The sequence below is a fragment of the Hippopotamus amphibius genome, unplaced genomic scaffold, assembly GCF_030028045.1.
Source record: "Hippopotamus amphibius kiboko isolate mHipAmp2 unplaced genomic scaffold, mHipAmp2.hap2 H_1, whole genome shotgun sequence".
Classification (NCBI taxonomy): Eukaryota; Metazoa; Chordata; class Mammalia; order Artiodactyla; family Hippopotamidae; genus Hippopotamus; species Hippopotamus amphibius.
The window spans coordinates 1,537,404-1,595,976 of NW_026648280.1; the positions used below are offsets into that span (position 1 = coordinate 1,537,404).

Below are 58,573 nucleotides of genomic sequence, written 5' to 3' on the forward strand. Positions count from 1 at the left end.
GGAGAGGGGTGGCTCATGCCGTAAAAATCCTGAACTCCCCGAAAGCTTTCACCAAAGTCCTTTTATAAGAGACGTGGGGGAGGCAAGTGGTTAGTTGCTACAAAGTTCTTGGTGTCAAAGTCTTTGTTCTTTAGGTCAGCTAAGGATGTTCCCCATAAATCTCCACCAAACAAATGTTATTTATTCTCTGTTCTGACAAGAAAGGGCAGGGTCCGGAGGCACAGCTCTCACCCTCTGAGGTCCACGTCCTGGCTAAGAGAAGGAGCTCACTGTTTAGGCCAGTTGCCCTATCAGGGAGCATTGTTCCAGCACCCAGTCTGGGTCCTCCCACCAGTGCCCAGGCCCAGGTGGAGGCAGATCTTAGCTGGCGGTGCCCTAAGGGCGAGTTCTCTAGACCCTGCCCAGCCCTCAGCACTGAGGGAGAAGGCGCCCAGGAAGCAACTGGCCCTCAGGCTCCTCAGGCTGCCCAAACAGGGGTGGGGGTGGGGTGCCAGGTCCTGCGGACTGCAACCCACGCAGAAGGCTACCCCCACGAGGTCACAGACGCGGGGATTGGCAGGCCTGGACCGGACCAGGACGCGACTGTGGCAAGGGTTCTGGAGGACACAGCCCCCAGCCTTCCCTTCAGGGACCCCCAGGTCACCCTAACCCTAACCCTAACCCAAGGCCGGAGGGCCTGAAAGGCCCCGCGGAGAAGTCCGCCAGCCTCCTCGGACCACACTCTCCGCCACAGGACCACGACCAGCCGAAACCTTAGCCCAGCGGAGCCTCTAACCGGCCGCTCAAGTCTGGCGCCAACAGTCACACGCAGCGTTCTCACGACAACGGTTGCCCGGTAACGCTCGCGTGGTAACGGCGCGTGAAAATGGCTGCGCGACCTGCCCGCTCCGCCCCGCCCCGCCCCGCCCCGCCCCGCCCCTATTACAAGTCCACATCCTTCAGGTTTGGCGGTGTGAGGACTACATTACCCATCAGGCGCTGCTCTCCCCGCTGTCGGTGCTCGGCCAAGGAAACAGACGTTTCCGCGTGTGCGGAACCCGTTGGGCGGGACTTCCAGCGTCTCCTTAGGGCGGTCGTTTTGGGGTCTGTTGGTCCGGTAGCCTGTTCAGTGGCTCCGGAAAGCTGGTGTTGAACTGGGGTAACGAGAGCGGGAAGGCGCGAAAGGAGTCAGGCATTCTCTTCACTGCACCGAGGCGGGTCTGACGTTGGGGCAGCGGCGCCGGGGGGGACCTGATTCTGGGTCGGAGACAGGGATGCCTGGGGCCCGACATGGTCCGCAGCTGCTGGCCGCGCTCCGCCCACAGACTCCGATGGCGGCGGCCGTGCTGAGAGTCCCGGCTCAGGTAAACGCACCTCCTCCGGTTTCTCATCGCCCTCCCCCACCGGAAACTAAAGCCCCCACTGATCGTCCCCTGCTCAAGCCCCTGGGTCCAGGTCTGTAGGGAGCTTATGGGTGGGGGAGGGGGGTCCCCATTTCTTTCAGCCAGTATGATGGGGTGTCGGACAGGGTTACATGCAGAAGAACCGGCATAAAGACTTGGAACAGTAGCAGAGCTGAGAGTCTTAAACTTGAGGTTTGTCTCGCGTCTGCACGGAACAGCTTAAGGGGATGAGTCACACATGAAAAAGCAGCCGGAGCAGCTGGACCTTCATTCTGCCGCCGCTGGTGGCCACAGAGGGTTGTGAAGAGGAGGGACTATGTGTCAAAGTTTTCCAAAGGCTTTTCAGGGGAAAACAGCCGGGATGGGGGTGACGAGGGTGGAGACTAGGAAACCTGAGAGGAAGTAAATACAATAGACTAATAGAGAATCCTGGTGCGGAGTGGACCATTGCTGGTGGCAAAAGGGGGATGAATGATTAGATCTCTGATGGGCTTCACAAACTTAACAGGCAGGATTTTCTGCTGCACCAGATGTGGCTGTGAAAAAGTAGGGAGGGAAGGACGATCCTGTATTTTGGTTTGCAGGGAGCAGGTTTCAGGGACAAGATTGGGAGCTGCATTTTAGACATGGTAACCCTGAGATGTCCCACAGTGGAGGTGTCCCATGGGTAGCTTGCTCACTCACTCATGGGGTTCTGGGGAGGGGTGGAGGATATGGGCTGGAGATAACCAAGGGATGGGTGGTGGTCTGGACCAGGGCGAGGACGGAGGGTCATATTTAGGAGGGAGAATCAAAGTTTTTATTTCACCTGAGCCTGGAGGGTGGGGCTGCCTCCAGAGTGGTGGAATCCTGTACTCCAAAGTGGTTCTGACTGGCGTGTGTAGGAATGGAAGATTATAGGGTATAAGGACCCAGGTCTGGGATGGAGACGGAGATGTTCAATGGTGTAGATTCACCACTCCAGGCTCAGGAGGCCCTCATTTCCACTCCTTGTGGATAAAAAGAATACTCAGCTAGGTAATAGAGCATCGCCTTTGGTGCCTAAGTTCCCCCAGCTTTTAGGGCAGGAGGGGTGAGCAACTGCTCCAATGGAAAGGCCCCTAGCAGGAGTCCCTTCTGGAGAGTGTATAGCAGGCAGCCAGTAGGACTAGTATCTACTGTTTTCTCAGGTCCGAGCCCCAAGTTTATTAAATTGTAAATTTATGAAATAAGTATTCCTTTAACACTAACTGGTAAAAGTACATCTATACGTGTGTACACAAATATGCATGTATATACATACACATGTACATAGGCAATTAAAATAACATGGCTTTAACAAGTTAATGGATATAAACAATAATTGGTTGAACTTTCAATATACTGCTAAGCATTCAATTAAAACAAACATCTTCAATATCTTATTTTCGTAATTAAAAAGCATGTTTAAAAAACTACATTTTTTACAATTAATTTATTTATTTTATTGGCTGTGTTGGGTCTTCTTTGCTGTGTGTGGGCTTTCTTTTTAGTTGCAGTGAGTGGGGGCTACTCTTCATTGTGGTGCGCAGGCTCCTCATTGCCATGGCTTCTCTTGTTGCAGAGCACGAGCTCTAGGCACATGGGCTTCAGTAGTTGCAGCACATGGGCTCAATAGTTGTGGCACACGGGCCCAGTTGCTCCGTGGCATGTGGGATCTTCCTGGAGCAGGGATTGCACCCGTGTCCCCTGCATTGGCAGGCAGACTCTCAACCACTGCGCCTGCCACCTAGGAAGCCCCAAAACTACATTTTTAATACCTCCCAGTTCATGTTAAAAAACTACATTTTTAATACCAAGCAGGAATTGTTGGCAGAAGCATCACTTATGAGGACAGTAAGAGTTGATATTTAGAACTTGATACATAGGAATGAGTTTGATGCAAATAATAGCCCCATTGAGTGGACACCATTATTATCCCCATTTGAAAGATCACAACACTGAGGCACAGGGAAGTGAATATTTGTCCAAGGTCACACAGCTGATAAGAGGCATCACTGAGGACTGAGGTCCAGGTGGTATAAGACACCTTGGTTGAGCCTTTGGGGCCCCATTACTGCCTGCTTCTCACAGCCTTGCTTTTCCATAGGTTGCTGTGGCTGCAGAATCACTTGCAGACCATGAAGAGGTAAGTGAAGGGTGTCCTAGATCCTCACCCTTTTCACCTCCCACCTGCATGGGCTCCAGGACTATAGTGTCTTGGGACTCTTTACCTGCTACTCTCCCTACCCTGCCATCTGAGATCCCTGGAAGGTGGTCATCCAAGATCAGGTCCCTGAGTCCAGACCAGGAATTATATGGCTTGATTTCCATTTCTGGCAACCTTAGAAGGAATTCCATTCATGGTGATCAACATTAGAAGATGCTGGAGGTGAGGTTGAGCTGGGAATGCCCAGGCAACCTTAGGTCTCCATTATGGCTGGTGGAAACAGCAGGAAGCAGGAGTTAGATCTGGAATGGTGGGCTGAAGAGGTGAGCCTCTATTTGGAGGGTGATGGGAGCCATAGAAGGTTTGGAGCAGAGGCGGGAACTGATCTGATCCTGGCTTAAGCTTTTCTGCTGCAGAGTAGAGAGCAAATTGTTGGGCTGCAGGGAGAGCAGGGAGGAGGCTGCTCCAATAGTCCAGGTGAGTGTTGTTGTAGCTGGACCAGAATAGTGGCAGTAGAGGTGGGAGATGTGTTAGAGTATGTCTGTCTTTTTAGGTAGGTCTGAGCAGACTTTCTGATATGGAGGGTGAGAGAGAGAAGATGAAGAGTCGGGTGACTGTGAGATGTTTGGCCTCAGTAGCTAGAAGCACAGTTAGTACTACCATGTCAAAGTTGGTGGCAACAGTAATTTTCAGTGGGAATATTAGGAGTTAAGTTCTGGCTGTTCAACTGAGATGCTCCAGAAACCCTTGTGTGGATTCATCCAGTGGCCACCTGGACATATAGGTTTTGAGTTCAGGTGAAGGGTTCAGATGGGATTCACCCACAGTACGGATGGTGTGTGGATCAGGATGGAGCTGTGAAAAGATTTGGCAGGGGGCACCTTCAGGTCCCATGGCAGTGTGTTAGGTAACAAGAGAGAGGAGTGTGAGGCCGAGGACTGGGTCTTTTGCTAGATGCGGTGGTGGGCTTCATAGAAACACATGAGGGAACGTAGTGGCCATGGGGAGGTGTTGTAGGAGTGAGGAGGATCTGGCTGGTGGCCAGGGTTTCCATGGGGAGTGGACATGAAATGGATGTGGAGTGACAAGGTAGTGAGATGACAGCAGAGCTGGTGCTACTGCTTATTCATCCAACTATGGGCTCCCCGGGCTCTTGTTCTCCCTGGTGGGACCTGGAGGTTAGCACAAGATCACACAGGGTTCTCTGGGACAGTTGGTGGGCCTAATGTGAGACAAGTGGACTTGGGCTTTGAATAAGTGTCTGAGGAAGCTGAGACTGCTGAGGGGACAGCTTTGCATCACAGAAGTGGAAGTGGGCCATGTATATCTGAGATCCGTGTGTGGTTTCAGGTGGCTGAGGATGAAGCAAGGAAAAGGGCTGAGTAGGGAGGCCTTCAAAGCAGGCTGGGGGTTGACCCTGGCAGTTAGGGCCTCTGGAACACTGGGACAGGGTGGTATTCTGATTGCACTTGCCAAGCTCCCTCAGGATACCATGTGCACACTGGCACGTGGTGAGGCCAGGGAGATGCAGGATGTGGCGTATGGGGTGGTGGTAGCAGTGAGGGGTCGGGGCCCTGAAGGGAGGTGTGGTGTAAAGAACGATGTAGAGGGACTTCCCTGGCGATCCAGTAGCTGAGACTCCACAACTCCACTGCAGGGGGCTCGGGTTCGATCCCTGGTTGGTGAACTAAGACCCCACATGCCACGTGGCATGGCCAAAAATTGAAAAAAAAAAAAAAAAAAAGAATGATGTACACATTGGGAGGGAGTGTCAACTGATGGTCCCAGGCCCTTGTACTGGGGCTGAAGGGAGAATGATGACTCAGCTTCGGCTGTGTTTGGGAAGCACAATCTGGAGGATTGCTGGCGAGTTGTCTGGCAGGAGAAGGGTGAGGCTCTGCAGGCCAGCACCAGGGCTCATATAACACCTGGGCCCCTGCCTGCTGTTGCTGAGGGCTGAACAGTGATCAGTGGGATGGCCAGGAGAGGGTTGGCATCAGTGGCACCAGGGCCTGGGATCTCCTCTGAGGTGGGGAGCTCAGGAGGAGGGTGAATGTTGGGGAGATGCTTAGAATCCTGGGAAGGGAGGCTGCACATAAACTGAACCATCCGCATCTTGGCAGGGCCGAGTGACCTTTGAGGACGTGGCTGTCTGCTTCTCCCGAGAGGAGTGGGGGCTCCTTGATGAGGCCCAGAGGCTCCTTTACCGCAGTGTGATGCTGGAGAACTTCTCACTGATGGCCTCTCTGGGTGAGGTCCTTATACCCCACAGCTTAGACAGGGCTCTGCTCTTCCCCTTCTTCAAGGGCAGGTCTGTTCTTCTTCCGTCCCAAAGCTGGTCCATGGGTACTGCATCCTTCCCTGTGTCCTGTAGTAGGTACTGTGAGTGACAGCCTGGGCTGGGTGCACCACCCCTTCTGTCCCCAAGCTGCCCCAGAGTTGTGCAGGAAAGGGTTTGGGGATCAGGAGTGTTGCAGTCAGACTGATGGATCACACGCTACTGGCCTCTCCCTGTCCTCGTGACACTGGAAATCCACGGCAGTCCTGTGCCCTCAGGGCTCCTCTTCCTCTGGCTGATGTGGGATCTGCCTGTGCCAGGAACTGAGGCACCAACACAGTCACTGCTTGACTGGGTTGTTCCTGCAAGATCCTTCTCCAAGCCTCTTGTTTGTGATATTCAGTCTTCATTCCTGTGGGCTGCCATGTAGTGTGTTGCTGTGACCTGCCCGCCTTGTTCCTCCCTTAGGACTCACATCCTCCAGGATCCATGAAATCACTCAGCTGGAGTGGTGGGGAGAGCCCTTTGTGCCTGCCTGTGGAGTCACGACCGCAGCCACGCCAAGAGGTATTTGGAGGGAGGAAGTGGGGAGGGGGGATCTCAGGGATGGGTTCATATCATACCAGGAGTCTCTCCAGGGGGCCCTGATATTTTGGTGTCAAACAAGGGGTCAAGGCTGATTTCCATCTTTTCTTCCTCAGCTGCCCACTTCTCAGGTCTACTATGATTTCTGACCCAGGGCTGTCCCCACCCGTCCTCCACTGCTCCCTTTGCAGTGCTCGCCAACAGGAGCCCCGTTTTGTACTCTTTTATGACATGGCCAGGCAGGCGTGGCCATGAGAGGAAACACAGGAGAGCCTAAGGAAAAAAACAAAGTTTATTGTGCTCACAGGTCCTGAGAGACAGTCACTGCACACGGAGAGGAGCGCAAGGGGGTGGGCTCAACCGAGCAGGGGGTAAGCAGAGGGTGAGGACCTGTTGGCAAGTGTCCCTATTGGTGGCAGGGGGGAGTACGCAAGAAAAGGCACGAGAGGAATTTACTGGTGCATTTGAAAGTAACTAGGTCACACTCAAGGGAGAATAAGAAGGGCAACTTGTGGCAGAACCAGCCTCCTCACACTGGTGCCCCTGGGCGGGGTGCTCACAGCCTGTTTGTGGGGATGCTGAGGTAGCAGGAAAATTGGGAGCTTCAAAGGTTGCAATACAGTCGACCTTGTGGTGTCTCAACATTACTATCGACTCTCATTGGGATGGGCAACGCTTGCCACCTGGGTTGTGGCAATGTTAAAGGTGAGTGGAATAGTTTTGTCTTGCCACTGAAGGCAAGCTTTGACAAAGGTGACAACTAAGAAGGGTACATAATGAGGGTTTGAAACCCAGGGTGCAGCCAGCATGGCACATGGTAGGGGAAAGCCAGGAGAACAGTTAGGTATCCCTGGGTTTAAGGGAGTCTTTTGGAAGCTTTTGGTTATGTTACAAGAGTTTTACTACTTGTCCTAATTCTTGTGGCTTGGCCTGTACTGTCCTGAGTTACTAATACAGCACCAGTACCGCCTTTCCCAGCTGGGAAACAGTCACAAGCCAGTCTTATCTATGACCATTTGCATTGAGAGACTGGTAGGTTTATTGAATAAGGGCCAAGGTTTCCTGCAGCTTTTGTACGTGATCTGAGAGGACCACTGAAAGGCACTGGTTGGCAGTCATAATCTGATCTTGTTTGACGAAGGCTGCTGTTACTGGTGCCAAAGCTGGTGTTTCCTGCTGCTATGACAAGTCCGATTAAGATAGGAAGAAATATTGCCTGTTTTGCCCAGTGTCCTTGGGTTGATGGAAAAAGGGAGGTAGCTGGTGGATAAAGAACTGGTGGGGAGGGGATCTTCTCTGGGTCCTGGCAGTAATTGTGGGCTGGGCTGTTTAAATAACTCATGGACAACTTGGTAAATTTATGTTGGGTTCCTCCAAAGGTAAAGGCAAACTTAGGCTGTGACTAATGAATGGGTCATAGGTCCTGAATGAAATGTACTGGCCAGATCCACCACAGCCAGGTTGTCACTAGCGCCCTCTGGATGTCTTCTGTTAACTCGATTATGTTAGGTTTTGGAGCCTTGATGGGGAGGACTTGAGCTTTAAGCTTTCAATAATCAACAGTTAAGTGCCACTCCTGGTAAGCAGAAATAGCGGGAATAATCTCCCCTTCTTTTAGTAGGTCTTGAACAACTGGCCAAAGGTCAGTACCTTGTTTCAGGTGATAACTGTGGCATGTTTACTACCTTCACCAGCAGGGACAGCTCCAGTGTCTCACTTTGTGAGAGGGACTTTAGCTTATTCAAGTGTCATACACATCTATCTATCATAGGAAAACTCAAAAAACATCAGGGGTTACCATCATGGGCAGCTGTTTGATAAAGATTGTCAACACCTGGTGCAATTTGTTCACCATGACTAGTTCTACCAGTATTACCCTGGAGGCAGTAGGTGGCATCAGCAAGTCTGAGCAAGAATGGTAGGGGTGGTCACCTGTGTGCCAGGAGGCAGGTGTGATATGTCAGAATTTGTGAGTCAGGGTGGGCGGAGCTCTCATGGCACATCTGGAGATCAGATCCATCCATGGCCCCCCATTTGGTGTGAGACATACCAATAAGATTAAGCAACAAAGCTCTGTATTGGGAGCAGCGCCTGCTAGAACAATTCCTGGACTCTGACAAAGAGGGCCTTGTGGATTAGAAACGTGCTCAGGGTTCTCCTTGTCTGAATTGATAGCTCCATTGAACCATTCTACTTTTTGCAGAGGAGCAAATGGGCTTCCTTGACAGTTTCCCATTGGGCATCTCCAGGCCATGAAAATCCGATTCAGTTAACGGCAGGGCTTCTGAGTCCAAAGTGGTGGGAGAGGTTTCAGGTTCCTCATCTGAGGTCTTTATAATCCCATAAAAATTTTTGGTCTCCTGTTGTGCCAACCCTGGCCTTTGGGACACCCTCTATCCTCCCTGAGGGCATTCAGCTTCAAAATATCAGGTGAGAATTGAACTTGGAGGGCCAGAGTATCTTTAATTATGCATCTTAGCCTCCCTCCTAATGCTGGCAGCTGCCCCATCTTGGGCTGAATGTGCACCTGTATCAAAGGCTCTCAGTAACCAGTCAGCTCCCTTTTCCCCACCTCTTTGAATGAAATCTTTTAAGTATTTCTAGTCTTGTGAAATTACGAGTTTCACCTTCTAATTCCTTGTGATCTCCTGTGTTCTTGAGCCACTGCGTCTGAAAAAGCCTGGGATGCTTCCTTCCTGTGTCCCCCCCTCGCAGGCAGCAGACTCCCTCTCTAGGATGACCTCAGCTGGGTTGGGATCCATTCAGGAGAGCTGTGGTGGTCAGACCTCCTTTTCCGATCATCCCTAGACCTCAGGAGCTGAGCAGTAGTTGGCATGTTGATAGGCAGTGGCACTAAGCAGAGCCCAGCAATATTGCAAATCCTGAATAATTGGCTTACTTCCTCTGGTTATTGGGAGGTGTTGGAATTAAATGTTCCTGCTAATATCCTGGCCCATAAGATTTTCAGCCACTGATCTCCAGGGATGGGACCTCCAATACCCACGGGATCAGGAGACAAAGAGTGACAGCAGCAAGACCTGCAGTGAAGAAAGGGTTGCCAGCACCATCGACCTTCACAGAGTGCCCTGGTGGACTTCTTTTAAGGGGATGCAGCATCACTGGTTAGAACTGAGGAGGAATATTAGGAAGATGTGAGGGAATTTCATTGGTGCATTTGAATGGCACTGGGTCTCAGTCAGGAGAGTAGGAAAGAGAACTTGTGGCAGGGGCCCACCTTCTCACACTGGTGCACGTGGTGGCATAGTTCACAGCTTGTTTGTGGGGATGTTGAGGCAGCAGGAGAATGGGAAGTTTTCCAGGTTACAGTACAAGCTTTCACTCCATGTGTCATGAGGTATACACGTATCCTTAATAGTCCTTGAATACCAGCTACTCAGTTGCCTTCAATTTTTCTGGGCCTGGACGCACCCTCCTGCACTGTGTTCCTGTGTCACCAGCAGCTAAAGCCCTGCTGAAAGCATTTGTAGAGGAGTGTGTTGGAGACCCTCCCTCTCCTCCCTAGGGTGCACCCCATCCTGTATCTGCTACTCATGAGTCCCCTGATCTGTGAGGTTGTCAGGTCCAGCACTGCACAGAGGGCTCACCCTCACCCTGCCAGTAATCCTAGGGACTGTTTGTGAGGGTGCGGCCCCATCCTACTGAAGTCTACATACTCTACATATACTTCATCAGCATTTCTCTGCTTTCAGGTTGGTGGTGTGGAGCAGAGGCTGGGGAGGGAGCACCTGAGCAGAGTCTTCATGTAGAGGGAGTGCTCAGAGCAAACCTTCACCAACACCAGAAGCTGAACTCTGGAGAGAAACCCTCAAGAAGAGAAGAGGGTGAGGAGGGTGGGAAGGTCTCCCCAAATAGCTCTGGTCTTCCCAAGCATCAGATGGCTCACAGTGGTGGGGAGCCACACATGAGTGCCAAAAGTGAGGAGGGCTTTCACTCTGGAAAAAGGCATTACAGATGCAGCGAGTGTGGGAAAGCCTTTGGTCAGAAATACTTACTTGTTCAGCACCAGAGACTACACACTGGAGAAAAGCCTTATGAATGCAGCGAATGTGGCAAATTATTTAGCCATAAGTCCAACCTTTTTATACACCAGATAGTTCACACTGGTGAAAGGCCTTACGGGTGTAGTGAATGCGGAAAATCCTTTAGCCGCAATGCTGACCTCATTCAACACCAGAGAGTTCACACTGGAGAAAAGCCTTTTAAATGCAGTGAATGTGGAAAAGCCTTCAGGCATAATTCCACACTCGTTCAACATCACAGAATCCACACTGGAGTAAGGCCTTACGAGTGCAGCGAATGTGGGAAATTCTTTAGCTTTAACTCAAGCCTCATGAAACATCAAAGAGTTCACACTGGAGAGAGACCTTATAAGTGCAGTGAATGTGGAAAATTCTATAGCCACAAGTCAAGCCTTATTAACCACTGGCGAGTTCACACTGGAGAAAGGCCTTATGAGTGCAGCGAATGTGGGAAATTTTTTAGCCAAAGCTCTAGCCTCATGCAACACCGAAAAGTTCACACTGGAGAAAAGCCTTTTAAGTGCAATGAATGTGGAAGATTCTTCAGTGAGAATTCTAGCCTCATTAAACACCAGAGAGTTCACACTGGAGCAAGACCTTATGAGTGCAAGGAATGTGGGAAATTTTTCCGCCACAGCTCCAGCCTTGTTAAACATCGGAGGATTCACACTGGAGAAATGCCTTATGAATGCAGCAGCTGTGGGAAATCATTTAGCCAGCGTTTCAACCTCATACAACACCAGAAAGTTCACAGTGAAGAAAAGTCTTGAATGCAGCTAATGTTGAAAAGTCTTTAACCAAAGGTCCACTTTGATTCAGGAACAGAAACTTCACAATTCAGACAGGCCTTATGAATACAGGGGACATGAAGAAAGATTTCAGCCAAAGTCTTAACCCTGTTTGGCACCAGAAAGTTCAGACTGGAAAAAGGCCTTAAGAGTGCAGGGTATGTGCTGTCTCCTAGTCAAACTAACCTAAACATACAGAGTCTGAGAGTAGCCTTTGTGAGTCAGCCAGTAATTGAATATCATTCTCTGAGAGTAGCCTTTGTGAGTCAGCCAGTAATTGAATATCATTCATCCAAACAGGCACACTGGGGCAGGATGAGAACTGCTGACCTCCTGCTCCTCCTCAGAGGCTAGTCATCTGCCTGGCAGTTCTAGTGAGAGGGAGGCTTGTGTCCTTGGCTGCCTCAGTCTGGAGTGGAATTTTCATCTCTGAGTTCGCAGCAAGGAGAGAGGGTGTGGTCTTGGTTCAAATGTGACTGGCTCTTGCTGTTCTGGGTATTAGATTTTCTTAAATAAATGTTTCTTCATTTGCTGTATATCTAAGGCTCATTTCCAGAGGCTTTAAATGGTGTTTTTATAATTTTCACCAGTTTCACTGGGAAGCAGGCCTGCAAAGCTCCTCACACTGTCATGCTGGAAGTTGATCCAAATATTTAACTTTTTAAGAACTTGCCACCTTGCGTTCTAAATGGCTATGCCTTCTTCCTGGAGTGTATTTGATTTCCAGTTTCTTCACATCCTTGCTGACCTTCATATATGACATTGGCCATTCATTTTAGCCATTCTAATAGGTATATAGTAATATTTCATTGTGGTTTTAATTTGCATTTCCCTAATGACTCCCTATGTATTTTCCATCCAGATATCTTCTTTAGTGAATTACCTGTTCAAAGTTTTTTGCCTACTATTAAAGAATTGTCTTGCAATTTCTTAATATATTCTGGATGCAAGTTACTCATTTGATATATGCTTTACCAATATTTCCTCACAGTCTGTGGCTTTGGTTTTCATTTCTTAAGAGTATGTGTCCTAGAGTAGAATTTCTTACTTTTCATGAAATCCAATTTATCCATTTGTTCTTTTATTGATTGTACTTTTGGTATTGTACTCTTTTTCTCTTAGGTATCTTTGCCTATAAAAAAAAGCCTTATCTGTGTATGCTATTGGAGTCTTAAGAGTCCTATTAAATATCCAGTCTTGTGTAAATTTAAATACAGATAAAAAACTCAATGTATGTAGAAATGTTTACAATGTGAACATATCCCCTATCTCTTCTGAGACAACCTAGAAAGAAGTGGCATTCTAGCAGCCATGAGCATATTTAATGTCCAGTTATTGGCTTATGAATACATCCCTGGAACATGTAAGAACTCTTACAGAATATTTAAAGATGAAACAGTACCAATTATATAGAAATTCTTCTAAAACAAGATTCAAATACTTCCCAACTAGTTAAGTAAACGATGGTATGAAAACACTATGGAACAATACCCACATGAATACAGATACAACAAAACCTTAAAATTTTAGCAAACTGAATCCAACCATATACATATGTAAACACATAAATCATAACCTAGTGCTGTTTATCAGGAATGCAAAGATGATTTAACCATTGAATCTATAATGTAATCTATATTAATAGACAGATAAAAACCATTATCTCAAAATGTAGTGGAAGAACTTCACAATTCAAAATGAATGAATGATAAAAATTCTCAGTAAATTAGGATTAGATGGAAATTCCCACAACCTGATATAGGGCATCTATGAAAAAAACAACAACTAACATATTTCATGGTGAAAGCCTAATGCTTTTGCCCTGATACTGGGAATAATACAAATATGCCCATGCTCATCACCTCTACTTAACATTATATAAGAGGTCCGTGTTAGTAATGTAAGGAAAAAAAAGTTCTAAAGATTGTAAAGCTAGAACCAAAACTGTCTATTCATGTAAGACATGATTATGTTAAAAATGACAACTCATTCACCAAAAAGCTAGGTCTAGTGACTGGGTCCCAGGATAAAAAGGCCAATATACAATAATTACTTGTGTTTCTAAAGTAGTAATTACAGAACTATAGTCCTAATCAATACAGGTGAAAAAATATATAGCAAATTCAGAAAAAAGTAAAAATAATAAAATATGCATAATTGGATTTTTGCCAGAGGAAAATATGGCTGAATGAACACCAGGGAAACAATCAGCCCTCATCCCCACAGTGTATTATGCAGCCAGGGAGAATCCCTTAAGACCTAAGTCAGGGCACCTCCCTCAGCTCTAAACCTTCCATGGCTTCCACCACCCTCAGAAGGCTCAGCTCCTCATTTGCCATTTAACGGCTGATTGCTGCCCACCTGCTCTCTGGTCCCAACTTTAACAAAGCATAGACTTGCGGTTTCAAGAACATTCCCGGGTCAATGCCACAACCAAGCACATCCACATGCTAATTCTTGTCCCTGGAAACCCTTTCCTCATCCTACAGGTTCCCAAAATTGGAAGTGCTCCACACAATCCCCGTTCTTGATTAAGGACCATGGGTCAAGAATGACTCACCCTCTGGGTACCCCAAACTCCAGGGCAGAGAGAGCGGTGGGCGAAAAGTCCTAAGACAAAAGCATCCCCTCCATCGGGGCCCTGAGGCTAATAGGACGAGGGTCCCAGTGGCTGGCGTCCTAAAGCCCACCCACTCACCTGCGTCTGGCCCAGCTAGCCGTCGCCAGTCCACCCTGTGAACTGGGCGGGGACCCGGGCGAGCCCATCAAGCGTAGTGTACTCCCCAGTCGCCCTGTCCTGGTCGGACCGTGACCTCAGCTTACTCGCACTCCAAGCCTCGGCTGCCCACGTGTAAAAGACACACAAGGGCAAGGACTCCAGGCACCTGGAGGATAGAGGGTTGGTGCGGGGCCGGAAGAGCACGCAGCCAGGCGGGGGTCACGGATCGCACAAAGGCATAGAGGTAGGTCCTACTCTTTTCCTCGCTCCTTCCTTCCTTGGTCCCTAAGTACCGCCCGGGAAGCACCCCAGCCCAAGGATCGGTCTCCACTGAGGCGGTGAACTGACCCCACGGGAGCCTTTATGACGGCATCAGAAGTGCCGCCTCCACCTTCGCGGGAGGCAAAGCTTCTTTCCTGGGTAGTCATTGGATGAGCGCCCGCCTCCCACGCACAAGCACAGACTTCTGGGTAACGTAGTTTCTGTCCTGCCTCCCGTCAGGTAAGCACGGGTCCTTCCCATTCTCTACGGCAAAGGCCAAACAGCCCTGCGAGGGACCCTGGGAAATACTGCTCTGCCGTTCCAAAGACAGGGACTACGCCAGATTTTTGTGGCCGCGTTGGGCGAAGCCCTATCCTGAAAGATATCTAATTGGAGACCTCTGCCTGTGCGGCCTAGGCAAGCGTCCTCAACCTGTCAGACCCTCGGGAAAAACATATAATTAAAGAAACAAAATGAAAGGATTAAAAGCTAGGTAATAGGTAATAACTTGTTTGCATTGTCTTTGTGTGCTAACATTAAATGATGCTCCGATTCAGCTTCTCCCAAACCAGTAGCATCAGCATCACCAGAGAATTTGCTGCAATTGCCTGTACAAGGGCCCCACGCCACAATCAGTCCACAGATAGCCTGAATCTGCAGCTCCCAAGAGAGCACTAAATCCTGGGGGGAGTGAGAAAACTGAAATCACTAATACCCAAGGGATATCCCAATGGAGGAGCAAAAATTGGAAGACATAATTTCATGATCACTTCTGCCGATATTCCATTGCCCCAAACTCATTTACTTGGCCCATGTGAGGGAAGCCGGCATCCATAAAGAGAAAATTCTATAGGAGAGCATCTACCCAGTTTCTGGTATAATCAATCAGTTTAGTCATCAGATAATCTATTTTATTACTTCTCCTACACATTCAGCACTATTTATTGATTTGGGGGTGATAACCCAAAACCCCATTCCTCCATCTTAATGTTAGTATTTCTCTTCCTAATCTAAACTAAGACCAGAAGGCTATAAACCAAGTAATTTGTCACTCACTCCCAATGTAATTATGGTTCTGGAATAGAGTGGAAGGAACTATTCAAGGACCTGATGAAGAAAAAGACCCACCAATCTAGATTTCTATACAGAGCAAAGCTGTCTTTCAGGAAAGAATATGACTATCTTGAGATCAAAATGGGAAATTTAGTGGAAGATTAACACACATAAAATGAAATCCTAAAGTTTATGTTTAAGGGTTTGGAAACTGATCCTAGATGAAAGATCTGCAATATTAAAAGAATGTGGATCCAAGGTGGGTGGATACAACTGCTCATGATTTTTATTAAACAGTAATAACATTTCCTTTTGGAGTCACAATGATGGAATCAACACACAAAGTCTCAAAACATACACTGAGATAGGACATATTGGTTAATGTTCCAAGTCCTTTATATAGCCTGGGAAGAGGAAAAAGTATGTATAACTCTGTGCTCTTTAAATAAGTGCTTATAAATCTCAGTTTAAACAATAACATACAGAATGAGAGTATATGCTTTCCAAACTAGAATAAAGAAAATCTGTAAGTAATTAATAGAAAGTTTTTTTTTTGGGGGGGGGCATAAAAAGGACAAGTGACACAAAGAAATCCAAAAAATTAGAGGACATATTTAAACCCAAATTACATATATCAACTATTACATTAAATAAATATGGAATAAACTAAATTAGCAGTAAGTACTTTTTGATGGCTCAAGTCCCTTCACAAGAGATTTTCAAGGGGAGGTTTTGAATGTCCATTCAAAGCACAACTAATATTCCGTGGCATCCTCAGCCACCCCATCTCCACCAGTGAAAAAAACAAGGGGCAGAGAAGAATGTTGGCTTTGGCTGATGGCAAGACCTTATGCTGAATATCATTAGAGCTCACGATCAAACTTCTTAACAACTAAAATCTGCTAAGATGCGATCAGGACCTGCAGTATATTTGTATCAGAAATCCCATCGGCACATCTCCTGGTGAGGAAGGAATAGGATAGCACAAAAGAGTAACACATGAATTACAATAGCTGACTTTTAAGCATATCCACAGATCCAACACTGTGACAGGCACTTTACAACACTATCCTTTAACCTGCACAACTTGGTAAAGTGGGAGAGTCAACACACTTGTTCCATAAATAGTGAAGATGAGGGTTCTAATGGTTATTCAATCTTCTGGTTTACAGGGGAGGAAACCGAAACCCCAAAAGGTCCGAGTTGCCCTGAGTTATGGCCACTGGTAAATACCAGACCTGAGAATTGTGCTTGAAGTGATGCAAGTCTCATCACTGCTCTACACACACTCCTGCCTAAAGTCATCTAATCTGGGCAGGACCAGGGCCCCTCCTGGGTCAGAGAAATAAGCTCATGGAAAATTCAACTGCCTATACTACCATCATGGGGACAAGAAGTCATTGTGCCCTGTGTCCCAGAAAGGGACCTTCAGCTCCACTCGCTCACTCAACACACTTGCTAGGTGCTGCTCGAGACTCTGGAACACACGGCCAAGCCATGCATCATGTTTCCCATGGATGCAGAGGGCTCTCTCTTGAGGATGGAGGGGGAAAAGTCATTCCCTGGGGCTCATCCCAACATCCAAACTGTGCACATGTACCATCAGCTCTGCCTCCTAACATGTCCCAGGTCATCCTCATTCCACCATCTCCAATGCCACCATCCTGGGCCAGTCCACTGTCGACATACTCCTGGAATACAGTGGCCTCTTTCCTCTCTCCCACATCAGTTCTTGATCCTCCTCAGTCCATTCCCCACAGAGCACCCAAAGGGAGATTTAGATACAAATAACATCGTTCCACTCTCCTGCTGAATTCCTTACTCAGCCTCCCAGAGCAGTTGCAATAAAATCCATGTTTCTCGTGATGTGTCGGGCCCTGCCCCCTCCACCTCACTGCCTACCACTTGTCTCCTCTGGACTCGTGGGTCTTTAGCTGTTTCCTCTAACAGTCCTAGCTCTCGCCTGCCTCAGGATCTTGGCACATGTTGTTCTCTTCACAGGAGTGCTCTTCTCCACCTTCAACATAGCTTGGACTCTTCCATCCCTTGTGACAGCTCTTCTGTAACTCGACACATGAGGGTCTGCTTGGTATCATCCTTGTGTATCATCTGTTCCTCTTCCCATGCTATATAGTTTAACATACACATTTCTACTTTTACAGAAATGAAGAGAGACTGGTGGGGAAGTGACATGACTAAGGTCAGCCAGCTGGTGACAGGCACAGCTCTGGAGTGTTGGAATTGCAACTGTCCCCAAAGTCCAAGCTCGTAGCCATTGGACCACTCTTCCTGATCACATCTTGTCCTCCATACCGAAGTTTTGACCTTTTCTTCAGCATGCTGAATGGGGATCACAGGCATGTTACTGTCACAGCACCAGAGTTGATATACCTCACCTGTGTGTTATCATGTGCGTTTCCCATTCTAGACAGCAAGACACATGTCTCAGTCACTCATGTATCTCCATGACCCTGGATACTGTGTGAGGTGATGGGGATGAAGGATGGGGTTCTCAGGACTCCTGCCCATCATACCAGCAAGAACACAGCAGACCCCTTTGTAAACATAAAATTAGATGGGGAGACACAGGCCATCAGTGAAGGGGTTCCTTCATCCACTGGAATGCATATCATTCCTGCTTTGGGACAAACTGAGTTCCAGGTCTCTGTGTGGGCCACGTAACAGCCAAGAGCTTTCAGAAAGAAGGTCCGTCTGCTGAGAACCAAATCATGTTTTGGGAGAGACTGGCCTCTATCTCTGCAGTGCAAGGGCTCAGCTACAGCTAACAGTAACACCATAGTCACAGCAAGAATTGAGGACGTGAAGGGAGACAGGGTTTCTCTTGGGTTTGAACTCTCAGATGCCAAGGAACATTTTTCCTGTGGCCAAACTATTTGCCCCAATAGTTACTTTAAAAAAGTCTGTCCCTGATATGAGTTCTCTGATGTTGCCTAAGCCCTGCCTTCTGGTAGAAGGCCTTCCCACATCTCTTACACTTCTAGGATTTCACTCCACAGTGAATCTTTTGATGGGTGGTAAGGGTTGAACTGTAGCTGTAGGTCTTTCCACACTCACTACACTCATAGGGCTTCTCCCTAGAGTGACATCTCATGTGTCGAGTTACAGAAGAGCTGTCAGTAAACGCTTTCCCACATTCTTTGCACTGAAAGGGCTTCTCTCCAGTGTGGGTTCTATTATGCCGAATGAAATCAGATTGGTGGCCGAAGGCCCTTCCACATCCATTGCACACATAGGGCTTCTCTCCACTGTGACTGCGCTGGTGCTCTGTGAGGTGTGACTTGCGGGTGAAGGCTCTTCCACACTCAGTGCATACATAGGGCTTCTCTCCACTGTGAATCCGCTGGTGCTCTGTGAGGTGTGACTTGCGGCTAAAGGCTCTCCCACACTCGATGCAGTCATAGAGTTTCTCACCAATGTGAATGCTGTAGTGTCCAGTGAGGTCTGCTTTCTTGAGAAATACCTTCCTACATTTTTTGCATGTATAGAGTTTTACTCGAGTGTGAATTCGCTGATGTCGAAGAAGGAAGTGATTCTTGACAAACTCTTTTCCACATTCCTTGCATTTGTAGGAATTCTTCCCTCCATGAAATAATGGGTCTTCCTTTGATCCACGTGATTCACACCCATGAGGAGCATCTCCTGTAGAGACCTGATCTTGTATATCTTCTGAGCACAGAATGTCATGTATCCCCAAATCACCACTTTTGGGGTTCATCTTTCCAGGGCGGGTTTCCTTGTGAAGGACTGTTCCTGTCTTCAAGTGTCCTCCCTGCTTTTCTGATACTCCTTCTGGTTTCCTGACTCGCCCCAAGGTAGAAACACTGACGCCTTCCTGAGTCGGTGACTTTTGGAGTAAGCATCCCTCAAACAAGGCTGGCTGAGAAGCAGTAGTCTCTGTGGTCTTGGTTTTTGCTTTTTCACCTGAAGGGAATCCAGTACACAAAAGAGGCCTATTAGCAATACCAACACAGAAGAAACAAAATCACCAAGCCAGCAGGAAAACGAACATAGAAATGTTGCCCCTGATACCTGCTGGATTTTTGTTTTGTTTTTTTCCTAGTCCTTGGATACCTGACACCTGTAAAGGGACAACGTGAAGAAGAATTTGGGGCGAGAGCTAGAAGAGGTAGAGTGGAGTCTCTCCCTCACTGTCCGAGGAGAGGGTAACGATGACACTGTATATGCTGTATTTGTTCTAAGATAGGACGTCACGTGGTGCTACAAGAACACCAGGAAGGGGGCATCTAACCCAGCCCAGATGAGAAAAATATGTCAGGGGAGGCTTCCCAGAAGAGGTGTCTTGAGGTCTGAGTTCCAAAGAACTAGGAGTAGTTACCAGATACAGAAAGTGAGAGGGCACCACAGCCAAAGGAGACAGAGTGTACAAAGGTGCAGAGTCTAGAGAGAATCCTGGAGTCCATGGAACTGAAGGGCATATGAGGATGGCGGAGGTGTAGACAGAGATACAGCAGAGGTGGCAGAGCAGATTAGTGGGAAAAGGAGGCACTATACAACAAATGGAGCTAAAAAATCTGGTTACCCAGATGAGGAAAAAAGTTATTGCATTTCTACCTCAGAGCACACAGAAAATTAATTCCAGGTTTATTACAATTTAAATGGCAGAAACCAAATTTCAAAATATTTTGGTAAGCAATAGAAAAAAAAGAATATCTTTTTTTACTTTGGTGTAGGGAAAGATTTCCTAGCAAGATATGAAAAGCAGAAATCATAAAACAAAAGATAAATTGACCTAACAAAATATGAATTTCTTTTCATTAAAAGATACTTTAAAGAAAATAAAAATGCAGGCTTAACCCTACTAGAAAACAACTGAAGCACATGATGGGTAAAAGATTAGTGTCAGGAATATGCAAAAAATCTGACAAATCAAAGAGGGGAGCAACCATCTTAAAGTTGGGGCAAAAAAAATCATATACTGACATTAATAAAAGATGACACACATGTGGCCACTAAACAAATAAAGATCTGCTCAACTTTCTTAGTAATGAAGGGCTACAAAACAAAATTATGGTGAGATACTCTTACATCCATTTGACTGACAACAGTTAAGGAGCCTGGCAACATCAGATGTTGGAAAGGATATGGGCCAGTGGAATCACCTAGACACTGGAAGTGAAAATTATTAAATCCACTTCAGAAAACAACTGGGTGGGACTTCCCTGGCAGCCCAGTGGTTTTCTCTGTGCTTCCAATGCAAGGGGCGTGGGTTCAGTCTCTGGCTTGGTAAATAAGATCCCACATGCTGTGCAGTGCAGCAAAAAAAAAAAAAGAAAAGAAAAGAAAGAAAGAAAGAGAAAACAACTGGGTATCATCTTAATGTTCCAAGCATCTAGTTATCCAAAATTCTACTCCTAGGAACAATATCAAGAGAAACTCCCGCACATATGCACAAGGACACATGTATAAGAATTTTCACAGCAGGACCATTTGTAAGAGTGAAAAGCTGGGGAAAAGTAAATGTCTAAGAGAATGAATATTCTGTGGTATATTCATGCAAGAGCATATTTTACAGCTGAAGAACATGAGTGAACTACAGCTATATGTATTATAAATATTAGTAACATAACATTGGATTAAAAAGCTAGCTCGCCCTTTCAGCCTTGGCGTGTGGCTCGCAGGCTCAGTCCAGTTCAAGATGCTGACAAACTTCAGGGCTGATACTTGAAAGAAGCTGTTGGAGGAGGAGGAGATAGCGTATATTTGAACACGTGACAATTGATATATACAGAATAGAGGCTTTCACTTACTGTCCCTTTCATGGTGGTGAAAAGGTGCCAAATATCTATAAGAACATATATCTGCCCTAAAGAGAATTTCTGTAGAATTCAATTCCATTTAAACTATTAAGTAGTTTTTCTGCCAACCAGCCCCAGCCTGAAGCTCAACATAGTAACTACACTAGCTATTGTATCAGTACAACTATCTTAAGACAACTTTGTCAGCTGCTTTAATTTACAGAGGTTATTTTTAAATCCCATTGTTTTGACTATTCTAAACGTTGTATGCTTCAAAACATCCTTTTAAAAACTTGGTTTTTGTGCTTAGAATTTTTTCTATAATAGATTATTTCGATGATTAAATGTGACCGCTTTGACAGTGGATTTCTAAAGATCAGGGAGGAGTTTGTTGCATAGGGTTTTAGCGTGGGGAGAGTGGGTTGAAGAGCTGTTCTACACTTTGATTATGGTGGTGATTGCATTTGTCAAATTTTGGAGTAAGTTTTACTGAATGTAAATTCAACTTCAATAAACATGACTTTAAAAACTTTAAAAAAATAAATAAAAATAAAAAGCTAGCTCAGGTGACTATAGGATACCCCATTATAAAATGCGAGAAAAAAAACTACACAATATATTGTCTAGGTATAAACAAATATATACATACAGGTATGAGAAAACAGTTTTAAAAAGCAATGGATTGGGAATTCCCTAGTGGTCCAGTGGTTAACACTCCACGCTTCCAATGCAGGGGGTGGGTGTTTGATCCCTGGTTGGGGAATTAAGATCCCACAATGCCACATGGCACAGCAAAAAAAAAAAAAAGGAACAGACTGGACATTTAGATGAAGCAGACTGAATGAAAGACACAAAATACCAAAACTGACACAAGAAAAAACAGAAATCTGAATAACCCCACAACTATAAGAGAATAGATTTTGTAATGACATAAGTCACCACAAAACTAGGAATGAAATAAATCCAAATTATGCAAAATGGTTATCTCTGTGCTGCAGGTATGGGGTGAAGAGAGAAACACTCCAGCTTCAGTGCTGTGGTCCTCAGAATTGCCTCTAAAGCACCATAAAGAGTAAGGAGATGACACCAGTCACTGACGAGAATGTGGAGCAATGGGAACTCTCACACGTGGCTGGTGGGAGTGCGGGATGGTCAACCACACCGGAAATTGTTTGGCGGTTTCTCTTAAAGTTGAATATACACCTATCCCATGTCTGAGCCAGTCCAATCCTGGGTATATGCCCAACAGAACTGCTCGTAGTGGTTATGTTCATACCATCCAAGAAAAGGGTAACAACTCTGATGTCCATCAATAGAAGAATGGATAAACTGCAATATATTACTACAATGAGATACCACACAGCATGAAAATATCACACTCCAGCCATGTGCAACCACCTGAATGAATCTCATGGACATCCTGATGATCAATAGAAGATGATCGTACTGTGAAAACATACTGTGTAATTATGTTTTATCCACTAGAGAACAGTGAAAACTCACTAATGGTGTCTGACTATTGGTGGTTATCTTCGTAGGCGGTGGTATGGACTAGGAAGGCTCAAGGAGCCTCCTATGGTCTGTATCTTGACCAGAATGTTGGTTACTTGGATTTATTCACGTGTAAAAATTCACCTACCCCTTAATATTCACGAACACTACGCATAAATTACACTTCGCTTCAAAAAAAAAAAAAAACCAGAAAAAAATAGTGACAGGGGATGAACAGAAGTCCAGTATAGACCTTTCTTCTAAGAATGAAACATCTCTAAAAAGCTGGTTGTACAGATAGTCACACCAAACAGAGGCCATTCTAGAGCTCAGGAAGGAACTAAGAGATGAAAAGTTCCCAAGAAGGCGGGAGATGTTTCTGGTGCAGAAACTGGTCACAGCTTCAGTGGGAGATAAGAAGAGAAGCTGCAGGCAGCAATCAGATGCAGATGAGTCTGAAAGGATTCAGGAAAGAGAAAGAGAAGTAAGCAGTCTTTATTTCCAACATGAATTTTCTCATAGGCTGAGGCCCCAGCAGCTGGGGAGTGGTGAAGGTTTGGAATAAGGTGAGCGGCTGAGAGAGCTACTGCAGGAGACAGAGCTGGGTGGATGCACAGAGCAGATGTACAGAGACAACAGGGTGTGTAGCACCATGCATACAAGAGATGACGAGAGAGTTGATAATGGTGGTAATGGTGAAGCTCAGGAAGGGGATGGACTCAGGAAATGGACGTGGGGTATAAAATGGACAGGAACTGGGGCTGGCTGGATGAGGGATCTAATGATTGTTCAGGGTTGGCTTTGGCCTTCTCAACTTCCTGGATGTGACTGGTGTTCCCAGGGAGGTCCCGACAAGAAGCTTCCACAGAATTTCAGAGGTAGCAGTCCCTCCCAGTCTGCATGCTGTCGTGACCCCTCCTCCTGCCTGGCTCTTGGCAACCCACCTGGGGAAGTGCTTTGGGAAAGGCCTTTCTTCACCATCCATAGCTTCTGTCCAGGATCCAACAGGTAGGTCAGTTCTCGTTTGGGAACAGGATACCCTGTTTGTGGAAATACAGGACAAAGGTGTTTTGTGAAGACCACGAAGACCCTCTCTGTAGACTGTGGTATTCAGGACAGGGACGGTTCCAGAATAATGGTGTTCCCACACAAGAAAATAAAAACGCTGACCTGGATCCTGAAACCAAGGCACAAACACCAGCCCTGGGCAATGTCTACATGATAGCCCCCATCCTACAAAGCCCAACACTGAGCAGGTGTATCCCCTGCTCACAGGCAGCCACGGGACTCTGGAAAGATCACCGCCTCCTTCTGCAGCTGTTTTCTAATTAATCTAAATCAGTGTGTCTCACCAGGTGAGGCCGGATTCTCACCACAGACTAGTTCAAACCAGATCTCTGGGGTTAGGCCTGGGCATTAGTCGTTTCCAAGGCTCCCTGGGTAATTCTGGCACCAGAGAGGGATGAAAGCCCTGGTCTCCATTAACTTGCAGAGGGTACCCCCAACCATCCGCCGTCTTGAGCAGACCAGTGACTTAAGCCTGTCGCTCACTCAGAAGGGACAGCCTTGACTGCAGGGGGAAGGCAAAGGCGAACGGGGGTTACGCTGCCCCAGTCACTGCTCCAGCACCTTGTAGCCGGTGAGGGATCTGGATGAGGCTCAGGCAGAGAACGGCACTGGGAGAGGGAGAAGGAAAACAGAGAACAGGGCTGGCCTCCGTCCCTGCCACAGTCCAAAGGCAGCCGGGCTGAGACGTGACACCAGGGCCTCTGGTCCTGAAGCCTGGCCTGCTGAGCGCTGCACCAGGGGGAAGACGGCTCGCAGGCCCAGGGTGGGGTCAGCAGCTGGGAGAACGCGGGCCGCTGACGGGGGAGAACCGGAGCGTGAAGCTTTAACTGTCGGGGACCAGGCGATGCTGTGAGGGGTCTTCCTGGTGCTTCTCCAACTTGTGCATGGTAGGAACCACAGAAGAGGCAGACACAGGGGAACCCGCATGGTGACGTGGGTAACGGTGGACATTCCCACAGAACCACCTTTCATCTCCTCGCAGCATCATTTCACAAAGGAAACGGCTTTGACTACCAAGGAAGGCAGAGGATGACATCTCACTGTGAAGGGCCATCTTCGACGTTTGAGCTCAAAGGTCAGCCTTTTAGCTTTCTGAGAAAGTCACTGCCACGGCTATGTTTTCCTTATATGGTGGGGCAGGGAAGGCTGCCGGGGGCTGTGGATGCTCCAAAGATGGATCCGGTGGAAGCCGCAACAGTAGGTGCATGAGTAAAACATGCACTGGGCTGGATACTTAAGACTGTGCGTTTTACTTAAGTAATAACATTAGGAATGTAATAACATCACTGAATAATATATAAGAGAATTTAAATTATCACAATAAAATATTTTGCTCCAAAATCTGATTGATTCCTTTGGGCAGGAGGTCCCCAGAGGGGAGAGAACTGGGTTCAGAGTCAGGCAGCTTTGGGAAAACATTGCACCTCACAGGATTCAGTGAGCAGGGCAGGGCAAGTGCCTGGAACAGGCCTGATGCAGCATCAGTGCTCAGGGGACATGAGCTGTGACTAATTGTTAACTAAAGGCTTTTCTTCCAACCAAACCACTTAAATCAATTTCTTCAAAAGGGAATCTCTTATCACTCGAGAAAAATGGGAAAACATTTCCCTTGCCACAAATGAAAGGTTACCATCAAAACACAACAATGATATCAAAATAAGGTGATTAGGTCCCAGCGGGCTCATAAGCCTGCTCAGGGGTGTGAAAGTTGGTGGCCACTCGCTCTGCTGAAAAAGGAAATCAGCAATGGTCATGGGTGGAAGGCATGAATGACTCATCATGAACTGAGACAATTTCTTGCCAAGAGTCAGGAGGGAAAAGGCTTTCTCAGAGTGTCCATCAAAGCCATCTGGTGATACATCTGTGTGTCCTCTAAAAGTCATCTGCAGTCCCAGCAGAGAGAGTGGGGAGGCCTCAGGAATGGGATGGTCATACAGACACCGAGGGCCAAGGAAGACTTCCAAATGAGACTGTGTTTTTTACAAAGAGGATGGGCAGCATGGATGGCAAACGCCTCCTGGGGGCCTGCCTGACTCTCCCTCTTCTTGGAGAATCAGCCCATCACCCACAACCCAGCTAACTGGGTGGTGGGGGTCACCTGACTCAATCAGGTTGGGCCAGTCAGATCCCCCTCAGGGGAATCTTTCATAAAAGCCCCAGGCTGAGTCTGTGCTGAGTGCTGGGGTGAGAGGTTGAGGGATGTGTGGGCTCAAGGGGTCACTTCCTGTCACAAAAACACCTACACAGAGGAATTCCCTGGCAGTCCAGTGGTTAGGACACAGCACTTTCAATCCCAAGGGCCCAGGTTCAATCCCTGGTGGGGGAACTAAGATTCAGCAAGCCACGTGGTGCAAAAACAAGCAAACAAAAAAACACCTACACAGAAAACGTATGACATAGACATGCAGAGAAAAGTAGAGATAAGAAATCCGAGGGTCTTGCAAGGACTGGACTGAAGTGCCCACTCCTACCCAAAGTTGTTGTGAAAAGACAATGACATGAGCAGAGCCACAGAGAGAAGCCAGGAGGAGACCCAGAGCCAGGGCATGAGCACATGTCCTCCCAGTTCCTGAGGACAGCTCCTCAGGACAGCCTGCTACTGGGATCCCCACTTCCTTCCGTGAGAGGGACCACGCTTCTTGTTCAATGACCCATGGTAGAGACAAAGGGAGATCAGGCAAGAGGAGGGGAGCCCGGAACATGGAGGGGATGACCGGGAGGAGGACAGGCAGCTCCAGAGACCTTCTCCACCATCCGGGCCTTCAGTGAGAGGATGGAACTGAGAAGGAGGCTGCAGGTCCCCCCCAAGGAGGTGAAGAGAAGCCTTACCCAGTGAGACCAGGAGCCTGTAGGTCTCCAGCAACACCTTCCAGTACAGGGTCCTCTGAGCTGGGTCCAGTAATGCCCACTCCTTCTGGGTGAAAGTCACAACCACATCCTTGAAGGTCACTGGTGCCTGGAAAGTCAAGCAGAGTAGCATCATGCACTCTGGGGCTGTTGGATGGGATCAGAGCCTGTTTAATTTAGGTGTTGTCTTTCCCAGCCTACTATAGCTGGGAACAGAGGCTCTGGTGGCCAATGGACAAGGTGTGCGTTTCAACTACTTGAGAGCTGTGTGACCCTGGGCAGGCAACAATGTCTCTGAGCCTCAAGTTCCTCTTCTGTAAAGCATTCTGTATAATAACAGAAAGTAACTCTGAGGAGGTGGGGAATGAATGAGATGAAACGTAAAAATGATCCCTAAGAGCAAATCAAGGGCCCAATGGAAGCTCGCTGTTACCACTGTTTTGTTATGATTATTTTTTCCTATTTGCTCCTCAAAAGCCCTGGAAAATCTCAACCCAGCATTCAGCTCTGCACAAAAGTGCCAGACCCCAAGCATGTGAGTGCAGGGAGTACTTTAGCTAGAACTAGAAAGACCAGGAAGTACCTCAACAAAGAGGTGGCATTTAAGCAGAGGCCTGAATAATGCACAAGGATGGCCTGCTGAGTTCTGAGTTCCAAAGACAGTGTCCCGGGTGGAAGGGACTGCAAGGGCAAAGGCTGGGAAGTGGGTAGGAGCTTGGCAAGTGGAAGATGGTGTAGCTGGAGGGCAGTGAGCCGGGGAACGAGGGGAGGGGAGGACGACACACAGGCAGCACAGAGGGACAGCTGCAGCAGGCCACGGTGGGGGTTTGAACTGATGCTAGTGTGATGCGCGCCCACCAGCTCTCCAACCAGCTACTAAGTCCCTGCTACATACAGGGCTGGCCCTGTTCTAGCTCTAGGGATAGAGCCACAAACAGGGATTCACAGATCCTCAACAAGCAACTGAATAACTGAGCAAGACAATGTCAGATGGCCCTGAGGGTTCTGGTGACAAGAAAACAGAGTGGGGAGATTAAAGAGGCTGGGGCAAATCCTGGAAGGCCTCTCTGAGGCAGGGCACACGACTGGAATGAAGAAACAAAAAGCAAATACACAAGACAACTCCTGACAGTGACTGGGGCTATGACAAAAGTAAAAACAGTCACACACTGCAGAGAAGCCCGAGGCCTGCTGTGTATTGACGTTAAACGCACACCACGCTCCCACACAGCACCACCACCCAATTTTGAACAGACTCACTTTTCACCAAAAAGGAAATGTCTTAGAAATATGAATTTATTGCTGTACATGGCAAGCCTGCCTTGCATGTTGTAAAGAGATGGCAACTGCCAAGATGAATCCAGTGAACTTCCTGGCTCCCAGCCTGCCCAAGGTTCCCCCTAGCAGAGGAACAGTGATTCCAAAAACATGGCACCCACTGTGCATCTGTCCCCAGGCTCTCCCTCTTTCCCCAGGCCTCAACTGGACACAGTCCTGAGACCAGGGGAACCCCAGGACTGGATTCCCCTGGGTGAGTCCCTAAGATCATCACAGGACAAGGGCTCTGCTCCCTGACGTGTCTGGAGCAATGCTACCTGGCTGGGTATGGGGGAACACATATCACACATATGTCCTCTCTGATCACCTCAAACCAGGGGAGGAAATGTAATAGTCTCATTAATCTCAAGAGATGGGAGACAAGAGCAGCGATGAGACCTGCTCAATGCCTCAGCCCTGCGAAGGTAATGGAAAGAATGCACACTGAAGTCTCCATACTGTTGTTTGAACTCTTTCCTAAGGCTCAGGCCATTCAGATGGTGCAGGGACAGAGGGAATTCTGAGACGTCCCATTTCTCTCTTGCTTATATTGCCAACAGGACAAACCCAAGGAAATGGCCTCCTTGGACCCTAGAAATTAAAGTAATGAAGAGCCCAACTAGCATTTCCTGAGCACTGCCTGGGTGCACTGTCCTGCATTCAGTGGTTTTCACTCCCTGCCCCACTCATCTCTCACCAGGACCCCAAAGAGAAGACGCTGGGATTTACCCCATTTCGCAGCAGAGGAAACTGAGGGGTTAGGACTTAGCAGACTTTTCTGCTACCAGGCAGTGGCAGAGCCTGGAGCTGAACCCAGGCCGTGGGCTCTGAAACTCGTTTTGCACACCGGCAACACACACTTGGGCTGGAAAGGTGGCTGAAGACACTATGAGGAACAGAGAGCGCCACGTCTGTGTGGGGGAGCCCCCTCCCTGGCTGCTGGCTCCGCTCACAGTCAAGTCTGCTCCCCACTCGACAGCCAGAGGAAACCTATAAAACCTGGATCAGATCCCTTCCCTCCTTGCCTACAAATCGTCCTTGGTTTCACCAACCCCAAACGAGACCCCTTTCCTCAGCCTGCCATTCCAGACCTGACTTTTGTTTCGCTACTCTGTTCCCAAAGGGAAAATGGAGATTCGCAATTCCACCCAGCTCAGCCTCACCTCCCAGCATTTTCACCTGGTGGTGCGCATGCCTGGGACACCTCTGCACCGAACATCGATTAACTGAGCTGGGAACTCTTCCACGTCAACCCTGGCCTGGATTCAGGACACTAGGCTGGGACTGACTGACCGGCCTCCACGGCCCCCAGGCTCAAAGGCAGAGTTAGGAGACGTGAAGAGACCCAGAACAACTTTCCTCTGAATGGGGGCGGCAGGAAGACGCGGCTGGAGGTCCAAAGGGTCTGAGAGGCCTTCTACTCACCAGGGCCGGGTCCGTCTGTGCCTCAGCCGCCGCCATGGGACCCTGCGCAGGAACCCGGGCCTTGAAGCGAAGGAGACCAGGGAGGGTCCCAAGGGCTCAGCTGACGCCCCTCCCCTGCCTCTCGTCCACCCTCAGCCTTGCCTGGGCGCAGGGCGGGGAGGAAGCCTCTTCCCGAGACGCTCTGCTCCCGGGCTCGAGTCGGCCTGCTGCTCGGAAGCTGCGGACAACCGGAGAACTGACGCAGGCGCAGCCGACACAACCGCCACGAGGACGCCGGCGAAAGTCTCGCCCAACGCGGGATCTCAGGCCGGCACAGTCATTGGCCCGGAGCCTCAGGCCGCAGAGCCTCCTGGGTAATATGGCTCCTGCGGCACCACCTGGTCCTCAATGGGCGCCTTTCAGGGAATTGTCCAAGGTTCAGAGGTGCCCCCGTGAGGGCCTCTGGGAAACAAAGTTCGCGGGCTCTGGGGGCGGGGCAAGGCCCATCCGCTTCTTAAATGGCCACCACCTCATTTTTGGGTTGTGTATTATGCAGCTAAGAAAAATGGTTATCTGTGTTATTTCATGTGCCCAAAGGATAAAATCCCCAAGGGACACACTAGACCATGATATCATGAAGATATAAAGTGAGTCCACTCAAAGATTCGACCTGATAGATATTATCTTGCTGCTCTTCAGTTAGAGGGAGACTGAAGCTTGGGAGTCATGCTGTGAGTCCAACACTGCTGAGGGACGACAGGTAAGACTTCATAGAGGGGAAAAGGCAGACATTATTAGGCAGCCTTGAATCACGTGGCCATGATGCTGTCTGCTTTTCCCTCAGAAGATGGCTCTGCCTCTCACTGATTGTATTTGTATCCAACCCAGCTGTTACATCAAGATAGTATTTCTTACTCCATATTCCAAGGCATGTTCACTTCTTTTTGTAGTGTGACACCTGAGATCTATTTGAAAAAGAGAGATACTACCAAATTTCATTTCCTGCTACGATATTCCCTGCAGTGGTAGAAGTGTGTAGAAACTGGCCACTTAAACTCTAAACGTTCTGGTTTTCTTTATTTCAACCTGTTTAGTCAAATAGAATAACATTTTCCAAAGGATCTGAAATTATCTCTGAAAAACATTTGTGAAAGGCAAGTGACTCCCCACCAGCTTCAGGGAGTTTACTAGCAAGATTATGCACAATTACTTCATTCGATGCATTAACCTTTATTCAATAAAAGTTCACTTAGAAGATGCCACGTTTTCATTACATAATATCTTTATTACTGGGGATCTGCATATGACTGTGGTTACATAGCTCCATGTCCTCAGATCATAATGTGGCTTCAACTCCTAATCAGCCTCACACTACAATAATCAAGATGATTCAAGGTTTTTGTCCAAGCTGGAAGATGGATTTGTCATTAACTGAGATGAGAAGAGTGGTGGAGGTGGGGTAGATGGAAGAGGTTATGAGGAAATAGTAGTCTTTTAATTTTTTTACTTTTTAAAATAAATTTATTTATTGGCTGTGTTGGGTCTTCACTGCTGTGGGAGGGCTGTCTCTAGTTGTGGCAAGCAGGGGTTACTCTTTGTTTTGGTGCATGGGCTTCTCATTGCGGTGGCTTCTCTTGTGGAGCACGGGCTCTAGGCATGCAGGCTTCAGTAGTTGTGGCTCGAGGGCTCACTTGCAGCTCGAGGACTCTAGAGCACAGGCTCAGTAGTTGTGGCGCATGGGCTTAGTTGCTCCATGGCATGTGGGATCTTGCTAGCCCAGGAATCGAACCCATGTCCCTTTCATTGGCAGGCAGATTCTTAACCACTGTGACATCAGGAAAGTCCCTCTCTTGTTTTAGAATCAATCAAACATCGAAGTGAAGCAGACTGTAGGCATTTCAATGTAGGGCTCTGTTTGTTGGTTTGTTTATTTGTTTATTGTAAAAAAAGTGAGAAGTTTTATTCTTCAATGGACTTTTTTAGAATGATCATAACTATGCAATCCAGACTCCCCAACAGAAGAAAATGTTCAGAAATAACAAAGTAAAATGTCTCATATATGGATTCCTGCAGTTACAGGTAAGTCCAATGTTTTAGAAAAAGTAAACACAGAAAGCAGTGTATCTGGGAAATATTTAAGGACTCTCTGACCTGGAGATACAAAAGGATGCTCCTTTGTCTCAAGGTGGGACAAATGTGCGGTACCATTTACATTCCAGATCTCTCAAAAGGATCAGGCTGAGGCAAATTCCAGTTGAGCCCACACCCTTCCTTAGGTTCTTTTCCTTGCCTTGTACTCTGTTATTAAACTTCTCCTGATAATTTTCCCTAAATAAACCATATGTTGGCGAACCCTATGTCAGGTTCTGCTTCTGCAAAACCCAAGCTTAGGCAGAACACATTTGGTCAAAACCTAAAATATTAATCATGTGAAGTATGTCAGTCATATCAAGTTTCTTTTCCATAAGAATATGAGTGAAGGCCAGGAAACCTGCCTTAAATGTGTAACTGCAGAATCAGACTAAAACTGGCCCTATCCTGTTTCTAACAAGATACTGAGTAATTTTTCAGACAAAAGAATAAAACCACAGGTCATGCAGCCAAACCACGTACTAAAAAGATTTCAGCCTCAAACAACACCCAGAACCAGTTTTTTTCTGGTCCCTGCCTGTAATTTTCTTCTTATATACTGTCTTTTTCTGGTTTTGGTATCAGGGCAATGATGGCAATGTAGAATAAATTTGGGAGTATTCCATTCTCTTCAATTTCTTAGAATAGTTTGAAAAGGACTTATATTAGCTCTTCTATGTTTGGTAGAATTCCCTTGTGAAGCCATTCAGTCCTGGACTTTTATTTCCTGGGATTTTTTTTTTTTTAATTCCAAAGAATGAGAATATACATATTTTTCAAGTGCACATGGAACACTCTCTAGGATACACCACATACTAGGACACAAAACAAGCCTTAACAAATTTAAGAAAGTATTTAAAGCATCTTTTTTGACCACAATGTTATAGAATTAGAAATCAATCACAGAAAGAAAAAAGAGGAAAAAAAAAGTGACTACGTGGAGACTAAACAACATGCTACTAAAAAAACAATGGGTCAATGATGAAATAAAAAGGGAAATCAGAAAATCCTTGAGACAAGTGACAATGAAAACACAGCCTTACAAAATCTATGAGATGCAGCAAAAGCAGTCCTAAGAGGGAAGTTCATAGAGATACAGGCCTACCTCAACAAACAAACAGAATCTCAAAAAAACCAAACAAACAATAAAACAACCTAACACCTAAAAGAATTAGAAAAAGTAGAACAAGAAAAATCCAAATTCAGCAGAAGGAATGAAATTATAAATATGAGAGAAAATAAATAAAACAGAGAAAACAAACTAGCAACAAAAAAAAAAAAAAAAAAGAAAGAAAGAAAGAAAGAAAGAAAAGGAAAAGAAATAAAGAAATAAAGAAAAAAAGAGAAAAGATCCATAAGACCATGAGATGGCTTTTTGAAAGGATAAACAAAATTGAAAATGTCTAGTCAGACTCACCAAGAAGAAAAGAGAGATGACCCAAATAAACAAAAGAAGATATCAGGGCTTCCCTGGTGGTGCAGTGGTTAAGAATCTGCCTGCCAATGCAGGGGACACAGGTTCAATTCCTGGGCTGGGAAAATCCCACGTGCCATGGAGCAACTAAGCTCGTGCACCTCAACTACTGAACCTGCACTCTAGAGCCCATGAGCCACAACTACTGAGCCTATGAGCCACAACTACTGAAGCCCCCAAGCCTAGAGCCTGTGCTCTGCAACAAGAGAAGCTGCCCCAATAAGAAATCGGCACACCAAAGCAAAGAGTAGCCCCTGCTCACCACAACTAGAGAAAGCCCTAGTGCAGCAATGAAGACCCAACACAGCCAAAAATAAAATAAATAAAATAAATCTTAAAAAAAAAAAAGAAATCAGAGGACAAATAACAACTGATACCACAGTGGGGGGGAAAGAAAATATTACAAACATTCACATACCAACAAACTGGACAACCTAGAAGAAATGGACAAGTTTCTAGAAACATGCAGCCTGCCAAAAATGACAAGAAGAAAGATAATTTGAACAGATCAATCACTAGAAGTGAAGTAGAATCTGTAGGGAAAAAAAAAAATTCCCTGCAAACAGAAGTACAGGACCAGATGGTTTCATGGGAGAATTCTACCAAACACACAAAGAACTTATATTGATACTTCTCAAACTCTTCCAAAAGAGTGAAGAGGAGGGAACCCTCCCAAAGTCACCGTCACCTTGATATCAAAACCAGACAAAGACAATACCAAAAAAGAAAATCCCCCAGGAAAAAATCCATAATACATCTTTGTATGCAAGAAAAATGAAGGTAAAAGGAATGCAAATGCACTTAGTTAAGAAACTCTGAAGGTAAAAGAGGAAGTTATAGAATGTTTGTGGAAAAGAAAACCTGAAGGGAGAGGGGACTTGTGTGTGGTCAGGACTAAGAATAGAATAAATTTAACCAAGTAAGTGAATTTTAATATTAAGATGGTGCAAAGACCTGAATTTGGTTTTCTCTCTGTTGAGGACAAACGTTTCTTAGAATACTGCTCAGCTATTGGGACTTCCCTGGCAGTCCAGTGGTTAAGACTTTGCCTTCCAAAGCAGTGGGTGTGGGTTTGATCCCTGGTTGGGGAGCTAAGATCCCATATGCCTCATGGCCAAACAACCAAAACAAAAAAAGCAGAAGCAATATTCTAACAAATTCAATAAAGACTTAAAAAATACATATATCTAGATATCAGATATCTAGATCAGCTATTGATAGCAGATTATAAAGCTTCTTTATCTTATAAGTAATCCATTATAACTTCCTGTATTTGCCTTTGAAATATTTTATTGTCACTTTGGAAAAGTGAATAATTAAACGTTTCACAGTGACTTATACTACTTAGTCAAGTGTTTTAAAACCTTTTTGATGTTTTTGACAAAATTCCCAAGGATCGATTTCTAATTCAAGGGCTTCCTAGGTGGCGCAGTGGTTAAGAATCCGCCTGCCAATGCAGAGGTCACGGGTTCAATCCCAGCTCCAGGAAGATCCCACATGCCGCGGAGCAACTAAGCCCGTGTGCCAAAAAAAAAATTCTAATTCAAGTTCTTTTGACTTCTAGAGGGCCCCTGAAGAATCTCAGAGCTAATTAAGATTATTTGGTATGTTAAATTACATGGGAAGCATTGCCAAATGAGTAGTGATAAACCCTACCAGGTTATAATATATAGGTAAATGTCTTTGATATAAATATTCTAGATATTATATAAAATTTCTAAAATTTGACTATGTCCTGGTACGTTAGTCGTAAATCTTGAAGTAAAAAATTCCACAAGTATAACAGAACTAGATTACAGAACCAGAAAATGAAGCAAACTAAGGGACACAGGAAATAGGCAGCAATATTGAGAGGAATCACAAGGTGATGTTAAATAACAAAAACGTGTGTCAACAGAATTTACTGTGGGAATTTGGAAGTTTGCATAAACCTGAGAGTCTGAGAACCATGACATTGCTGAGGTTAGGAATCAACTGACTCTTAATGACTTCCAGTGAGTCACAGACAATGACTGATAACTTCCCCTGATGATAGAGGTTTTGTGGAGACACAGGAAGGGTCTAATTTAAATACCACGTTCTCACTTAGTGTAGAGTGATGCAGTTCTTCTAAGACGGTGTCTGGTCCAAACTTTTTCTCTTTAAAAAAATTATAAATAGGGGACTTCCCTGGTGGTCCAGTGGTTAAGACTTTGCCTTCCAGTGCAGGGGGTACGGGTTTGATCCCTGGTCAGGGAGCTAAGATCCCACATGCCTTGTGGCTAAAACAAAACATAAAAACAGAAGAAATATTGTAACAAATTCAATAAAGACTTCAAATATGTTCCACATCAAAAGAAATCTTTTTAAAAAAATTATAAATGGGACATGTCATTGATGTGAAATCACAGTAAGGCAAAGATGATAGAGATAGATAGATGATAGATATATAGGAAGATGATACAGATAGATGATAGAAGAATGCATTTATTTTAACAGGTGAGGAACGGAAGCTGAGGCCCTAGGAGGGTAGAGAGTGTTGATTACTATGATAAAGAGAACATCCAGGTACTTGAGAGGCAATGAACAGCCTTCCACCAAGGATAAAAATTTAGAGACACATCATTAAAGTCTCCATGACACAACATGCCCCTGATCAACAGGTACCACAGACACTAAGCGTCTACTCAGAGCAGGAGCTCATCTTCTTCATCTTATTACTCACAACCTACCTAATCCTGAAGCCTCTACAGTGAACCCTGTTTATGGTCAGTGTATTTACTGAGAAGCCAGTGAGACAAGTTTCAAAACAATACAACTGAGGGGTGAGGGGAGGTGTCAGGCACTCCTGATGCACATTGATGAGGGTCAACAGGCCTCTGGTTTCCTCAGCAAATGCTTTTCCTGTTTTCATGGCTTTGTTCTTATCTGTCTATATCTGTGTATCTATAGATATAACCTATCTAAGGTTTTTCCTCTTTTATTGTCCTAAACTTAGGAAGTGAAATTTAAGAGCAGTTAATCTTAGGTTTCCTGAGGTAAATGTTTTCTAAGAATCAGATACCTGAAAAGAAGAGATGCTTACCAAATGTGCACTTGTTCCCAGAACAAGGACTGCCATGGCAGCATCTGTGAGTCTGCAATGGGGACATATAAGCCTGAGATAAATGTTTAGAACCCCATGATGTCACCTGCTCCTTGGAAGTGATTGCCACATCAACTGTAAGTATACTGACAATGTCTGTATAGGGAAAGGAGAGAAACTCTGAAAAACATTTGGGACTGTGTAACTATCAAGAGCTATTAAAAGTGCTTAATGAAACAGATATCAGGGCTTCCCTGGTGGTCCAGGGGTTAACATTCCACACTTGCACTGCAAGGAGAGCAAGTTCAATCCATGGTCAGGGAATCCCACATGCTACGCAGCCAAAAAAATAAAAAAACAAAAAACAAAACACAAACCTTGAGATCTAATAAGAGAAGGAAGCCAATAAAACAACTATTGGGACTTTTTAGTTGATGAAAAGGCTTTCTGCAAAGTATTTCTTCCCATAACTCAGAGCATTAAGTGTAGTGAAATTGAAGGAAAAGGCAGTGTAAGGTTAGAAAGTATACCCACAGCTGTGCAAATGAATGTTAAATGTGCATTGTCATTTTGTTATGTATTTCAAGACATAGCTATGTACCATAGGTGTTTCAGACATGTTTCTAGGAATATGGAATATATCAGCACACAACATGTAAATACGTATTTCCTTACTGGAACTTACTCTGTATTTGATAGAAACATACAATAAGCAGTTCAAATATTAAGTTGCTTTAGGATAAAAGAAGGCGATGGATCCTTAAGGAAGTAAGAAGGGCAGAAAATGTGTGATGAAAAAATAGTTTACGATGAATCCAGACACTAAACTGAGTGTCTGTATTTGGACATATAGTGAAGATAAAAACTGAGGACATATTTTAGGTGGTTAATTTCTTCCTTTCCAATTGCTACATATTATTTTGCCTTTTTCCCCCCTTATTGAATGAAATTGGAACTCCAGGATGATACTGAATAAGAGGACAATGAGCCGCTGTCCTCCTTTTATTCTAATGGGACTATTTTAATAATGGTTCAAACGTACAGTATTTCTAATTGCCCTTTGTAAATATTATTTATAAAGTTAAGAAGGATCACTACTAGGGAGTTCCATGATGGCCTAGCAGTTAGGATTCTGAGCTTTTGCTGCCATGGCCTGGGTTCAATGCCTGGTTGGGGAACTAAGATCCCATAAGCCACTCAAAAAAAAAAAAAAAGAAAAAAAAAAGAAAAAAAGAAAGAAAGATCACTTCTATCCTTAGTTTTTTATCTCTAAGTGAAATAGGTATGAACAATTCACAAATTGAAGTTTTTTTTTAAAAACTCCCTTTCACAATATCATCAGATGTAGAAACTACCTGGAGATGTTTAAGACCTACAAGCAGAAAACTAAAAAACACTGCTAAGAAAAGTTAAGATCTAAATAAAAGATCTATCAAGTTTATACATTGGGGCACAGTATTTCTCTCTAAATTGAAGATTAAATGCAATCCTAAACAAAATTCTAGTAGGATTTTTTGTGATGTACAAATTGAAAAGTGGATTCAAAGCTTCATACTGAGGAATTCCCTGGTGATCCAGTGGTTAGGACTCTGAGCTTCCACTGCAGGAGGCATGAATTCCATCCCTGGTAGGGAAATTAAGATCCTGTATGACACAGTACGGCCAAAACAACAACAGAAAAACCCACAAAAAAACAGTCTTTCTCTGGAAAAGCAACTAAAATGAGCAGACCAGGTCTGGGAGAATATTCGTAAATATTTCCATTAGAGGACCTTAATCCATGAAGAAACATCAAAACTCAATAATTAAGATAACAAATTATATGAACAAAAATTTCAGAAAAGAAATACGGTTGTCTGATTCACTTTGCTGTACACCTGCAACACAATATTGTAAATTAACTATACTCCAATAAAAATTATAAAAAAAGAAAGAGTTGGAAATTAACACATGGAAAACCACTCACATTGTGTCAATAGGGAAATGCTAATTAAGATCACTAGATACACCTATGACATCACTGAAATTAGAAACCCTGAACATACCAAGTGATGATAAGAATGTAAAGAACAGGAACTCAGGTTCTGGTGCTTCTCATGAGACTATAAAAAGATAAGATACTACCATTATAGAAAACACTGACTGGCCCCATTATAGGGTATACATCTACCTACTCTATGACACAGGAATTGTGCTGCTAGATATTAACTCAAGTGAAGGAAAGCGTAAGTCCAAAAGGCATTTCCCCAGTGTGAACTTTGTTTTTTATGTGCTTGGAGCTGCCTACAAAGAACTACACTCATAAGGCTTTTCTCTAGTGTGGATTCTCTGATGGACAACAAGACTTCTTCTGTAGACAAAGACTTCTCCACATTCATTGCACATATAAGGCCTTTCTCCAGTGTGGATTCTCTGGTGGACAACAAGACTTGTTTTGTAAGTGAAGGGCTTCCCACATTCACTGCATTTAAAAGGCTTTATTCCAGTGTGGACTTTTTGGTGCTGAACAAGTGTATACTTGCGCATGAAGGCTTTCTCACATTCATTACACTTATAGGGTCTTTCTCCAGTGTGGATTCTCTGGTGCTCATCAAATTTAACTTTGCCTTTGAGAGTTTTCCCACATACGCTGCACTCATAACGCCTTCGTGCAATGTGAACATTCTCATGTCTATTCAGGGCAAAGCTGCTTGTAAAGATTTTCCCACATTTGTTACACCCATAAGCCTTTTCTAAAGTATGAATTCTCTTATGGACAATAAGACTTCCTTTGTAGATATAGGCTTTCCCACATTCACTGCACATATAAGGCTTTTCTCCAGTGTGGATTCGCTGGTGATAAAGAAGCCTTTTCTTGAAGACGAAGGACTTTCCACATTTGCTACACCCATAAGGCCTTTCTCCAGTGTGGATCCTCTGGTGTACAAGAAGGTTATTTTTGTAAAGGAAGCGCTTCCCACATTCACCGCACTTATGAGGATATTCTCCAGTGTGGATTTTTTGATGCTGAACAAGTGAATCCTTGCGAAGGAAGGTTTTCCCACATTCATTACACTCATAGGGTCTTTTTCCAGTGTGGATTCTCTGGTGCTCAACAAGTTTATATTTGTGGGCAAAGACTTTCCCACAATTAGAGCACTCATGAGGCCTTTCTCCTGTGTGAACCTTCCTATGGTGAATAAGACTGGAGCTGTGTCTAAAGAACTTCCTGCAGTCACTACACTCATAAGGTTTTTCTCCAGTGTGAACTCTCAGGTGCTCCGTGAATTTATACTTCTTACTGAAGGCTTTGCCACATTCGCTGCACTCGTAATGCCCTTGCCCAGGGTGAGAGAACTCCCTGCTCTGTCTGCTTCTACGTGTATGCTCTCTATTGTGGGAGGGCTGGTGCTGGGGAAAGCCCAGGCTGCCTAGGAAATCCTTCTCAACCTCTCTGCATGTGAACATAATCTCAGCCAGGTACGAAACATCTTTCTCTACCAGGGTACTTGTACTGGAAGTCAGAGTCTTCAGGATACATGGCTCTGGCTTTGGACTCCTGTCTTCTGTTACTTGTTCTACGGAAACACATTGTTCAGAAATGGCTTCCCCAGCTTCTACTCCGTGCCAACAACCTGAAAGGAAAACAAAAAAATACTGATAAAGTGTATGGAGACTTTTGTGGGACAGGAACCCATTACAGCTTTTTGTATGACACATCAGAGAATAAGTCCATGGTGTAGTATTCAAAACGAGGGAGGAAGACAGGTGGCAGAAGGGGCTGTTGTGAGTACCAGACCTCTGATAGTCACAGAATAGGGGGAGATCTCATAAACAGCAAGAAAACAGGATGCCAGCATATGCTGCTGTGTAGCAGTAGAGGCCTGGAACAACCCACTCCCTGGCCAATGGTGTTCAGCAGGATTTTTTGGTGGTGACAAGTGTACTGTGTAGAATGTGTGTCCCACTCCAGGAAAATGCATTCACACCATTCACATCTGACTACCCAGAGTCAAAGAACTATATAGTACTTGCACCTCCATGATACATTAAGGACAGACTGCAGGACAACATTGCAGGGAGAGAGAGGGAAGGAGAAATGTGGATGATGCTGAGGCAGAAAACAGCCATGAGTAAGAACACATGGTAGATACGAAAAGGAGGCAAAGTGTCAAAACGGGGAAGAACAATAAAATGAGGCACAGCCATGATGAGTTTAAGACTAAAACAGGCACGGAGAAGAACATTTCCCTGTAGGATTAGGACTCACTGGTGATATAATGCCTTCCTACAGCCCCTACTCATCAGGACCAGGATCCAATTAACCTTCTTCCTAGGACTAGAGAGCTGTCCACCTTGTCAGGCACGCAGGGCTGCCTCCACCCCTCAGCTCAGGCTGGGTGACTATGAAGTCTACCAGATCAACGACCTAAGGGGAAATAGGGCAGTTATGAGAAAGACACTGGCCCACAGTGAACTAAACAATAACAGATTTCAAGAAAAATATTTATTAGTAGAAATGCTTGAGGAGAGTCTTGAAAAAATAATCTAGTGTTGACCACAGATGCTGACCATGTAAGTGTCAGTAACTCCTGTGACAGGCAATGCACAGAAAAGGATGAGGCAGAACCCTGACAGAGACCTTCCACACAGCTGAACAGTCAACACACCAAGCGGTGGCAAAGCTAAGTAGCATCAGTCAGGTAGGCGTCAAGCCTCTGAGACCAAAGCCTTCTGTGGAAGGCTTCAGGGCACATGGTACAGGGCTGACCACACACAGGGTGGGGAAATGCAGCTCAAAGGCTGGGGAATCAGGAAGTAAGCAGTGTCCAAGGTCCAGGCTGGGAAGGAAGGAGGGAGCCATGCAGAGAGAAGGGCAGAGTCCAGTGCAGGGCGACGGTGGGAACATGGGTCCTTACCCAGGGAGGCTACGAGTGACAGGTTCTCCAGCATCACGTCACAGTACAGGAGTCTCTGAGCATCGTTAAGGAGCCCCCACTCCTCCTGGGAGAAGGACACAGCCACATCCTCAAAGATCACATGGCCCTGTCGTGAGGGGGACAGATGAGTTCACAGCAGCCTCTGTCACCAGGACCCCCGGGTCATGGCCACCCACCCCAGTGACGCAGCTCAGAGGAGTCACCAGGTCCTGATGCCACAGGAACTGCTAGCATTACGTCATTCAGTTACAACAGAGAGGAAGACAGGTAGTCTCCCAGACGCTCTGGGGCTGCCAAACAGACCCCGGGCCACTGTTCTGAGTCAGCTCTCCTGGGGTCACATGGATCACACCAGACACAATGACCCATGTGCTCAGCCTCGTGAGTAAACCCTGGGGATGAGGGCGCTGAGTCCATCCTCACACTCCCTCCTTCTCCATCGCCCAGCCCTGAAGGGTTACAGCTCCCTCACAGGCCTGACCATGACCCCCACCCCTCCCCCACCCCCACCCCCTCCGCCCCAGGCCTTCAGCATCTCACTGTGTTCCCCATGTGCCACCCAGCACGCGGCAACCAGGCAAACAGCACCAGCACATGGTGCTTCCCCAGGCCTCTGCAGGACCCAGCACTGCTTTCCATCCTGCTACCTGGCCCTGCTCCCCATTCCCACGTCTGCACCCAGACCTTGTGTGGCAGTTGGATGCCCGGAGCCCTCTTCCTCCTCAGTGTTGCACCTGCTGACCCCACACCACTCACTGCTTCCTCTCTCTGCTCTTCTCATTCCAAGCCCAGCCCCTCACCCACCACAGCCCAAGACCCTGTCCCAGCTGCACTCAACCTCCCTCAGCTGGTCTCTCATCCTATCTCACACGCTTCAGGCTTCAACCACAGTTATCACAAAATTCTGAGCCTGTGAAGGGGATAAAAGTCCCCAGGTCTTACGTTACTGTCATCTGACCTCCATTCCTGCCTTTCCTCTCAATCTACAGCTTATCTGCCCCTAAGGATCCTATGCCAACACCAGAACCTCCACCTGAGGCCACTGCCACCCACCACAGTCATGGTCACTGCACTGCTTCATCTGTCTTAGTGATGACAGCCACCCCATTCAGGTGCCCAGGGAGGTGAACCAGTCCTCAGAGAACACCTCCCCACCCTATAACCTTCATGGCACCAATACATGACCTGAGGGTCTTGAGTCCAACATGGTTCACACGCCACCACCTGCTTAGGAGTATCGGCAAACCTGAAACCCCCTTCCCTGATCTCCAGGTGTTTCTAGTTGCCCAGCTGACACCTCCCATGAGACACTTCTGCAATATCTCAGACTCAGCATGAGCACGTGGAACTCTGGACAGTCCTTCTGTTCATTACTCCTACTTCTGACTTCCCATCTCAGGCATGGCGTCCCCACCAGCACCTAACGGCAAACATGCTGTGGTCATGTCAGACTACACTCTCTCGCCCTGTACAGTAGAACATCATCCAGCTCCTCAGGCTGCCATCCCAGGAATGACTCCTTCCCTCAGGCTTTATCAGCCCACCTCATGGGTCCTGCAGTTGCCTCAACACTCCCCACTCAGTCTCATCTCCAGGCACATGGACAGGCTGGGTCCTGTGCCCAAGGACACTTCACCACTTGACCTTCTCCACTGCACACATGGGGACACCTCAGTACAACTTCACGGATCTGGTGCCTGAGGTGACCCCAGGGCACAGAACTAAGGACCAAAAATCCAGGACAACACTTTTTCCTACATCTGTGTGTCAGGACTGTGGTAGGGATGACAACTAGGTAAGTACTGGGGCTTCCTCCACTTACCTGTCCAGGGACCACTGACATTGCTGCTACCATGGGAACCTGTTAAAAGAGGGAGAATCTAAGACAAACGTGATCACGGTGAGGATGTAAAGGCTAAGCTGTTTCTTCCCTTCCTTTTCCTGGAGATGAGTGATCTCAGGCTGATCTGTGACCTCAGATCCTCAGTCTTCAGAGCTATAACTTGACAACTCTATGGCTCTGAACAAAGACTCAACCACCCCAAGACTCACTGTCTTTATGTATAAAACGGCAATATTTATGGTGCCTATCTCATGATGTTACTATAGACATCAAATGCATTAGTGTGTGTGTGATGCTAAGACTGAGCTATTACAGAACACAGGATTAACGTGTATAAATGTTTTTAAAAACTCGGTAGTTCTTACATGTCTTTCAAGTCACTGTATAAATGTGACATTTAATCAATACTTTGAGTTTTCTGTGATTCCCTATCTGACACCAAATATATGATGTCTCTTCTACCACCAATGATCTGATTCTATGATACCAACTGGGTGCCCTACATTTAGTCGTATTCTGACACTACCTGAGGTTTAAAGGTTTAAGGGCTCAGTCCCACAAGACTGCCCTCTTTAGAAAGGCCAGTTCCAATCTGTGGTCCCCAGGCTAACGGTACTTCTGTCCCACTTGGCTACAAATTCAGGGTTTCCCACGAACCCTTTCTAAGTTATGATAATTTGCTAAGGACCCACAAAAATTAGAAAAACAGTTTTCTTACTTTTTCTGGTTTATTACAATGGATACAACTTAGGAACAGCCCAATGGAAGACATGTCTAGGTCTGGAGGGCGTGGGGGTGGAGGACAGCAGGGGGTTTCCAGGCTCTTTCAGTACCTGCCACCCTTCCAGCACTTCCATCATTTCAGTGTGTTCACCAATCTGAAGGAATCTTCAGTTTCATTCTTCAGCAGTTTTTATACCTAATCTCTAGTTTCCTTCTGATCCTTGGGAGGCCCCAGGGTGGAGGGGGGTTTAAACTTCTAATTGCTTGGTTCTTCTGGTGACCAGTCCCATCCTGAGGCTACCTAGGGGCCCCACCCTCAGTCACCTCATCATAATAAACTCCTGTGTGACAAATGGGGCTGGTTGTGAATAACAAGAAAAGTCCTAACTCCCAGGAAATTCCAAGGGGTTCAGAGCTCTATATGAAGAGCCCAAGACAAAAGCTAAATTTACATATATGTTTTCATTTATTATTATTATATACATATATTGTCATTTTAAGCAGTTATTACTTGCTTACACAAGATTAACTTGTTAAATCTATTTATTTTTAACTTTGTAGTCTCCTGGGAGACCTGAGGCACCTGTGCCCTTGGCTGGGCCTGGGCTTGACTCACTGGTCAGCATGGCCCACTTTTTGCTGGCTCAAAAAGGAGTGCACAATCGGCTAAGTGTTCAGAGCAGTGAATCTACACAACCTCACATCTCCTTCTCCATCTCCAAACCAGGCAAGGCTCCTTACTCCTTATACCCTTGCTTCCCCAGAAAGCCCTGGAAAATCCCACCCACTCTGCCCTGCCCTGCCCTGCCCTATCCTGCCGCCCCAGCTCTCTCTTCTTTCATCTCAGGTCCCCTTTCACAGAAAAGTGACAAGACTTTCCCTCCTAAATTTGAGACCCAGACTTGGCCGGAGTCCAGGACTTAGTCTGTCACCACATGGACATCACTGAGCCAGCGACCTCCTCCCTCAATCCCAGACTACAGATTCCAGCAGCTCCTATGTTACTTCAACCTGGAATCTCAGAAACAGCATGTCCTGAATCCAACTTTGAATCTCTCCCAACTCTGACTTCTCACATCAGTTGCTGGTCTCAAGTCTTCCAGATGCTCAGCCAAAAGAAAACCTTTATTGTCCTTTACTCTGTCTTTAGCTCAGAGCCACGTTCACTGAACCAGGAAATCCTACCAATCATCTTTAAGGTTTATTGGGAATCTAATACTTATATTCCTTTGTGAAAAATTAATACACAGACACCTCAATTAGAGCTGGCATATCAGAAGGGGGAGCTCTCACTGACCTGAGACAATAATGGAATCCAAAAGGGTGAAGACTCTTCTTTCCTGGAAATGACTCAGCCAATGAAAACCCATCAACTCTTCAGGAAAAAAAAAAAAGCCATGGACTTTTTGGTGGCTACAGGCCTTCTAACTTCCTTCTTTAATCTCTATAAAAGTGATAGCTCGCCATGGCTGCACACCTCATTTGGAATTCCCTTATGATCCCTGGATTAAAAAAAAAATCTTTGCAGGAGAAATAGGGGGCAGCCTATTTGTTTCAGGTCAGCAATTTCCATAATCACCATTCTGGTCCAGAAACCACCTTACTCTGTGGAGTAGAATGCACTAGGCTTTCCCAGGTCTCCCTGCCTCCACCCTCATCACCCCTTCCCCAGTCTGCTCTCTCTTGAGCAGCCTTCAGATCGTCGCCCTGATTTATTCACAACCCTCCATGGCTCCCAGAACGCTGACTGTTGGCCCAGCTGACCCAGACTGTTAACTCCTCCTTAAATGCCTGTCCCTGCAGAAGGGACTGGTACCCGAGGTTTCCCGCATGCTCTGGCTCCTGCGAATCTCCAGGATTTGCACGTGCTGGGCCCACGGCCTTTAACACTCTCCGCACTTCACCACACAGCCTGTCAGAAATGGGGCCACCACACACGCACACCGAAAGTTCTGGAGACACGGGCCTGAACCGCAGTGCCCTGAGTAGGAGACCCTCACTAGGGGCTTGAGGATTTGGGTCAGGATCTGGGGGGCGGAACAGTCACCTGGGCCGGGTCCTGTAGCGCGTCGGTTGCAATAGGACCCTGCGGGCGCAGCGGTGTCAGGAGACGCGTGGGATAACGGCGGAGACCTCGGCCGAGAATCCCGGAAGCGGGTTCCGCAACCCGCTCCCTCCAGGGCCGTGTGGACGGCGCCCCCTCGGGCTCTTTTCAGTTTCTCTAAGCTCGACTCCACCCAGTGACCCAGAATCTTGGGTCCCGCAGATGCAGTAAAAGCCGCCAAATAACCTTCCTCAGAAAGACGCCGGAAGTCCCGCCCCACCTACTTCACAATCCCGGAAGAGCCTCAGTTTGGGGCCTTCATTGGAGAGGAGAACAAGGCCTGTCCGCGGAGCGTCTTCTGGGTAATGTGGTTCCCCTCGCTCCACCGATTGCGGTGCGGAAGAAACCCTCCCCCAACCTCCCGGCGCTAATGGGCCAAGTCCGTGCGGGAAGAACAACTTAGAAACACATCAAAGTAGACCCATCGAAGCCTGCATGTATAATCTTTCAAAAATTCTAATTTAACTCTCATTTCTCAACATAAAAGTTTATTCAAAATTAGGGAAAAAAGCGTTCCAGTTGTTAAAACAGAGTAGCCAGAGTCCTTACGTGTTTTTGTTTATGAAAATTTTGGAAGTATTTTCAAGCAGGGAAAATCAAGTTAATAAGATTTTGGAATAAAAAAGGGAATTATGTGCAATAAGTATCTTAATTATTAGCTAAAAAATATGAAATTAGATAACAGAACTGTATGGTGGATACTGTCAACCTAAATAAACCTGAGAGACAATAATCAAGCACAACACATTTACTTGGGATCAAAGAACTGCCATTCGGGGCACACATTAAAGTAGCAACAAAAAAGGTGTCCGGCTAGGGAATAAAAGTCAGGAGCTTTTAAAGGCAAAGAGATTTGCTGACAAGTTGCAGGTGTTCTTGCAGAGTTCTTGAAATATTTGCAGGTTGGCCCAGATCAAAAGTTCATGGTTTCACAAGATGGGGAGGTGCAGGAGTTCCACTAATTAATAGCCTCCCAGCTCCAGGTTAAAATCCCTTGACATAAGTGACTCCATTTTATTTCAAATTTCCCAACATTATTAATTTGGTATTCATATTTGTACAGATTTATATGTTCTGCCTTGCAGGAATTCTCAGAGCAAATATAAAAACTATCACAGCATATGCACAAACTATATGATAATAGCACACTTTCTTTAAAAAAAAAACAAAAATTGGAATGACAAGGAAACACAAGAAGATACTGAGGTATCTATAAATTTTTAAAGACAATATATAAATAATAAATTCAGTGAGTACTGGAAATTAACGAAAGATTTAAAATCTGAAAAGGTAAAATTTTTGTATGCCACTTGAGATTAGAATTACAAAAAGCAAACAACATTAAAAAAAATCTTATTTTCCATTAGGAAAAGGAAACCAATCAGATTGATGGGATTAAGGAAGTCTGACATTACCAAGTGCTGGTAATACTAGAGAAATTAGTAAATATCAGAAACCGTCATTGGGTATCTATTAAAATTATTTTGCAGAAGTGTTTGGTATTACACAATTACTTTAAACCTCTGTCCCTTCATGCAAAAAATAATGTCTATTGATATGTGCACTGCGTAAAGCAGTGTATCAAATAGAAAACATGTCTGATGTTTCTAAGGAGCATTGCTTTACCTGCCAAAAGCATGAAAAAAATAAACAAGAGAAAAATTTCAAGAATCGAATATAAAATTGAATTTTAAAAATTCTGAACATATAAATCCATTCAAATATGAAGAAATTTTTGATACATATGTTAAAAGAAAATTTCACAGACTTTAATTTGGGGATATAGTTTGCTTTTATGCAGTGATTCATGACTGGGAAGCAGTCCAGTCAAGAGAATAGAGAGAATCTCCAAAGAGCTATTCAGAATGTACAGACTATGTAGATAAAAATACTTGAGAACAAGGAATTCGTACTAGGCAATAACTGATTGGTCATAGCAGGGTTAACTTTCTTTTTATGGGGCACAGGGAAGTTTTGGAGCAAGACTGTGAAAAACAAGCTAAGCAGGCATATATTTTTTTAAAGTGTACAATTTGATATTTTATTCTTATTAGTAATGTATATATGGCAATCCCAATCTCCCAATTAATCCCCCCCCCCTTCCCCACTTGGTGTCCATATGTTTGTTCTCTACATTTGGTCTCTATTTCTGCCTTGCAAACCGATTGACTTGTGCCATTTTTCTATATTCCGCATATGTGTGTTAATATACGATATTTGTTTTTCTCTTTCTGACTCATTTCACTCCAAGCAGGCATATTTTGATTAGCTGGTCTTAGGTTTCCACTCATGAAAAAGCCAGATATTTACAAGAAACTGAAATCGAGAGAAGTTTCAGCACCCGGATTTGGGTCTGAGCTGAGACACTGTGTCTTGGACTAGTTTACATATTTTAACACATGATGGGGGAAAAAAGTAAAATCACAAACATTATATTGTTTTTTGGCTTTTATGAATAAAGCTACTGTTACTGTGAATATTTCCACTGAAACATTTCTGAGTCATAAGATTTAATTTTTCTTAGGGATATAGCTACAAGTGAGATTACCGTGTCATATAAGTGTATATATATAGCATTACAAGAATATTTTCTAAAGTTATTTATCAATTTATATTCCCTTAAGAAATATATGAGTTGTAGCTGTTTCATCTCTACATTAACATGATACTGTCAGTGCTTGAATTTTAGTCATTCCAGTGAGTGTGTAGTAGTCCCTTACTGTGGCTTTATTTGTTTTTTTGTTTGTTTTTTTGGCACACGGGCTTAGTTGCTTCGTGGCATGTGGGATCTTCCTGGAGCAGGGATTGAACCTGTGTGCCCTGCATTGGCAGGCGGATTCTTAACCACTGTGCCACCAGGGAAGTCCTTATAGTAAATTTTTAAATAAGAAAAAACAGATTTTTTAATTTGTTGTTTTCAAAAAATGTTTTGTCTATTCTAGCTTCCTTGCATTACATAATAATTGGAGAATCAGCTTATCAATTTCTACAAAAAGAGATTCCTGGGATTTTTAATGGATAGTGTGTTTGTAAGAAAAATAAGAGCACTGTCCTGGCGGCACAGTGGTTAAGAATCTGCCTGCCAATTTAGGGAAAACAGGTTTGATCCCTAGTCTGGGAAGATCCCACATGCCGTGGAGAACCTAAGCCCGGGCACCATAACTACTGAGCCTGTGCTCTAGAGCCCACGAGCCACAACTACTGAAGCCTGTGCACCAAGAGCCTGTGCTCCTCAACAAGAGAAGCCACCGCAGTGAGAAGCCTGTGGACCGTGACAAAGAGTAGCCCCCAATCACCACAAGTAGAGAAAGCCTGCGCAAAGCAACGAAGACCCAACACAGCCAATAAAATAAATAAGTTAATTAATTTTTAAAAATCTGATAAATACATTTAACATTTCCAATAAAATACTTGTATTCATAAAACTAGTACAGGCTAAAGTATTATTATTATTTCTTTGCTATTTTGTATAGCTTGTGGGATCTTAATTTCTCGACCAGGGATTGAACCCAGGTCCTTGGCAGTGAAAGTGCTGAGTCCTAACCACTGGACCACGAGGGAATTCCCTGATACAGGCTAAATTTAGATACCAATGAAGGAATAGGCAAAACAACTACAATGAAAAAAATCAGGAAAGTGAGTGACTCAGAGACTCACAGAATTGGGCAAGTGGGCATTTTTCTGCATCATAGAATTGTTCTATACCTAGATTGGGAAGTTTTCTCATGGATAAATGCATATCAGTCATCAAATTGTACAGTGGATGTTTGTGTATTCCCCTGAAATAAACTTTACATTACAAAAGCTTAAAACACCTCCTGAGCTTTAGTTAATGGTTTGGATCTTGCCATGGCATGGGTAGTGTCTGTGAACCTAAATGCAGAGTTGTCAAAGAAGGCATGGCAGCAGCAGTTCACCCTTGTCTTCGAGCACATCCAACATCCAGTTCTTGATTTCTCAATACCTTTCTCTACCAGAGAGAAAATCTCCTTGGAGAAAAAACTGATTCCTGGCAGGAAAGGAAATTTGCAGGATGACTGTAATATCTTTCGTACCAGAGCTAAGTGCACAAAATGTGATGTGACATCAAAATGGGACAAACCAGCCAGCATGAAGGAATTCCTTAAGGACTGAAATCTGGGAACTTTTGAGATTTAAAACAAGACAGTGCTGGATTCTAACTCACTTAAATATTTAAGAATCTACTGATACAAATTAATTTTAAAAAATGAACAGACAACTCATTGGGAAAGCTGACTTCCAAAGTAGAATGCCAGCTAATAAAGATGGGAAATTGATGGAGTCTGAAAATCATCAATGGTGGCTACAACTATGGGGGAAATACAGATGTGGAGCAGTACATTTATATAGTTTCAAAATATCTGCTGATATTGACTGAAATAGTAATTTTTTAAAGTTACACAAACTTAAAGAAGTGACTAAAATTAATATCAACATTGGTAAGCATGGACATCACATGCCTCCTGATAGGAAGTACTGTGAAAGATAAAATATCACTTCTGTGGTTTCTCTGTAAAATAATGCAGAGGTGAAATACAATCATTAGGAAACATCAGAGAAGCAGAAGGAAATTTTACAAAATAAATGACCTGTGTTTGTCCAAACAGTCAAGTCCAAGGAACTCAATGAAAGGCTGATGAACTGTTTCATTAAAGGAGTGTAGAGAGGAATGATAACTAAATGCAACACACAATTCTGGATTTGGTCACAGACCAGGAAAAATACCAAGGGACAATATCGAGATGAATGATGACATTGGAATATGGACTGTGGATTAAATAATAGTACTAGAATTCCCCAGTGGTCCAGTGGTTAGAACTCCGACCTTCCACTGCAGTGGGCATGAGTTCCATCCCTGGTCAGGGAACTAAGATCCTGCAAGCTGGGCAGCGTGGCCAAAAAAAAAAAAAAGTAAAAAATGGTATTTTACCAACATTGAACTTCCTGATTATGATGATACTCTAATATAAAATGTGCTTTAGGAAACATGCAGTGAAGTATTTGCATAAACTCAAATTGCTCAGAAATACACATGTATGTATGTGGAGAGAGAAAATGATAAAGAAAAAGGTGCAGGGGCTTCCCTGGCGGTCCAGTGGTTAAGACTCCGAGCCTCCACTGCAGGGGGCATGGGTTTGATCCCTGGTTGGGGAACTAAGATCCCACATCATGCTACATGGCATGGCAGGAAAAAAAAAAAAAGTGCAAAACAAACATTTGCTTAATATGAGTAAAATTCATACAAGAATATCCTGTGTAATTCTTGCAAATTTTCTATAAGTTTGAAACTACTGGATTGACCAAAAAGTGTACAGAAAAAGCTGAAAGAATTTTGCCAACCCAATATATGAAAAATTTAAAAAAACAAAAATCAATATGTTTTACTACCTCATAGAAAATACCTATCATATAATCAACTCAAAAGTTGCATAATGTATAACTTGATGCTATTTTACCCATTCTTGGTGGGTTTTTTTTTTTTTTGAATGGATTCCTTAAACATCTACAAAAAAATTCTACAACATTAGCCATACATATGATCTGTTATTAAATATTTCCCCCAAGATCAGGGGTAAAAGAGAAATGATTGGTATCTCCTCTGTCATTCAACATTATTCCACATGGACTATTTAATTCTGTATGGCAAGAAAAAACATATACATGTGCATTAGAAAGAAGAAATAAACTGTCTTCTCTTACCTCCTTAAAACACATGCTAGTTCCTTAAAAAACTACAAATAGAACTACCATATGATCCAGTAATCCCACTACTGGGCATATACCCAAAGAAAACCATAATCCCAAAAGAAACTTGTACCATAATGTTTATTGCAGCACTATTTACAATAGCCAGGACATGGAAGCAACCTAAATGCCCATCAACAAATGAATGGATAAAGAAGATGTGGCATATATACACAATGGAATATTACTCAGCTATAAAAAGGGATGAGATGGAGCTATATGTAATGAGGTGGATAGAACTACAATCTGTCATACAGAGTGAAGTAAGCCAGAAAGAGAAGGACAAATATTGTATGCTAACTCACATATACGGAATCTAAAAATGGTACTGATGAACTCAGTGACAAGAACAAGGACGCAGATACAGAGATTGGACTGGAGAACCCGAGGTATGGGAGGGGGCGGGGGGTGAAGGGGAAACTGAGACGAAGCGAGAGAGTAGCACAGACATACATATACTACCAACTGTAAAATAGATAGTCAGTGGGAAGTTGTTGTATAACAAAGGGAGTCCAACTCGAGGATGGAAGATGCCTTAGAGGACTGGGGCGGGGAGGGTGGGGGGGACTCGAGGAGGGGGGAGTCAAGGAAGGGAGGGAATACAGGGATATGTGCATAAAAACAGATGATTGAACTTGGTGTACCCCCCAAAAAATAAAAAATTAAAATAAAATAAAATAAAATTCATCCAATAAAAAACAAAACAAAACAAAACAAAAAAAACACATGCTAGAATATCATCTTCCATCTCAGTCCTAATGTGAACAGTCTATTAATGTTGTAACTCGTCCCTGCCCCCATGTTTTTTGTTTTTTGTTTTTAATTTTTGCTGGAGTATAGTTGATTTACAATGTTGTGTTAGTTCCAGGTATACAGCAAAGTAAATCAGTTATACCACTGTATATCCACTCTTTTTTTTTTTTTTTAAAGATTCTTTTCCCACGTAGGCTATTACAGAGCATAGAGTTCCCTGTGCTATACAGCAGGTTCTTACTGTTCTTTATTTTATATATAGTAATGTATATATGTCAATCCCAATCTCCCAATTTATCCCTCCTCCCCCCTCACCCCCTGGTAACCATAAGTGTGTTTTCTACATCTGTGACTCTACTTCTGTTTTGTAAATAAGTTAATTTGTACCCCCCTTTTACTTAGATTCCACATATAAGTGATATCATATGATATTTGTCTTTCTCTGTCTCATTTACTTTACTCAGTATGACAATCTCTGGGTCCATCCATGTTGCTGCAAATGGCATTATTTCGTTCCTTTTTATGGCTGAGTAATATTCCATTGTATCCATGTGTCAGATCTTCTTTGTCCATTCCTCTGCTGATGGACATTTAGGTGGCTTCCATGTCCTGGCTGTTGTAAATAGTGCTGCTGTCACCATTGGCCCCATGTTTTTCTTTACCCATGTCCTGCTCTTTTCTCTTTTCCAGACCCATCACCTTCCAACATACTATGTAACAGTAACTTAGGAACACTGCTAACTGACTGTTTTGCTCAACCAGAATGTAAGCTTTATGAGGGCAAAACCATTTCAAGTTTTGTGCATGTGCATCGCATATACCGAGAAAAGTGTCAGACCCACATAAGATATACAATAAATTACTTCTGTGAGCACTCAATAAATAATGTCACATTAGCTTTTTTATCCACTTGTACCACTCTGCTACTCATCATAACTTTACTAATTCACTGACCTCCCTTCAGCTTCAGTACCCTGAATGCTGTCATGAATGGGAAAGAACCCTATTTTGGAGACAAAATCTTCAAGGTGATGAAGAATCCAGCACAGTCACGCGCTCAGCTCCCTTCTCTTTCAGATTTCAGTGCTGCTCACCTACACTAGACAGGAAGCTCAGGGGCAGGGCCCATTTCTGTCACCCAAGCACCTCCCTCCCCAGCGTGCCCACAACACAGTGAGGGGTTCTGTAGACGAAGGGTGGAGGTCTCACAAGATGCCTGCCCATTACAGCAGCAAGTATACAGTAAGTCCTTGAGTTGAGCACCTGAGGGATGAATGTATGGAAAGAGCTGGGAGTTGAGGGAACAAACTCTAGGATTTCCTTCATCCAATAGAAAACACATCACTCCTGCGTTGGGGCAAACTTGGGGGCCAGGTCCCAGGCATGGAAAGAAGCACCCTTTGATGAGCACCAAAATGTTTGCAGCAGGGTTTCTCCAACTCTCCGGAATCCACAAGTACAGCCACAGCTATAATTCATTCCACCCTCCAGAGAGAGGATGGAGGAGGGCAGGGTCTTCAGGAGTCAACTCTTTCCCAAAGAACAGAAAACTATGCACTCTCCCAAAAGCAAACAGAAATAGAGCTCTTATATATACGTATTTTTTCCTTTATGGTGTATTACAGGATATTGAATATTTTCCCTGTGCTACACAATAGGACCTTATTTACCTATTCTACATATAATAGTTTACATCTGCTAATTCCAAACTCCCAATCCATGCCTCCCCCACCCCTTCTCCCCCTTGACAACAAGTCTGTTCTTACTGAACTCTTAGAAGCTCAACAAGAAGTGGTCATACTATGTGCCCCACAAAAAAGGTGCATGCTCACTATGAAAATGCGAGGTGTGTATGCAGCCTTTTAATAGGTTCTAAAGAAGGCCCCCAGGTAAGGAAAATGATCATTTTATATTTTTCTATACAGCACATTTTTTAACCTGAGTTAATACTGATTATCTTGTGTAGCTTGAAAACTAGTCTCAAAGGAAAAGAAAAAAAATGTCAGGACAAATTTCATGTACTCGTATCCCATGCCAGTACAAGAGAATAAGTTCACGGTGGCAACTGTGAGATCCACACAAACATGACACCTGTGTGTATTCATTTGGACTCACCTGTTAAAGTCCCTGGCACTTTATTTTGTGTAAAAAAAAAAAAACAAAAAACCAAAAAACCCACAAAAAACAAAAATGAAACAAAACAAAAAAACCCAAAAAACTTCACACAGACATTTATAAGATCAGACAGAAGAATCCTTCTCCTTTACCTTGAATTCAACTGGGATGTGTTTTATTTTACTGGTTTTAGCCATAATCCAACCACTAGAAAGCTGCAGAGAGGAATGTGGAAATGTCCAGTCCTCTCCATGGGATTAGAGAGGCTGAAACAGCAGAGACAGGAAAGAGCTAGGACTCACCTTAGAAGGCCACAGCCATATAGGATGATCACCTTACTGTCAAGAGACAACAAAGAAATCCTCTGAAAAACCATGTTCAATGCATTAGCCAGTGTGGCCCTTCAAAGTCATGGCAGATCAAGCCACTTCTCTGCTTCAAATCCTCCAAAGTCTCCCCATTTCATTCTGTCAAAGCCAAGACCCTAACAGCATTATACAGTGTTTGACTGTGACTGGACCCCCAAATTCCTCTCTGAATTAATCTATTCCCTCTCGTCATCACTGATTCAGCTCCATCACCTCCGTGATGTCCTTCAAATATTCTCGGTTGTGTCCCAGCCAGAAAGCCCTTGAACTGGACATTCCCGCTATGTGGGAAGAACTTTCTCCAGATACCCATACAGCTAGCACCTTCTTCTCCTCCAAGTCTTTGCATAAATGTCAGCTTTGCGAAGAGACCCCACTTTAACGATTTGATTTAAAATTATGACCTGTCTTTATCCCCTCATAGATCGGTGTGTATGATTTAACTTACCCTGCTCCATTTCTTCCCTTCAGTAACACTTATGACCTTCTAATTTTTCATACACTTTATTGTTTATTACACTGCTTATGTAAACTCTGCAGGGCAAGATTTTTTCTTTTTTCAACGTGTTTTGTTCAGTGATGACTTTCAAGTGCCCAGAACACTGATCCTGGCATCCAACAAATATCTAAGTGAATAAATGAATGATTAAAGAAAAAAGGAAAAAAAAAAACAACCATGTAGAATAGAATCAAGAAAGAATGAGAGTTGGGGGTGAGAGGAGGGATAAATTGGGAGATTGAGACTGACACAGACACACCACTATATATAAAATAGATAACCAATAAGGACCTACTGTATAGCACAGGGAACTCTACTCAATACTCTGTAATAACCTATAAGGGAAAATAATCTGAAAAAGAATGAGTATGTGTATATGTATAACTGAATCACTTTGCTGTACACCTGAAACTAACACAACACTGTAAATCAATTATACTTCAATAAAAATTTTTAAAAAGCCTCTAAGTGACATGGATCAAGTTATCTTCCACCTTGCTAAACATCTTTTAAAAGAACCTGTTAAAAAAAAAAAAAAAAGAACTGTGGAAGACTGAAAATGCAGCCAATTAACAGACTCATGTAATTGATTTGCCTGCCATTAAACAAACACAACTTATTTTCACTGAGGTTTGTTGAATTTTGGAGTGAATTTCCTTAAATATGCTAAATGTTTCTATTTTGCAAAATGTGTGCATATACTAATAAATATACTTCTTTAAAACTAAAAAAAGAAGAAGAAGAAGAAAGAGATAGTATCAGGTATTTAAAACCAGACAAACAGGAGTTTACGTATAAAAAAATATTCAACAGTCTTTAGGGGTGCAGATTTTAATGTGTACATCCCTATGGGGACCATTCTCTCCTTAGATATAAGATGCAAGTGTTGTGCAATGTTATTTTCAGTATTCTAATTTCTTACAAGTTCATGTAGCTCGTGACTCAAGTGCTCTTATTTCTCACAGAGTTATGCTCCTAATGGCTAGAGATGTTTGGAACAAAGGCTTCCAACAAATGCTGGTGGAGCAGCCTTCACTGTTCAACTTTCCTGACACAGGACAGCAGTGAACACATATAAAAATAAAGTGCTGGGGTCCTTTTCTCTCTCAAACACTGCCCCACAAAAAATAGGACTGATGAAAAACTGCAACAGGTTTGGCAGGAAAGTGTGAAGGAAACTGCAAAGGCATTTATTTTTTGCTTTATATGTTTACAGTCTTTATCTCTATCCCCTCCACATCCTTGTTCTTTTCTTTTCTTTTTTTTGGCCATGCTGTGGGGCTTGCGGGATCTTAGTTCCCCAACCAGGGATCAAACCCAGGTCCTCAGCAGTGAAAGCGTGGAGTCCTAACCACTGGAACGCCAGGGAGTTCCCTTGTTATTTTTCTTTTTAACATAATGCTGAGGTGGCTTTGTAACTGCCAAGCAAGGGGGAGCCCTGTGGCTGAAGGCTGCTATAAGTGCACAATGACCCCCGAATCTGTCTTCTCTATGCTTCCTCACAGGGAAAGACCGAGCTCCATCAAGTTCTGATGTGACTCTATGTGACAAGTGGTGACCTGTCACAGAAGGTTTTCTCACGGCAATAACTATGCGGCTCCTCTTCACCACACGTGCTCTGGTGGCAAGGACGAGCCTTTTCTTTCGGCTAAGGAGTGCCCTTCTAGTTACATTCAGAATGTCGGTCCTCGGTGTGTTCTTCTCTGCTGCTGACGGAGATGGACCCACGGGTGACATGGCTTCTCGTGGAGTTTCTCTACAGTATGAATCCTCCAACAATGAGCAGGGGCTGAAGGCTTCTGACACCCACTGCATTCACAAGGTGTCTCTCCCATGTGACCATTTGTGCATCTAAAGAGTGGACAAAAAAACCCTCTGAAGCATTCTTTACACTCAAAGGGTTTTTCCTTCCATTGTGGATCCCCTCATGAAAAACAAAAGAGCAAGGGGCGAAGGCCCTTCCTCTCAAGTATGAACCCGCTGGTGCTGCAGGAGATGTGACCTGCGTTTGAAGGCCTTCCCGCATGCGACGCACTTGTACGGCGTCTCCCCGGTGTGGATGACGGAGTGCTGGATGAGGTACGTGCTCCGGTGAAAGGCTTTCCCGCACTGGGCGCATTGGTAGGGCTTCTCCCCAGTGTGAATCCGCTGGTGCTGCAGGAGTTCTGAGCTGCACCTGAAGGCCTTCCTACACTCTGTGCACTCGTAGGGCTTCTCTCCAGTGTGGATGATGTAGTGCTGGATGAGGTGTGCTCTGTTGCTGAATGATTTCTCACATTCTTTGCATTCGAAGGGTTTCTCTCCAGTGTGGGTCCTGTTATGCCGAATGAAAGTAGAGCGGTGGGTGAAGGCCTTTCGACACTGGCTGCACTCATAGGGCTTCTCCCCGGTGTGAACCGGGCGGTGCTGCAGGAGGTAGGACCTGCGTTTGAAGGCCTTCCCGCATTCGACGCACTTGTACGGTTTCTCCCCAGTGTGGATGAGGTAGTGCCGGATCAGGGTGGAGCTCTGGCTGAAGGCTTTCCCACATGCGTTGCATTCATAGGGCTTCATTCCGGTGTGAATCCGCTGATGTCGAACAAGGTACCACTTCCTGTTAAAACCCTTCCCGCACTGCTTGCATCTGTAGAGGTTATGAATCAGGGGGCCTGTTCCTGGTCCCTGTGGGTCAGGGAGAATATCTCCCTGAGAGACTGTCTCTTGGAAGGCCACGGAGTGCACACCATCATCCATCCCCAAACCATCACCTTCAAGGCTCATTTTCCCAGGATGGGTCTCCTTGTGGGCGTCTGTCTCTGCCCTCAGTTGACCTCTCTGCATTTCCAAAAGCCCTTCTGGATCCCTGGTTTTTCCCAACCTGGAGTCCCTTGAAGATCCCAGAGTCAGGCTTCCCCAGAGCCAGGCCCCCTCAGACAAAACCGGCTGAGAAACAGGCTCTCTGGTCTGACGTTTTACTCTGTCACCTGAAAAGAATCCAATACACAAAGGGGGACTTTTGGTGATGCAACATGGAAGAAACGAGAGCAATACTTCAGTGGACAAATGAGGATGAAAGCAGCACCTCTGATATCTGCTTGTGTTTTTACATCAATATAACCTAGATTTCCAATTACTTTTTATGATCCTTGTACTCTGACACCATTAAAGGGAAAATATGGACAGCAGGCCAGAGCAGGAGACAGAGGACCTGGAGTAGGGGAGGGAGGACAGTGTCAGTAATACCGTCTGGGAGAGCATTTGCCCCAAGGATTGATGTATAGGTTCTACGAGAATGTAGGGAAGTGGCACCTAGCATGACTGGGAAGAAAAAGGGCATCTTCCCTGGGACGTGTCCCACAAGCTGGGTCTTAATGCAGACGTCAGAGTTGCGAGAAGGAAAGAAGGATGGGACACTGGGCTTAAATGGAAGGAGTGAGAGTGGGTAGACTCACCTTTGCAGGGTGCTTAAGAGTTAGAAGAAGAAAATGGACTATTACTCAGCCATAAAAAAGAACGAAATAATGCAATTTGCAGAACCATGGATGGACCTAGGGATTATCATACTAAGTGAAGTAAATCAGAGAAAGACAAATATCATATGATATCACTTATATGTGGAATCTAAAAAAAAATGAGGGACTTACCTGGTGGTGCAGTGG

At 44.9% G+C, this 58,573-nt stretch overlaps 3 protein-coding genes across 6 annotated transcripts in view; 1 reads left to right on the forward strand and 2 right to left on the reverse strand.

Annotated features, from left to right (window-relative positions):
* The first annotated feature begins 1,013 nt into the window (after window positions 1-1,013).
* LOC130843009 (zinc finger protein 773-like) lies at window positions 1,014-12,386 on the forward strand. Its single transcript, XM_057719681.1, has 5 exons — window positions 1,014-1,343; window positions 3,490-3,528; window positions 5,673-5,799; window positions 6,296-6,394; window positions 10,123-12,386. Exons 1-5 carry the CDS (start codon window positions 1,254-1,256, stop codon window positions 11,220-11,222), a joined length of 1,455 nt encoding a protein of 484 aa, XP_057575664.1. The 5' UTR covers window positions 1,014-1,253; the 3' UTR covers window positions 11,223-12,386.
* Window positions 12,387-30,399: 18,013 nt separating this feature from the next.
* Window positions 30,400-45,629, reverse strand: LOC130843064 (zinc finger protein 17-like). 3 transcript variants are annotated; one of them, XM_057719730.1, is made up of 5 exons: window positions 45,378-45,629; window positions 44,628-44,705; window positions 42,587-42,625; window positions 40,744-40,870; window positions 30,400-39,459 (listed from the first exon to the last, which is right to left on the reverse strand). In XM_057719730.1, the coding sequence occupies exons 3-5, from the start codon at window positions 42,617-42,619 to the stop codon at window positions 38,129-38,131; spliced, it is 1,491 nt and encodes a 496-aa protein (XP_057575713.1). In that variant the 5' UTR covers window positions 42,620-42,625; window positions 44,628-44,705; window positions 45,378-45,629; the 3' UTR covers window positions 30,400-38,128. The 3 variants fall into 3 exon arrangements, with proteins under 3 accessions (XP_057575713.1, XP_057575712.1, XP_057575711.1); XM_057719729.1 differs by having other exon boundaries at window positions 44,628-44,832; XM_057719728.1 differs by lacking the exon at window positions 44,628-44,705.
* Window positions 45,630-55,488: 9,859 nt separating this feature from the next.
* ZNF550 (zinc finger protein 550) overlaps window positions 55,489-58,573 on the reverse strand; it is a 13,709-nt gene continuing 10,624 nt past the window's right edge. Inside the window, exons 1-2 of one of the 2 annotated variants that reach the window (XM_057719732.1) lie at window positions 58,559-58,573; window positions 55,489-57,898 (exon numbers count right to left, since the gene is read on the reverse strand). The exon at window positions 58,559-58,573 is cut by the window's right edge and continues 1,051 nt beyond it. In XM_057719732.1, the coding sequence (XP_057575715.1) occupies window positions 56,901-57,898; window positions 58,559-58,573 (1,013 nt within the window). In that variant the 3' untranslated portion in view covers window positions 55,489-56,900. The remainder of the gene's footprint in view (window positions 57,899-58,558) is intronic. The other variant, XM_057719731.1, reaches the window with a different exon arrangement.

What these genes read in the sequence shown, in the direction of transcription:
- LOC130843009 (XM_057719681.1), top strand. Translation starts at nt 1,254, where the DNA reads ATGCCTGGGGCCCGACATGGTCCGCAGCTGCTGGCCGCGCTCCGCCCA. An exon ending in TGCTGAGAGTCCCGGCTCAG is followed by an intron (nt 1,344 to 3,489) that starts GTAAACGCACCT and finishes GCTTTTCCATAG; the next exon opens with GTTGCTGTGGCTGCAGAATC. An exon ending in CACTTGCAGACCATGAAGAG is followed by an intron (nt 3,529 to 5,672) that starts GTAAGTGAAGGG and finishes GCATCTTGGCAG; the next exon opens with GGCCGAGTGACCTTTGAGGA.
- LOC130843064 (XM_057719728.1), bottom strand. Translation starts at nt 42,619, where the DNA reads ATGGTAGCAGCAATGTCAGTGGTCCCTGGACAG. An exon ending in TGTCAGTGGTCCCTGGACAG is followed by an intron (nt 40,871 to 42,586) that starts GTAAGTGGAGGA and finishes CCCTCACGACAG; the next exon opens with GGCCATGTGATCTTTGAGGA. An exon ending in GTCACTCGTAGCCTCCCTGG is followed by an intron (nt 39,460 to 40,743) that starts GTAAGGACCCAT and finishes TTTTCCTTTCAG; the next exon opens with GTTGTTGGCACGGAGTAGAA.